The 70689-nt window shown below is 41.4% G+C and overlaps 6 protein-coding genes across 8 annotated transcripts; 3 read left to right on the forward strand and 3 right to left on the reverse strand.

Moving 5' to 3' along the window:
• Positions 1-1778: 1778 nt before the first annotated feature.
• LOC103721930 (Nucleoporin, Nup133/Nup155-like protein) lies at positions 1779-42548 on the forward strand. Of its 3 annotated transcripts, none has more exons than XM_039119999.3 (8): positions 1779-2191; positions 6530-6654; positions 6742-8577; positions 24826-25544; positions 29300-29458; positions 29902-30238; positions 39701-39768; positions 41574-42548. In XM_039119999.3, exons 1-8 carry the CDS (start codon positions 2001-2003, stop codon positions 42114-42116), a joined length of 3978 nt encoding a protein of 1325 aa, XP_038975927.3. In that variant the 5' UTR covers positions 1779-2000; the 3' UTR covers positions 42117-42548. The 3 variants fall into 3 exon arrangements, with proteins under 3 accessions (XP_038975927.3, XP_088560340.2, XP_088560341.2); XM_088704214.2 differs by having other exon boundaries at positions 41596-42548; XM_088704215.2 differs by having other exon boundaries at positions 1817-2191; positions 29902-30200.
• An 836-nt stretch (positions 42549-43384) lies between these two features.
• LOC103721926 (chlorophyll a-b binding protein 5, chloroplastic) lies at positions 43385-44667 on the forward strand. Its single transcript, XM_008812314.6, has 2 exons — positions 43385-43611; positions 43873-44667. The coding sequence occupies exons 1-2, from the start codon at positions 43466-43468 to the stop codon at positions 44522-44524; spliced, it is 798 nt and encodes a 265-aa protein (XP_008810536.3). The 5' UTR covers positions 43385-43465; the 3' UTR covers positions 44525-44667.
• Positions 44668-48305: 3638 nt separating this feature from the next.
• Positions 48306-49916, reverse strand: LOC149752831 (uncharacterized). Its single transcript, XM_089925492.1, has 3 exons — positions 49533-49916; positions 49309-49451; positions 48306-49173 (listed from the first exon to the last, which is right to left on the reverse strand). The coding sequence occupies exons 1-3, from the start codon at positions 49914-49916 to the stop codon at positions 48306-48308; spliced, it is 1395 nt and encodes a 464-aa protein (XP_089781618.1).
• Positions 49917-52622: 2706 nt separating this feature from the next.
• Positions 52623-54233, reverse strand: LOC149752832 (uncharacterized). The gene is made up of 3 exons (XM_089925507.1): positions 53850-54233; positions 53626-53768; positions 52623-53490 (listed from the first exon to the last, which is right to left on the reverse strand). Exons 1-3 carry the CDS (start codon positions 54231-54233, stop codon positions 52623-52625), a joined length of 1395 nt encoding a protein of 464 aa, XP_089781633.1.
• A 2706-nt stretch (positions 54234-56939) lies between these two features.
• LOC149752833 (uncharacterized) lies at positions 56940-58550 on the reverse strand. Its single transcript, XM_089925508.1, has 3 exons — positions 58167-58550; positions 57943-58085; positions 56940-57807 (listed from the first exon to the last, which is right to left on the reverse strand). Exons 1-3 carry the CDS (start codon positions 58548-58550, stop codon positions 56940-56942), a joined length of 1395 nt encoding a protein of 464 aa, XP_089781634.1.
• A 4895-nt stretch (positions 58551-63445) lies between these two features.
• On the forward strand, positions 63446-65585 carry LOC149752834 (zinc finger BED domain-containing protein RICESLEEPER 2-like). The gene is made up of 2 exons (XM_089925320.1): positions 63446-65335; positions 65420-65585. Exons 1-2 carry the CDS (start codon positions 63608-63610, stop codon positions 65474-65476), a joined length of 1785 nt encoding a protein of 594 aa, XP_089781446.1. The 5' UTR covers positions 63446-63607; the 3' UTR covers positions 65477-65585.
• The last annotated feature ends 5104 nt before the right edge of the window (positions 65586-70689 follow it).

Consider the following 70689-nt stretch of genomic DNA (forward strand, 5'->3'; position numbering starts at 1 on the left):
ATTCTATCAACATGTCTTAACATTGACCTCAACTTTTGCTTCTCAATTATAAACATTTTCATGCAGTCACTCCTCAAAGTAACCTGCTTTATTCGCTCAAATTTTGGGTTAAAAGCTTTACAGAATAAAACAAAGAACTGATGTTCCACCATCCTAAAAGGATACTCATGCACTATAAACATCTTTGCAAAAATCTCTCTTATCTTGTCTTTATCATACTTAGAAGTTGCTAGCATTGCATGACCTTGAGTAACATCAAATGACAATAAGCTTTGCTTTAACTCTTTGTCTTTGTTAGGCTTAGAAAGTTTTCGAGGCATGCAAGCTTTTAAATGTCTTTTGAGATGAGTTGTGGCACCCCCTTCTTCTATGCCAATTTAGCACTACAATAATTGCATTTTGCCTTTGTATTGCCATCTACTATTACGATATCAAATTCAGTCCACACCTCAGATCTCTTCCTCCTGTTTGCGTCATCCCAAGATTGTTCTGTACCCATTTCTTTCATTTCATCCATTGCATCATCTTTATCAATAATATTTTTCAATTCAACAAGTTCATTTGCACTATAAGCTGTAGAGGCATGTTGATCGAATTGAGGTTGGCCATCTGATTTTGACATTTCTAGAAACATATAAACAACTAATCAAATTATATATTTAGTACCTAAGCATGCCATACAAAGCCTATTCAAGGCCAAAATAAAACCAATCAAATTTAGATGCCAATTCATTTAAACACTTGAAAGCATAACATTCAGCCGGTCAGCCCTCCTCCCAAACACATTTTAATAAAGAAATAATAATAACAATAATAACAGAAACAATAAATAAAAAAAAGAGAAATGATGGAAAAACTAAAAATGGTAGAGGAGCTGAGGAGTGAGGAGCAAAGAGATGATGGACGGTGAGGAAAGAAGAGGGAACTCACCAGCAAGTCGGGGGTCAGCCGTCAACGCCACAGTAAGTCGGGGTCGAGGTCGGGGAAGGTCCGGGAGGAGCAAGTCAAGGGGCCCAGTCATCGAGGTGCAGATGGGTCTTGTAGTGTGGTGTGGGGGTTTGGAGGGGAAGGGGTGAGGGATTCGGAGGAGAGGGAGGGCCAGAGGGGTTTGGAGGGAGGCAGGGGTGAAAGGGGGTTTGAAGGGTGTGGGAGGTTTGGAGGGGGGGTTTCGGTGGTGCTGTCTGTAAAGTCGGGATTCACAGCCGGCAGCGCGGCGTGCGGGCGAAGGGAGGTGGAGCGCGGCGAGGCCGGGGCATCGGGCGGCGGTGAAAGGAGGAGGCAGAGGGGCTTCAGCCTTCAAGCTTTCGAATCGCCGAAGTGCTTCACGGCTGGTTGGAGAATAGAGAAGGAGAAGGAGACCGGCAGAGCTGCGCCACAGCAAGTCGGGGAAGGGGATCGGGATTCGGGGGAGGGCTGGGAGTGGGAGAGTCGGAGACTAGGGCAACTGGGGCGATGGGGCAAATGGTCAAATGTCAATCAGGAGGGGGCTGAGCCGGCTTGGAGCCTGGGAGACTTGAAATTCAGACTAGCACTCGTTTGGGCTGGGCCGCTGGGAGACTATAGCTTGTTTGGGCTCGTGAGCTGCTCGGGATCGGGCTCGGATGTAAACGGGCCTCATGTTGAGCTCGGCCTCGGAGTTGTTTGACTAACGAGCCAAGTTTGAGCCGGATTTTTACTGAGCCGAGCCCGAGCAGCTCGGGCCATTAATAGCCCTAGACGCAACCTATCTGACTGGAGCTGCAAGCTTATCAATTCCACGGCCAGGATTTGTTATGGTCGTTTTTTCCTCGACGAAGATTCAATTCTCTTCGGCGACATCCCAGCAATTCAAATATCCCCTCCTACACCCACCCCCCCCCCCCCCCCCCCCCCCAAGGCCCAAACCTCGGCGGAACCTCCCTCTTTCTATCTCTCCTTCTTGAACCCTAGACTAGAAAGAAGCTCTGAAGATTCCATTCCCCTTCACTGCACGGGCAAGAAACCCTCGCGTCCGATCGGCGATGTTCTCTCCGGCGGCGAGGAAACCCCACCTCGCCTCTCAGAAGGACCGGAATCTTGGGCACGCTGTCCTCGATTCCCCCGCGACGCCTCTTCCAGAGAGCAGCCGGTCGGTCTTCGGCGCTTCCATCCCCAACCGGCCGATCACCGGCACACCGGCTCCGTGGTCTTCTCGCCTGTCCGTTCTCGCCAGGTAAAGGGGAGTCTAGGGTTGTGAGATCAGTTTGGATGTTTGAAATATTGTGGCATTTTATTTCTTTAATCAGTTGGTAGCTCTGCCACTGATTAGTCCCATTAGGGTATTTGAAATCTATCTTGTTGGATATCTATGTCTTTTTGAATGTTTTATTCTGAAGTTTTTGGAAGTGTGAGCTTGAATCATAGCGGTGGAGGTGAAAATATGATGTTTACTGATGGCTCTTTGGCTATTTGGAAAATAATCTATTTTCCAATGTTTGGCTGTTGGGGAAATAATCTTTCTTGTATTCTGCTTCTGTGGTCGGAAACCTGTTGCATAGATAGAAAAATCCGGGTACTGGCAGAAGAATGGTATTCTTTTAGATTGATACGGAGACACCAAATCATACACTTCCTGAATTCTGAAGAAGTGTATGCTCATTATAGGAGAAGGAATTGGAAATATCTCAGTAACATACAGAAAATTTATTCATTCCCAATGAGAGAACAACGAGCTCGTTGATGGTCGAGGTGCTTGACTTGCTACTTTGTTTAGTGGGGTATTCTTTTTTTTTCCTTTTTTTCTGTTGTGAAGAGGAGGTTAGCGGTATTGGGAGAAGAAATCGAGCTCAGATGGTTGGATGGGAAAGGCTATATGAATAGCACAGGTGGAATTTTTGTTATGTAAGTGATGAAAGAGATGAATAGGTCATCACTTGGGAACTAATTGTGGAAGACAACGTTTTAGAGGGAATGCAAAGGTTTTTGTTAAAGGAAAATGTTTTGGTGAAATAAATTCACCAACGTACTTCCATGACTGATAAGATGATTTGCAACAATCTTACTTCCACGATAGCCCTTATGTCTTTAAGATGCAAACTTTACTATGAAACCTACCAACTTTGTGATAGATTTATGGACTTGCTGTTCTCAAGTGATGAAAATCTAACCAACATTTGGTCACTGATGTATGAATATTCTATAAATGAATGGGATTTTATAACTATTATCCATCCTTTTTTGTCTTTTTGCTTTACTTGCAATCCCATGTGGTGGTGCACATGCACAAACTTCCCTAACCTTTCAAAGGAAATGATTTTTTGGTGTTCACATTATCTCATTTTAATGGGACACCATAGATGCACAATGCTTTGGGAATTTATGTATTGATCTCTCCAACTTTGCTCTAATGTGCCTATAATTTCATATGGAGCATAATATGTTGGTCCTCCCTTTACACCTCATTAGATGTTCTAGTGATAAATGTACACTAGAGGAAGGCAATTAATTAAGTTTCCGTCCTAACTTTCTTTTTAAAAATTAACAAGCAGTTCGCATTTATTTTTCATATTTATTGAAACTTTAAGGATGCCATTAATGCTAATGTGTCTTTGATTTTATTTGCCCTACTTACACTTGCCTAGATTGCTTAATGCTTTCATTCTTTAATGTTAAGCTAGTCTTTTTATCTTATTGTCATGTTGTCTCTTACCCACCACAAAGCTCAGATTCTCGATAATCAACTCCATGTCTCTCCTTTTTATCCTTGTCCCGCTCTTTACAGTGAACCCCTGAGATGCCACCTTGAAATTGCTTCCTTTGCAACATGAGTTGTGGATCCTCCTCATACTCATCGACAAATAGATATTTCATGGCCATATGGTTTGTGCCATCATGTTTGACTGTCTTATTTAATATATCTTGTAATGCTAATTTAATGCATTCTTTAGTATCATGCTTACTCTACTGAACTACTTTCAACTCTTGGGTTTTATGCACCTCTCTGCATCCCCTATAACTCAAGCACCTCAGTTATCCGCCAAATTACATGCTTCTTTAGATTAGGCATGCCTAAAAATCCATATGAAAACCATAATGTTTAAAATGCAAGTACCATCCTTTAATAATCATTGCATGCTCCCACCTAATGTTTCCCATCATTCTGTGCTAAAATCTGCAAATATGGGTATCATTTTACCCACTCGGACTGAAGCACCTCAAATACCCGCAGACTACATGCTTCTTTAATTCAGGCTTCCTAAAAATCTGAATCAAATCATTTTGAAGTAGCTTCTAAAACCAACTTGTGTTCTTTAATAATCTTGAGTGCCTCCACCTAGTGTTCCGCACCTTTTTGTGATAAAAATCTATACACATGTTAAACTATTGGCCAGCAGTCATATGATCAGGTAAAATGGTTGCTAGCATAATGACACACTTAAGCTTATAACTTAATCTACTTAAGTAATTTTAACAGCAATGGAATCTTTTCAGAAAACTTAATACATTAAGATATCATTGTTAGGAACAGTTGAGATTTTAATTATTGTAAGTTTTTTATTATTACTTGCATGCGTTTATCATTTTGTTGCTCTATGATCAAGATTACACCATTCAGAACTAAGAAGATAGATAGTATACATTGTAATCAAAAGGAAATTATTTTGCTAATATGGAATAGCAAGGCCTAGCAAAATGTGAGGAACAAATGTACGAGAAACAATTCCAAGAAATTAGACCAAGCGATCCATTTAGACTAAAGATTAGCAAAATTGATAATGTTCCTACGAACCCCAACATGATATTTGAGTTGGAAGAGTCACTTGTTCATTCCATTCCAAACTCTCCACCATGTAACTTGAACACAATATTCAACCTTTCAACTCCTTGTTTTGAAGTCAAAATTCTGGTTAAATGCCATTACATGCACATTTCCAAAATGTAGGGTGTAGTTTTAGCTTGGAGCATAAACCTAACTCCATAAAGACCAAGAGGTTGATCAAAGAGCAAATGATTAAATATTGTTACCCATACAAATTCCCATTGGTTATTAGTAACTTGAAAGAAAAAAACATTCTTTTGTCCATAAGTACAGGTGAGGTTTACTTAGTACCATGCAACTCTTGGACAACCTATTGGCCCATTTAGACCTTTATCCTAGGCTATATAAACAAGGTGGATAACTTTCTGTGATCTGGGCATGTTTTAAGAATGTGGTTTTTACTTGTCTGCTTGGGGTGCAATTAGCTTATGCATGCTACATGGTTGACTAATTTTGAGGTTGCTTGCAGCATACCTACGTTATTGTAGTCTTAATAGTTGAACATTCATTTCTTTGTCATGATCATTTAAGTTGGTCTTGGATATTGTGCCTCATAGATTAATTAGACCATAGTTTTCTTGCTTTCAGAAATATGTTTTTTCTTAAGGAAATTCACTTGATCAGATGATTACAATATGGTAGCGGGAGGTGCTCATTATTGGCCATTCGGTTGAAGGGATTCTAAAAGTAGGTAGATGACAATCAATTTTATTTGGGCTCACCGTGGTGATGCATTTGCTTTATGAATGATGGGGCATTGTGATTAATTTATTTATTTCTTGGCATTTGAACCCCACCCTTGGCAGCTCTTATTCGGGAGAACAGATTAACTTAAATTGCAGATGGGGTTTATTGTATAAAATTTGTTCTTATCAAGCGAGTAGGTTAAGCTATGCTGATCCTTAGGCTCATACGACTGAAGCCTTGTGATGGTCTTGATCTCAAGAAAGACTACAGACCAAGCCTCTTCCTTGATTTCCAGTTTGTGGGGGTATTTTGCATGTATGTTAGTCAAACCATGGGAGCTTGTTTATGCTGAGATGATTTTTAACTTTTGGTCTAATGTAACATGACAACCTTTTTTCAAAATTGTCATGTTACTTAGTAAATCAGGTCTTTAAATCATCATAAAAAAGAAAAGAAAATCACTTTGGAGTAGTTTTGGAACCATCTATTTTAGAAACAAAGGTTGTTTAGGATGGTTGAGCACATGTTTAAAATGTGAAAAGTGGAGTACAAGCTTGTACCACTTGTACGACATGTTTATTACACATCTATATAAGTTGAGGGACATAGCTATGCCTGCTTAGAGATACCATTCCTCTACCCTTCCGTTAGCCAGCTGACATTCGATGTATTATAGATACATTATGATAGGCACTTTTGCTCCTTGTACATGGCATAATATAGTGAGGATCTATGTTTATGCTTACTAGCTAAAATTTTATTATTTGAAGATATTCCTCTACCTTATTCCTGGCTAAAACTTTATTGTTTGAAGATATTCCTATACCTTGTTCTTGTTTCATTTAATTCAGAGTTTTTAAGGGATTTGGTTCTTGAACGATTCAATTACTGCAAATATTGTAAGAAATTATTATTTTCTCTTCCATTCAACTCTTTGTTCTTGAGTTAATTTTCAATTTATTGATTAGACTGATGGACTACAATCTCCTGCAAAAATGTTTTTAAGTCAGTCTTTCTAAAGTAGAGAGTTTGATAATCATTTCTCATTTATCTCTTTCTATTCAGGATTCCAACTGAGAAGAAAACTGAGAAGGGGGTTGATGCAAATCAAACCCAACCTGTATATGTTGGAGAGTTTCCCCAAGTTGTTCGCAGTGCTCAAGCAAATCTTCTGCAAAAGAGTGTTGCTAGTAGGGCTTTTGGTTTTGAATCGTGCTTTTAGTATGCTGTTCTTTCCAACTACCTCTTGAGAAAATGATTTTCTTATTTCCTTGCAGATAACACGGTGCTTGCTGGTGGTATGGATGAGGGAACATCCCTTGCTTGGATAATATGTGGAAGGCAGATTTTTATTTGGAGCTACTTATCAGCTGCAGTTTCAAAAAATTGTGTTGCACTTGAAATCCCATCTTCTGCATTTGGGGACAAAGATGACATGAAGTTCATGCATGGTAATCACTGGATGGTCTGTGTTGTCGGATGGGATATTGCATCATCAAGCAGTGAAACAATGTTAGGGCAATGCAGCTCTGCTGGCATAGTCGTTTGTAACCAAATGACTAAAGCTATTGTATATTGGCCGGATGTCTTCTCAGACAGTGAAAACATTCCAATTGCTAGCTTACCAATGCCAGAATCTGGAGAAAGTGATTTGACTAGTGATGGAAGGAAAGCTGCCAACCGGAACCATGGAAGCAATTGGGTTGGAAGTGATAACTTGTCTGAACATGATAGAGTTAATTCAATTATCGTGACTGCAATTCCTGGTAATTATCATGAATGTATTGCAATAGCGTGTCAATCAAATGGTGACTTGTGGTTGTTTCGTTTGACATCGGCCAGAATATGTCAGAGAAGAATTTCTCATGATGCAGTAGGAATTAGTTCTGGTCATTCTCAGATGAATAAAAGGCATGCAAGGTCATTAATCTGGCGTTCTTTGCATGCTTGCCCCAAGGAATCTGGTCGGCAGTTTTTTTTGTTGACAGATTGTGAGATTCAGTGTTGGAATATTATGCTTGCACCTGATATTAATATCACAAAACTTTGGATTCATGAAATCGTAGCTGATGATGGTGATTTAGGTATCAAGAAAGATCTAGCTGGCCAGAAGCACATCTGGCTTTTGGATGTGCAGGTGGATCGCCGTGGGAAAGAATTTACTGTTCTTGTAGCTACCTTGTGTAAAGATCGGGTAAGCAGTTCAAGCTACATGCAGTATTCTCTTCTAACAATGCAATATAAGTTTGGTCAAAATTTCTCTTTGGAAAATAGTGGATCAACGAATGAAAGGGTTCTAGAGAAAAAAGCTCCTCTTCAGGTAATAATTCCAAAGGCAAGAGTGGAAGATGAAGAATTCTTGTTTTCTATGCGGCTACGAGTTGGTGGCAAGCCATCTGGCTCAGCAATTATACTGTCTGGGGATGGAACTGCTACTGTAACCAACTATTGGAGGGGTTCCACTCGACTTTATCAGTTTGATTTACCATGGGATGCAGGAAAAGTTTTAGATGCTTCTGTTTTCCCTTCTTCAGAAGACAATCAGGAAGGAGCTTGGGTTGTTCTTACTGAAAAAGCAGGAGTTTGGGCAATACCTGAAAAGGCAGTCTTACTTGGTGGGGTTGAACCACCTGAGCGAAGTTTGTCACGTAAGGGGAGCTCAAATGAAGGCGTTGTGGAAGAAGAAAAAGGAAGCCAGGCTTTTGGTGTCAATGTTGATCCTAGGAAGGCTACTTCTGAGGCATGGATTGCTGGAGATAGACAAAGGGCAGTCTTTATGAGCATTGCACAACGAACTGCCCAAGATGAAGAAGCAGAAGCATTGCTAGGTTGTTTGTTTCATGAGTTTATTTTGTCTGGTAAAGTTGAAGGTGCGCTAGAGAAGCTAAGGAAAAAAGGAGCATTTGAAAAGGAAGGTGAAATCAATGTTTTCACCCGCATGAGCAAATCTATTGTTGACACTTTAGCTAAGCACTGGACAACAACCAGAGGAGCTGAATTTGTGGCTTCAGCTGTTGTGTCTTCTTTACTTTTGGATAAGCAGCAGAAGCATCAGAAATACCTTCAGTTTCTTGCTTTGTCCAAGTGCCATGAGGAACTTTCTTCCAGGCAGAGTAAGGATTTAACATCCCTTATTTTTGATTATGCTTGCATTTCTGGCTACCTGTCTTAAAATATCTTGCCCTCATCATACCATCTGTTGGACACAATTTGACATTGTTCTCATAAGTATCTTTGATCGAGTTCTCACATATCTGTTTTTCTGCAAATATTTAGGCTGGAATGCAGGTATTTATACAGTTACTCGTTTCTTCATTTTTCGAGGTGCATTTGCTTTATGTATCTGTTTTCTGCTTGTCATTCCTTTACTTAGGAATTGGACTATTTATTTGGAAAGTACTTCTAATAATTAGATTGTAAAGAGGTTTCAATGATGCTTCAAGCTAGGGCCTAAAGGCTTGTATAAGATAATGTACCCTTGGGCGGATTGAGTGTGGGCTGGTGGGGGCAGGAGAAACAAGTATGACGGCCTAGGGGAAGGGAATAGGGATGTGGTGCGGCCTAGAATATGCAGCAGAAATCTCTCACTCTAATTCTCTTATGTGATGACTTGGGTTGGCGTTAATTGGACGTGGTAATGAAGGGTTTAAGGCCTACGATTGAGGTCTGAAACCTAAGAAAAATTGTGATGGTAGATAGATTGAAGCAATGGTAATGGAAGTGCTATGAGTTGAAAGTAATGAAGATATCTATGGGCTGAATTTAAGAGTTTCACCTATACCCAAAACTCAAGGGGTTTTCTGGCGTCTCACCAAGAAAGAAGAAGAGCCTTTGGAGTCTCACCAAAGGGGAAGAAGAGAAGCCTCTCGCCTCTAGATCATAAACAATTTGCAAGCCAAAAAATTCTACATTGATTTATTCATCATGTTCACCTCATTAAATAGATGAGGTGTTGGAGCATGAAAGGAAATTAATCTCATGATAAAACTCAGGTTAAGACTCATGACTAAACTCAAATACTAAGGGCTATAGGACTCCTAACCAAAGTAGGACTTGACCAAGTCAAGGGACCAAGCAAGACTCCTAATCAAAGTAGGACTTTGACTAGTCAATCCCATAAACATCTCCACGGCTAAGACTCTTCATGCCATGAAATCCTAATGAGAATAGGACTTCTATGCGGATGGACACCTCATCACGTCCTCAATTGGGTCCACACAAAGTGACTTGGGTTGACTCAATTACAACTCAATTATATGGACTCAATCCAGCAAATACAATTCAGCAATTACAAACCCAAAACAAGAACTCAAGTAAACCCAATATAAAAGTTCTCAATGTGACCTAATAGACCAAATTAAAAAGGCTCAATCCAATGTAATTAAATGCTGGAAATCATGAACCTAATGTGTTTTCGGACACTTCCAAGCAAGGATCCAAACTCGACGTACGTCCATTATGACTCGGGCTCGTGCTCCTGCATCAATTCTTTCCGGCTGAGAAGAACTTGACTCCATCGAGTTGGGGCCGAAGAGCTTGTGCAAATCTGAATTCTGGCGCGGGATCTCCTCTGTCTTCAGCCACGAACAATCTGAAAGGGGTCGGTTCTTCTACTTCACCAAGAATTTCTGATATCCTTCTTGGCGTGCCGTAATCCGTTGATTGCCTTGATCTGAATTTATGAATTCTAGGAAGGGATTTTAAAAATCAACAAAGGAATATATTGTCGAATTCCTGTTTACCTGAAAATGCACTAAACAGATCGTTGTTAGAACCGATAAACAAAGTTTTAAATTAATTATACTCTTACCTTTTCTACTCGAAGAATAGTGGTCGTAAGAGGTCGATCCACAGGAAGGCGATTGGAGTTGCATAAAAATCAAAACGTTCACTCGGATTCAAAGCCGATTTTTGAATAATAAGAAAAAAATATTACTTCGGGGATGTTGAATGATTCTCTAGTCTACCAGAGAATGTTTTCTATTTGAAAATAACGAAAAGACAGATACTTGGAATCGAAGAGCATTTATAAATTTAATGAAATATTTAACTATTCAAAGAAAAACTTTAGCATGGATGAAAACAGTGCTTAAGAAGATTGAAGCCTGGAACATAGATTGCATGAGAGAAAATTTCATATATTGCATGAAAGAAAAATTAAAAGATTGCATAAAAAAACAGAAATTAAACTGAACCTAGAATAAGAATTGCATGAAAGAGCATTGATGGATTTCATAAAAAGAAAACTGATTACAAAAATAAAAATGGAGATTGGAAGCCTAATGCTTCTTCTCTTCTGCAAATAAAAATAAAATAAAAGAAAATAAGAAGCTTCTCCCTCCCGGTGGAACACACATTTTTTTTCTTTTTTTTCTTTTTCAAGAACAGAGCATACTCTGTTCTTTTCCTCCTCTCTTTTTCTTTTGAACAGAGCTCCACCTCCTCTCTTCCCCAGCCGAGCACTCCACCCTTTTCTCCCCTGTTTCTTGGCCCCAACCGAGAGCTTCTACCCCCCCTCCTCTCTTGGACCAGCCGAGCACTCCCTTTATAGATCAACCCCCTAGAAGGAGGGGGAGGATGCTTGGGATTTTGAATCGGAAGGAATCGGACGCGTGATTGGATGCTTGATCAACGAAGAGGCGGACTCGGAGGCTTGACTGCAGCATGATCCGTGGAGCTCGGACACGGAGGAGGCTGGATCATGGGAGGAAGGAGAGGGCGGACGCGATCTGTGAGGCGGACGCTTGGGATTTCAAATTCGAAAGAGAGCTGGACTGCCGGTGATGCGTGGGATGATTGCTCGCGGATGCTGGAACTCGGAAGAGGAGGAGAACACGGATCCGGATGGGAGGGGGACGCAGGAGGAAATCTGGGAGGATGTGGATGCTGGACCGTTGGACCCATTGCTCCTCCCTTTGATGCGGAAGAGGCGGATGCAGAGGCGGAGGAGTGTGGACTTGCTTCTTCGGGCCATGCTGGGATCACGCTTGCAGTCGGACGAGCGTGGGATTCGGAAGCTGGACGTGGCTGGGCGGAAGAAGATGGACGCGATGCTTGGATGCGGAAATGGAAGGCTGAAGAAGATGGCTGGATCACGGGATGCTTCACGGCTGGGATGTTGATCACGGAATGGAGCTGGGGTCTCCCGTGATCGATGGGAGGAACACACGGACCGGCTGGACTTGGATGCTTGGGCTCACACGTGATCCCACGGGTGAGAGACGTGGAGGCTGCAACGGAAGGATGTGGACAGTTGGTGGGACTCCACTGTTAGCTCCCTACTCTGTCTTCAAATCGGGCTCGGTTCTGTGATCCTTGGATGGTGCTTCAAGATCTTTGGATGGTTGGTGGGAATCCATCAGATATGACCGATTCCTTCTTGGATTTGGCAGCTCTCCGGGAGGTGAATCAGGAAGAAGGGGATGCGGGAGATGGGCTGATATGCGTGGGCTGGATGGAAAGTCGTTCGGGGGCAAATGTGCTTGACCAGGTCATGGTAGGATTGGGCATGCGCCATCTGTACCAAATGCGCATTTAAGCTCTAATTTATGATAACCTGTGCCAAACAAAAATATAATATTAAATCAGAAATTTTATTGTTATCTATTAGCAATAATACTAATTTAAACGGTGTGTAGATCGCCCTTTTGTGCTCTCATCACACCCTCCAACTAGCTTATTGCTAGTCTCTAGCAATTAACAAGCAAACGATAAAATGAGGGCACAAAAAGATGTAGTCTAACTTATGATCTTTTTTTTATTGTAGCTAAATGCACAAAACTAAGATATGTACCCATTTTCGTAGGAAATCACGATTGCACTTAACATGTGCAACAAGCCTTTAAACCCCTAGGTTACCCTAGTGGACGAGTGGTCTCGTGAGGGTTTGCAGTGAAGTTACCCACAAACTTCATCAGTTAGGGATTTTCAATGTTTAACTCAAAATTTGAACAAGTATTATTGTATGAACCTAGAATTGCAAGAATAATAAAGACTTATTGCTGTCATATTTAAGCAGACTCTAACTCAAGTTCCATTACACCCCATCTATCTGCTAACAAGTCAAGAATGGAGTGAGGTGCAAGATAGTATCATATAAATGAGTGGCTTTCACTTACTTCCAACGTGATCACTCTAATTTTCAAGACTTTCTAGAGTTAAATGGTAATGAACACCCAAGATTTAACTTTTAATCAGACTGAATGCTAAGAAGAATGACTTGTGCAATATCTAGCCTTATTAAGCTTTCTAGCTGACCTGTTTAGCAATTGTTAGGCCAATGACTTCCGATCTAGATGGCTCAGGGCACTAGGTATAAAGACACCCTAACAGGCTTAATAACTCAAGTCAACTAGACTCTAAGGCCGAATTAGTTACTCAGAGTTTAATCTAAGTCATTTTCACCTTTTTACGCGAACACTCGCTGCTTGCCAGGCAAGAGGCCCGGTTACTCAGTGAGAAGGCTTAAAATAAATCTTTTTTTTTAGGGTGTTCATCACACATCTAACTTTAAATTATCCAGAAGATTAAAAGTATTCATATTAGTTGCAAGTTTACATACCCCACTATTCATGTGCTTACGTGTAGGTACTAAATCGTCTTCTATCATGTTAGCAGAAGATAGGTGGAACGAAAACTCAAGCTAGAACTGCTATCATATTCCTTAACTCAAAGCTATTGTCAAAACAATTCCTAGTTTGTACAGCCAAAAAGATTAGATTTTGAGTTAAAAATTTGAAATCCCCCTTTTTTTTAAATCTTTTTAGGCAGAAAAATCAAAAATATTCTCACCTCCATACCTAAATCTAACATTGTCCTCAATGTTAAAGAAAATTTAAAGCAGTAATAGGACAGAGGAGAAGTTACCTGATATGGGTAGGTAAATTGACAATTGGGGCAAAAACCCCCAAACCTGCATGTTAGTAATTTATTGAATTTTTTTTTTATTTTTTAATAATATTTACATGTTGGGTTGCCTTCCAAGAGCGCTAAGTTTTATGTCTTCAGCCAGACAAAATGTAGATTCATTTTTTTCAACCATTATCTAAGAATGGTTTTGGAAGAGTCCGAGGAAGAACAGTCGGCCGATGACGATCTATGCTCATAAGGGGAACAGAATTAGGGAGCGCATGCTCGACCCCTTCCTCGGAATGGGCAAGGTAAGTCTCTAAAGGGTCCTTACTATAAGTTTGTAAGAAAGTCTCCTGAACCAGACTTTCAATCATGTCAACTTCATTGATTTCTTCATCGTCTGGTGGTTGTTTACTTATGTTGAAAACATTAAGCTCGACTTTCATGTTGCCAAAAGATAACTTCAGCATGTCATTTCGATAATTTATCACAGCATTTGCTGTGGCTAAGAAAGGTCTATCTAAAATTATAGGTGTGACTGTCTGGATGTATTACAGGTTCGGTGTCAAGGATAACGAAGTCCACAGGATAGTAAAACTCGTTTACCTTCACTATTACATCCTCTACAATCCCCTTGGGGTACTTCACCGTTCTATCTGTTAAGGAAAGGGTAATATTTGTGGGCTTTAATTCCCCCAAACCTAACTTTTGGTACACATAGTAGGGAAGTAGGTTCACACTGGCTCCTAAATCTAATAGGGCTCTCTGGATGATCGTTTCTCCTTTTTTTATTTCAATGGTGGGGCAACCAGGGTCTTTGAATTTCGGGGCAATTTGTTGTTGAATGAGAGATGAGGCTTGTGCAGCCATAACAGTTTGCCTAGGAATGCTGGTTTTTCTTTTGACCGTGGTGAGGTCTTTCAAGAATTTTGTATAGGAGGGAATTTGTCGTATGGCATCGAGAAAAGGTATATTTATTTGAACAGTTTTAAAGACTTTCATTATTTCATCAAAGTTAGATTGTTTCTTTGAGTCCTGAAGTCTACTGGAAAAGGGAACCTTAGGTTTGTATGTTTCTATGGGTTCTTTCTTTTGTTCTGTTCTTGACCCCTCTTGAATAGGGTTCTTATTGGATTCATTCTTATTTTCTTTTACGTGTTCAGGAAGTTGGACTTTATTATCCACTTGCTTGCCAGACCTTAAAGTGGTAATTGCCTGGACTTCATAGGTCGGATTTTCATTAGAATCGATTTGATACTGACCTCTTTGACTTTGATTTTGTTGTCTACTAGGGTTAGGCACTGGTTGACTAGGTAGTTCACCTTTCTTTCTATCTCCTAGAGAGTTTGCTATTTGGCTTAGACTAACCTCAAGTTTTGCAATTGCTTGCGTATCGAATTGGTTAGTCTGGGCTTGGGCTGTATTGGTCTGTTGTTGCTTGATAAAATCTTATTGTTGTTTCATCATATTAGCCATCATGGTTTCTAATAGTGAAGGTTGCTGTGGGATAGGGGCATTATAAGAAGGTACAGATGGAACCAAAGGTTGGTTCATTTGTGATGGACCTATCCTGGGGAAGTTGTTCTGAAAACCTGGTAGACCACCTTGATGCTGAATAGGTTCATTTTGCTTATATGAGAAATTTGGGTGGAACCTATTATCAGGGTGGTAAACTGGGCTGAACGAGTTGGGAGTGGGCTTCTTAAAGGCACTATATGAATTTAGAGCATTTGCTTGCTCGACCTTTATGGTGGGCAGATTAGGCAGCACTCCACTAGATGCTCAGGACTGTTACACAAGATACACAAACTATGTGGCTCGTGTTCCACTTTCATGATGGGATTTGACTCTTTGTATGAACTCGAACTAGTGGAAACAGTGAAAGCATCAAACTTTTTACTTAAGTTGTTCACTCCAGTCACTAGATTGGACATGACATTTTTGAGATCTGGGTCTGCTTTTATTTCATAATTACCTAGTTTTCTAGATCCGAACTCATCTCTATTTACTTCCTCACCATAGCTACTCCAATTTTGGGCGTTCTCGGCTAAGTCAACAAGAAATTCATAGGCTTGATCCGGGGTTTGGTTCATGAACTTACCCTTGTGCATGGACTCGATTATGTTTCTATGTGCCGGAAGTAGTCTTTTATAAAAGAAGTGGACCAGATCAGCCTTATCAAGCCCATAGTGTGGGCATTTGATTAATAAGTCATAGAATCGTTCCCAAGTTTGGAAAAATTCCTCTTCAGATTTTTCTCTGAAAGTTCTTATGGCATCCTTAATTTTTTCTGTTTTAATCATGGGGTAAAATTTTGCCATGAACTTCCTAGATAGTTGTTCCCATGTTGTGATGGAATTTGGGGCCAGAGAATATAGCCATGCCGCGGCTCGATCCTCTAAGGTCATTGGGAACAATCTCAATTTTACACTTTCTTCATCTAAATTTTGATTTTTGAAAGTTTGACAAATTGTCATGAATTTATTTAGATGAATGTAGGGTTGTTCACTTTTAAACCCATGAAATTTGGGTAGCATATTTATTGTCGCAGCCCGAATTTCAAATTGGGTTGCGTTATTTATTGGCAACACTATACATGTTGGTGGACTAGCGGAGGCAGGAGCGAATAATTCATTCAGGATTCTAATATGATCACCCATTGTAGAGATTGGTGGTTGATCAATAAGGTCCTGTTTGGGGGAGCTTTTGGAGGGTCAGAAAGCATTTTCTGGCCCTCCAAAAGTACTTTTAGATGAAAAACTGTGTTTGGTAAATTTTTCAAAAAGCTGTTTCAGCTTTTGCGGGAAGCTGAAAACAGCTTTTGGGAGGAAGCTCCAATTTGGAGCTTTTGGGAGGAAGCTGTTTCAGCTTTTTCGGAAAGCTGTATTTTTGACAAAAATGCCCATATTAAAATATAATAATTATATAGCTTGTCCCTTTATAAACCTAAAAATCTGCTGGAGCCAAGAACCCTAGTCGTCAGACTCCCTTCTGTAAGAAAAGATTTTTTTCTTTTCAATTTTTGTATGCATCTCTTGAACCACATTTTAGAAGAAAAAAATTTTATTCCTTCTCCGTGCCTTCCAAAATCAATCTATTGTTTTTTTAATATTTTATACCTTTATTTTTGTATTATACTATAAATATAATATCATATTATATTATATCATAATACATTAATATGTTATGTTAAATAATTAATATTATGTTATATTATGAAAAATTAATTTATACTAATAATTATAATATTTTATACCTTTATTTTTGTATTATACTATAAATATAATATCATATTATATTATATCATAATACATTAATATGTTATGTTAAATAATTTAATATTATGTTATATTATGAAAAATTAATTTATACTAATAATTATAATATTTTATACCTTTATTATTGTATTATACTATAAATATTATATTATATTACATTACATTATAATACATTAATATGTTATTTTAAATAATTTAATATTATGTTATATTATGAGAAATTAATTTATACTAATAATTATAATATTTTATACTTTTATTATTGTATTATACTATAAATATAATATATATTACATTATATCATAATACATTAATATGTTATGTTAAATAATTTAATATTATGTTATATTACCAAATATTAATTTACTCTAATAATTATATTACTATTATGCTATATTAACATAATATTATTTTATATTACAATAATATTATACTATATCGTATATTTATGTATTAATTTATGTTATGTTTTATTATGTTCTGTTGTATAATACTATGCAATGTCCTTTATGGTAATTTTGTCATACAAAAGTACTTTCTCAGTTTGTTTACCAAACACAAAACAAAGTATCACAGCACTTTACGAATGTAGTTACCAAACAGCAAACAGCTTTTTATAACAGCTCTACTTCAGACAGCTCTACTTCCAACAGCTCTACTGCCAACAGCTCTCCCAAACAGGGCCTAATTCGTTGGATGTGACGATAATTTTTTCCAACCTCTGGGTTAAATGGTGTTAACTTACCCCTTAATGACCTTCTATCATGCATACGTTATCCACAACTAATTAGACTCGACTCCTAAACGAAATCCTAAAAGAGAAGAAGAAGGGCTAGACCAAGATGACCACAATCAACACCACACAACGGATTGGCTCTTTAATCTTGAGATTAAAGAAGGTTTAGTAGCTTTTAATCTAGTTGCATAGAGATTTATTAGGTAAAAAAGTTTCTTAAATTCTCTTCTAGATTAGACAGCTCCTAATCTCCCTTCCAGATTAAGCTTGAGCTTACCAGTTAAGCGATCCAGTAACCAGTGATCAGAAAAGTCCCGGGGTGTGTGGTCATGCCAGAAGGGATACACCAGTAACACAATACTCGTAACAGTTCTCACTGTTGTAAAACTTTCCTAGACATTACCAATTACTAAATTCTTATTGGAGTGGCGTTCAGCTGCTTCTTTCCAAGAGCCTAATTGAGCTCGAAAATCTTAAGGCCAACGTCTAATTGATTTTAATTTAATTTCGCTTAGGATATGTATGCAAGGTGGTGATTTTTGGGCTAAGGACAGATAATGACTTTCCGACCTTATCTTTTTAATGGGTTTTGCCCTTAAATTATTTTATGCAAATGCTTAATACTAAACGCAGCAAATATTCAATGATTTTTTTAAAGTTTATGGAATGTCATTAGGTTGTACTGATTAAATGAGCAAGTAATTTTTTTTTGTTCTTTTTTTTAAATTTCAAATTTCGAATTTCAAAATTCAAATTTTGAATTTAAATTTTTAAATTTTAGAATTTTGGAATATTTTTTTTAATTTTTAAATATTTTTTTTGAATTTTAATTTTTTTTTTCAAAATTTTAAATTTCGAATTTCGAATTTCAGAATTTAATAACTATGAAATTATTAACTTTAAATAATCAAAACAAGAAAAATAAAAATAAAAAAATTACTATTGGAGTGCGTTCACTCCGGGCATCCAAAATTCGATTTGATCTTCGTGATTGTTCTTGCTTCTCGATTTGCCTCCTCGGCAACGACACCAAAATTTTGTTGTCGAATTTCTGTTTACCTGAAAATGCACTAAACAGATCGTTGTTAGAACCGACAAACAAAATTTTAAATTAATTATACTCTTACCTTTTCTACTCGAAGAATAGTGGTCGTAAGAGGTCGATCCACATGGAGGCGATTGGAGTTGCATAAAAATCAAAACATTCACTCGGATTCAAAGCTGATTTTTGAATAATAAGAAAAAAATATTACTTTGGGGATGTTGAATGATTCTCTAGTCTACCAGATAATATTTTCTATTTGAAAATAACGAAAAGACAGATATTTGGAATCGAAGAGCATTTATAAATTTAATGAAATATTTAACTATTCAAAGGAAAACTTTGGCATGGATGAAAACAGTGCTTAAGAAGATTGAAGCCTGGAACATAGAATGCATAAGAGAAAATTTCATATATTGCATGAAAGAAAAATTAAAAGATTGCATAAAAAAACAGAAATTAAACTGAACCTAGAACAAGGATTGCATGAAAGAGCATTGATGGATTTCATAAAAAGAAAACTGATTACAAAAATAAAAATGGAGATTGGAAGCCTAATGCTTCTTCTCTTCTCCAAATAAAAATAAAATAAAAGAAAATAAGAAGCTTCTCCCTCCCAGTGGAACACACATTTTTTTTTCTTTTTTTTCTTTTTCAAGAACAGAGCATACTCTGTTCTTTTCCTCCTTTCTTTTTCTTTTGAACAGAGCTCCACCTCCTCTCTTCACCAGCCGAGCACTCCACCCTTTTCTCCCCTGTTTCTTGTACCCAACCGAGAGCTTCTACCCCCCCTTCTTTCTTGGACCAGCCGAGCACTCCCTTTATAGATCAACCCCCTGGAAGGAGGGGGAGGATGCTTGGGATTTTGAATCGGAAAGAATCGGACGCGTGATTGGATGCTTGATCAAGGAAGAGGCGGACTCGGAGGCTTGACTGCAGCGTGATCTGTGGAGCTCGGACGCGGAGGAGGCTGGATCATGGGAGGAAGGAGAGGGCGGACGCGATCTGTGAGGCGGACGCTTGGGATTTCAAATCCGGAAGAGAGCTGGACTGCTAGTGATGCGTGGGATGATTGCTCGCGGATGCTGGAACTCGGAAGCGGAGGAGAACACGGATCCGGATGGGAGGGGGATGCGAGGAGGAAATCTGGGAGGATGTGGATGCTGGACCGTTGGACCCATTGCTCCTCCCTTTGATGCGGAAGAGGCGGATGCAGAGGCGGAGGAGTGTGGACTTGCTTCTTCGGGCCATGCTGGGATCACGCTTGCAGTCGGACGAGCGTGGGATTCGGAAGCTGGACGTGGCTGGGCGGAAGAAGAAGATGGACGCGATGCTTGGATGAGGAAATGGAAGGCTGAAGAAGATGGCTGGATCACGGGATGCTTCACGGCTGGGACGTTGATCACGGAATGGAGCTGGGGTCTCCCGTGATCGATGGGAGGAATGCACGGACCGGCTGGACTTGGATGCTTGGGCTCACGCGTGATCCACGGGTGAGAGACGTGGAGGCTGCGACGGAAGGATGTGGACAGTTGGTGGGACTCCACTGTTAGCTCCCCTACTCTATGTCTTCAAGTCGGGCTCGGTTCTGTGATCCTTGGATGGTGCTTCGAGATCTTTGGATGGTTGGTGGGGATCCATCAGATATGACAGATTCCTTCTTGGATTTGGCAGCTCTCCGGGAGGTGAATCAGGAAGAAGGGGATGCGGGAGACGGGCTGATATGCGTGGGCTGGATGGGAAGTCGTTTGGGGGCAAATGTGCTTGACCAGGTCATGGTAGGATTGGGTCTGCGCCATCTGTACCAAATGCGCATTTAAGCTCTAATTTATGATAACCTGTGCTAAACAAAAATATAATATTAAATCAGAAATTTTATTGTTATCTATTAGCAATAATACTAATTTAAACGGTGTGTAAATCACCCTTTTGTGCTCTCATCAGAATACCTTTTCAGACTTACATAAAATTACTCTGATCGAAAAACCTGAAGATCTTGTTGAAGGTGCTGCTGTGCTCCTCTCGGCTTTAACTAAAAATTAGATTATTCATCTCAAAATCTGATGGCATCTCTTCTGAAATTTTTGAACTATCTAATGCGAACACGGTTCCATCTTCATGTTTGATCTCCGCTGAATTTTTTGAACTGTCTTCCTTGAAAAATTCTTTTGGGGTTACATCAGAAAAATTAACTAAAATAGGGTCAAATTCAGATAGGATCACCTCTGAAATTTGTTCTTCCATGTTGTCTTTCTCCTTGTCCTCAACCTTAGTGGGCTTAGGAGACTTAAGGGGAAGGGATCTCAGTAGCAGGGATATCATCAGACGACGCTTCTAAATTTTTAAGACTAGCACCAAGATCTTCTGAAATTCTTCTCCTCAGTGGGTTTGCCCTTCTTTGCGGTATGGGACTCATTGTTTTTTCGCTGAATTTTATTGTTTCTTGCTTCGGATATGTACCCTTATTTACAGAAATTTTAGATCTTATGCATGGAGAAATACCTCGAGGAGTGCCTTGTTGCTGCGTTCTGAAGGTCGTCGCCCAACTTGTGGTTTGACACGGCTACGACGTCATAATTCTGCCTCCACAACATTTATTTTGCATGCTAGGGCAGCCATTTGATTTTGAACTTCATCTATCAGATCATCTTGTTGTCGTTCGATGTTGTAGGGATAGTATTGATCGTCATAGTAGGGATCATCATAGTAGGGATCATAATAGTAGGGACGGCTTCTTCTTGTGCTTATGTGGATCGATTGCTCTGATACCAATTCACACCGTAGGGAAAGGGATTGGGATGTGGTGCGGCCTAGGTTGTGCAGCAAAAATCTCTCACTCTAATTTTCTTGTGTGATGGCTTAGGTTTGTGTTAATTGGACGTGGTAAAGAAGGATTCAAGGCCTACGTTTGAGGTCTGAAACCTAAGGAGATTTATGATGAATGACGGATTGAAACAATAATAATAAAAGTGTTGCGAGTTGAAGATAATGGAGATAACTATGGGCTGAATATAAGAGTCTCACCTATACCCAAAATCCAAGAGGTTTTCCTGGCGTCTCACCAAGAAAGAAGAAGAGCTTTTGGAGTTTCACCAAATGGGAAGAAGAGAAGCCTCTTGCCTCTAGATCACAAGCAATTTGCCAGCTAAAATATTATGCCTTTATTCTTCAAGTCCACTCTTTAAATAGATGAGGCATTGGAACATAATAGGAAACTAATCGAATGACAAAACTCAGATTAAGACTCATGACTAAACTCAAATACTAAGGGTTAAAGGACTTCTAACGAAAGTAGGATTTGACCAAGTCAAAAAACCATACTACATGACGTGGACCCCTTGATGCCACTTAGTAATTAATTACATGGACTCAATTAAAAGACTCAATTCAGTAAACTACAGCTCAATTAAGGACTCAGTTGACAAAACAAACGAACCAAAAATCAAACTCAAACTTCATGCATACGCCCTAAGGATTGGGTGCCTTGCTCCTGCATCAAAGTATAATCCTTACAACTCCTGCTGTTCATGCCCCTTCACATGCCCAACCATTTCATCCCCTAACACCCTCTTTCTCTCATGGCCGTACCTTTAAGCTCATCTGAACTCTAGTTCATGTTCATCCCGCAATCTAATCTCTCTCTCTCTATATCTCTCACCCTAAATGATACAGTCTTGCACTCAACAATTTTCTTTTGTTTTTTTCCTTCCAATCAATCATGGTTGTCTAAGAAATCATGGATGGCTAAAATTAACATATCATTTTCTTACAACATTCCTCATTGTGATAATGTATAATAAGCTTGCTGCTTCTCTTGCAATTTTTGCTGAGAACTTTTTTGACCCCCCACCCACCCCCCAACAAACACACACACAAAATCCCCGGGTGTTGCCCAAGGTGACAAGCCAAGAGGGGGGGTGAATTGGTTTTTCTAAATTTTTGCTATCTTACTTTAGTTAATTAATGAGTAAGTGAAATTAGAACAATGCACAATACAAACACACAAGAAGTATAGTGGTTCGGTGCTCTCCTAAGCACCTACGTCCACTCCCCAAGCGACCCCTTGGGAATTCACTATAATCCCTCGGATTACAGTTGGATTGTTTTTCGGGCTCACAATCCAAAAACCTTTACACTTTGGTTTTCCGGGATCACCAATAACCTTTGTTGGTTTTACGGGCTCACCAACGAACCTTCACAATTGGTTTTACGGGTTCACCAATAAACCTACACCGTTAGTTTTCCGGGCTCACCAACAAACCTTTACAAGGTGATTAACAAAAGAAAGAAGAAAGTTGAAGCTTTTAGATGAGCAAATATAATAATTATAAGCTACAAAGAAGAGTTTAGAGAATAGTTATCGCTTGATGAGACTTCTCTCTTCTTTGTCAAGAATGCTTCACTCTTCGAGGGTGGATGGAGCTCTTGATATCTCTTGGAATCTGCTCAACCACTTCCTTTCAACTCTTGAATGAAGCACTTGGATGAAGAAGATTAGGGCACTTGTCTTTCTTGTGTAAGCTTTGATCTTTTTGCAAAAGGATGTTCTTCTCTGATGAATAGTGTCCTTTTAAATAGTTTTCCTCACCCATTGGACATTCCTCATTGGTCAGATTTCAAAAACTAGCCGTTACTTACTGTTTGGAAGTCAAAAAGTACTTCTGCAGAACTAGCCGTTATGCTTCTGCCCGTGCTTGGGTCGACTCAACTTTTACTGGGGTCGACCCAACTTTCACTTGGGTCGACTCATGCAATATTGGGGTCGACCCTCTCAGGAACCACAGAACCTTATGTTTCAGCCTTCCTTCACTTGGGTCGACTCAACACTTTTTGGGTCGACTCAAGGTTGGGTTGGGTCGACTCAAATTTCACTTGGGTCGACCCTCTCAGAGATTCCAGAGAACTGATTTTTGAATGACATAGCCTTTGGGTCGACTCATGTTCTGTTGGGGTCGACTCAAGGTTGGGTCGACTCAAGTTCCATTTGGGTCGACCCTCTCAGGGATTCCAGAGACTTGTTTTCTTAAGGCTTGAAGATGGGGTCGACTCAACTTTCACTTGGGTCGACCCAAGTACTGTTCATCCGTGCCATTTTTTCAGAAGTGTGCCAGATGTTTCCTTGATGTGCCGGGGTCGACTCAATCAAGCTTGGGGTCGACTCAATCCATACTTTGCTGCAACTTAAGGTTAGATTTATCCATATAATCAATGAAATAAACTTTAAACAATTTTGAATATATGTCATGGTGGTGCTACATACTCTAAACAATGAAAATTACTATTGTCCACTTAAGAGTACGTTTCACTTGAAACTTTGCCGAATTGGAATTTAGAATTCACTATCCCTTTCCTATTGCAAATTTTATCTCATTATTAATCATTGTATTAATCATCAAAATACCACTATCATCCTCACCGGAGAAAAAAAAATCCTGTTTCCACCACTGAATGTACCTTCTGTAGAGTCTGATGTGGAGCTCATGATTATTACAGTTGTGGTTTTCATTATATCCTAACCTTCTTGTAAACTTTATCTGTTTTTTTTTTTCATGGGATGTTTTTTAATTCATATTTTTGATTCATAAAAGGTTCTTTCAATGAACAATAAATGCTAACCAAAAGGATATGGTATAAAGAATGCCTTTGAATTTTAATGGCTTTATTTGTTAAAGATTAAATTCTCTGGGAATTTGGTTTTAGTTGTCAAATATTTTATTTAGATTATACTATGATTCTTTCTTTGCGTTGTTCACCAAAGTGGCAGAACCAATGATACTGGCATCTTATTTTCTTATCATTAGCTGATAGCTTGTTACCTAGGTTTAGTGCTTGATACCAGCAGACTCAGCACAATCAGGTTATATTTACCCATGGTCCTGTATATACGCCTTAATAGAAGCTTTAATTGACCATTCCAGACTGCATGCCCTTTGCCCTGTATATATTTAACACTTGGACTATAGTCAAGTCAATGCTGAAAGCGTTTGACCATATATCCAACCCTTCGAAAGAATCAGAATGCTTCTGGTGATTCATCTCTTATAGTTCTTTCTGTGACATATTTTGCTTTAAGAAAATAAATCAAATTGAAGCTATTCATGGGTAGCAGCTGACTTTTGCAAGTTCAAGTTAGTTCTGTGTGAAAATTGATTTTTCTATTGGATCCATTTTGCTTGTCTCAGCTGCAATGAACTAGGATTTAGTGGTTTGATATTGGAAGAGTTATATGGTTCTTGGTATTTGCAAGAGTGGTGTGAATACAAATTGTGGCTGTTGCAAACCATTTTATGTAAATTATTTAAATTCAGTACTCATGCAGTTAATTATGTTAGTTTTCCTGCGTATGGTAGGAATAGCTGAACTAGTTACCTATCTTAGCTTGTATATTTTTTGTTTTCATTTCAGTGGGATATATTTTGTTCTTCAATCTTAAGCTGCTGTTTTTTACTGTCAGGACATTCTTTGCTAACTATCATGGAACATGGTGAAAAGCTTTCTGGCATGATCCAGCTTAGGGAGTTACAAAATTCACATAGTCAGAATCGGTCAAATGTGGTTGACTCTCCATCTCACTCGCAGATTCAAACTGCTGGTTCTTTATGGAACCTCATTCAATTAGTTGGTGTGAAAGCTCGCAGAAATACTGTTCTTCTTATGGATCGAGATAATGCTGAAGTATTCTATAGTAGAGTTTCTGACATAGAGGAGATGTTTTCTTGTTTATCTCATCAACTTCAATATGTAATTGGTGGAGAGAAGCTGTTTTTTATTCAGATGCAACGAGCTTGTGAAATCTCAAATGCCTGCACAACATTAATTCATACTGCTTTGCGCTATAGATATGAGCACAAGAACTGGTATCCTTCTCCTGAGGGATCGACACCTTGGAATTGCCAACCTGTTGTACGGTCAGGCCTTTGGAGCATAGCATCTTTTGTAATGCAGCTTTTAAAGGATGCTGTTGCAGTCGATCTGTCAATGAAATCAAAATTATGGTCTGAATTAGAAGAACTCACAGATGTTTTACTTGAGGCATATACTGGTATAATCACTGCTAAAATTGAATGTGGGGGAGAACACAAAGGTTTGGTAGAAGAGTACTGTATAAGAAGAGATGAACTTCTCGGCTCCCTATATGAACTAGCCAAAAGATTTGTAGAAGCTAAATACCAGGTAAATTTTTGCAATATCTATGATTATTTAGCATTTTTGGCAACATTTTTCTAGATAAATTTCTCTGATTTAATTTGATGAGTAATTCTTAATATCACATTTTTCTTTGACCTAGTATAAGTAATCTTTTAGGTTGATTCCTGCTTATCATAAGAAGCATAATGAAGTTGAATACACAATTGGGGTATACCAGAAGTAAGTTCCATTCTATCAGGTGGCAACTCATAGCTTTGATATTAGGTTAGAAAGCAATAATATTGTCAGGGAATTCTTTTAATGTGATTGTCATATTTTTTGGCTGGCTGCGATTGTAGCCAATGTTGGAACTACAGTTAGATTAGGAGGTTATTCTTTAGCAATAAATTTGCAATCCTAGCCGGGGGTGAAAATGGACAGGATAATATCCATTTGGATCCATTTCTGTTTGCGAATCTATCTGTTTTTATCTATATCCGTCCAAGAAGGATACAAATATGGATAGATAATTATCTGATCCGTATCCCAATATCTGGTTCACTCTGAATTCTATTTAATCTCTTATAGTTCTTATGAACTTTAATAGAAAATGAATAAAGATATTACTAAAAAAAATTAGACTTTATTTTTCTTTCATGCAGTGGTATCTTTTTTGACATGGTGGTTTGCAAAGTTTAAGCATGCTCTTTATATCTGCATTTATGTTTGAACTGTCAATATCCAATTTTTTTTTCAGATCCATTTGAATCAGATGTGGATATGAATTTTAGCATCTAATTAATACTGTATTCATCAACTAATAATGGATATGGATATGTATATACCGATATCTGATCTGTATTAGTCTGTTGTCAGCCCTAGTCCAAACTTGATATGTAGTCAAATCCTACACGATGCACTTTGTTAATAGGAAATTTGTGATCAGCCTCATATACTTCACAATATTTTATAACTGCATTTGGCTGGTTATGATATAAACTTCACTATGACCATTATGTTTCCGGGATGGAAGCGACAAAATGGTTTATTGCCCACAATGCTTTATCCCATGGTGATTGATGACTTGATTAGAAGCTCTCTTCCTCTTCAAATAACATATTTGCTCACTTTCTCCTTCATAAACTTTTTCTGCTCTCTTGTTTCTCTGAAAAAGTGCTAGCCGTTTAGATTTGCTTGCTGATTTAAATACATAAGATACATTTTTTATGTGAAGTCGATAGAAAATTATTTCTTTTGATCATATCCTGCTTGATCTTGTGAGTCGATCCATAGTTTGTTTGCACTACTTTTGGATGTCTTAAAAATGTTGGAATGACTTAACAAATAGAAATGATATTTTGATATGTTTATAAATCTAGATTGATGTTGTACTCTACCAAGTGATAGTTCTAAGTTTGATGCAGTAGTAAAGGAAGAAGGGGCAATTTGATTGATGAGGTTACACTTTGAAGATTAACACACAAATAGAAGTGATCTGGATTGAAGAACGCTTCATTTGGTGAAGGAAATTCTCTCAAAAAAATAATAATATGGCAAAAGGCTAATCTATACAATGTATTTGATGCATATATATAGGACATGATCCCCTAACCCTAATTCGGACATTATACCCAATATAATATCATGCTTGAAATATAACTTGATAATATGAAAACATGCTAGAGTTTTCCTACTATAAATATAGAACTCTGAATCACATGCAAAAAGGGACTCAACAATAAGGAAATATGTTAGATTTATTCTATTACAAATATAGAATCCTGGATAAAATTCAATATTGTCCCTAATCGAAAATTTATAAGAAAATTATTCTACTACAAACTTGTTGGAGTTCCGGCTCCTACGATACTTGGTATAGTCTAGTTGGTCATAGTACTTGTTGCCTGCACCGTATGCTGCACCAAAGATTCATTTCTAATAATACTCTAACCATGTTGGGTGTTTACAAGAATTCACATGAAAATGAACTTTAATTACCAATATATTACGTGTCTTTATGGCAACTAAGCAAGTTATTGCAGCTCCTACAGTTGGGTGTTAACTAGATGTGTTTGACCATGGGCTGGTTGACTTGATCACATTTGTGTGTTTGCTAATATTACATGTACTTATAACAATCTTTTAGTAAAGGCTGTTGACTAGGTGCATAGTATAAGTAGACAACCCTGGAATTCCATGAAAGCCATCGATATATTTCTTTTTTTTTTTTTGTTTTTTTTGCACCGGAGCCATCTGACTAGTTTAATCACTCATCCATTTTTCTGTTTGCCACTTAACCAACTCATTAATTTCTTAGTTCACAAGGAGAAAGTTAACACTTAGTACTTTGTTTGTATGCTATTTTATGTTTAGCCCTGTCACAGTTACTGATTTTTGTGGAGTCCCTGTACGCAATTTGGCGGGTGTTCTCTACGGTAAAGCTTATTTGGGCAGATAGTCATCGTTGTTTTGTTTTGTTGTGCATAAGTATGTATAGGGCTAGGGACTAAAGATAAAATGGTCATCGAAACCAAAAGGACAAGAGTTAAATATTCGGTCACCAAGGATAAAATATCAAATGGAAATCAATCTAGGGGGTAGATGTCAATTACCTCTAATTCATGGCAGCATCCATATTAGACATTAACCTGATCGGACAACTTGTGTTATCAAAATTGAAATTCCTCTTTTGTATGTGTTTGACCTTTAAAACTATTGATGTATGTGCAAATTCTGTCTCAGAATTTCAAGTTAATCAGTATAAATCTGAATTCAAGTTTTGTATTTGGCGTTTTTAAGAAAAATTTCTGAATTTGTTTAGCTGAACAATACCGTCAAGACTCAAGAGGTTCCTTGTTACCAGCTTCAATTTTTCTTAACCGAGGAATAACATATCAAGCTTAACAAATGTTACTTGATCCTATTTATGCTCCATCACCACCAGTGCCTGCCCCCCCTCCCTCCCTCTGCTCTCTGTGTGTGTCCATGGTTGTTATCGTCCATTGACACCAGTTGCCCCCTTTTGTCTCCACCATGACCACTGGCCCCTTTCCTCTGTCTCTAACTTCCCTTGTTCTCATGGATGTCCTGTCCATTATCACCAACTTTCCCTCCTTTGCCTCCACCACTAGTGCCCCATTCCTCTCTCACTATCTCTTTGTCTAAGTATGTGCCCATCTCTTCTAGTAATGGTTGGTTCCCTCCTGTTTCCATGGGGCTAATCTTATCAAGTCACTTGTAGTGGTTACAACCCCTCTTTCAGCATCATACAACTGAAAAACTACAAGGGCATTTGTTGTTATGAGTTATAGGTAAACCAAATAATATAGTTTTTTGCAAATGCAAATAAAAAGGATGTAGAATTCTATTTGCAATTGTAAATCCTTTTGCAAGCAAATATACTTGCAGGCAACCTAACAGCCCCTAAATATTACCCATTTATCATGGTGATTTCATTTACTGGTCTAACTTCTTCAAGTAGCATAGTATTGCAAAATGTTTCACTTTTCAATATATATGAATGTGAGAAGTATATATGTTGATCACTATGTTTCAATTCTAAATTTGGAGTGTAGTTAAGATATTTCTTAGCTCTTGAGCTTGATATAATTTTGTGCTGATTAGGTCCCTTGACGATGTCATGTTCCTATAAGCTATACCAAATTTATTTTTCCCCAATAAAATACAGTTGCTTCAATGATTTTTTTTTTGGGGTGTTTACCCTCTAGTTTTTCTAGCTAAACAAAACAAATTCAATAGAAATGAATGTTCTTCTTTGTTGTTTTCTTTTTCTTATTCAGGATTCATGCAAGGGCATTGATGATCCCAGTCTAAAAGAAGTTATTTTTCGAGAGGTTACTTCATCAATTCTTTCAATTGCTCAGCGACACGAAGGCTACAAAACCTTGTGGCATATATGTTATGACCTTAGTGATACAGGGCTCCTCCGTAGCCTAATGGTATGAACATGCTTCCATTCTCTTAGAAATGCATCTTTTGAAATTATTTTCTTTCTCTTATATCTAGAATATCTATATGTCAATTTTCCCTTCACGAGGAAAGTTTGGGTGCCATGGAAGTAATGATATGGGTATTTGATGATCCGGTGCAAGTATCAGATTTTTCTGAAGGTCCTTATTCTATAACTTGTTCCTTGGAAACTTTGGTATATGTTGTTTCCAAATTACTATTTGCTTAAAGTTTAACTATATTTGGAATATGTAGAATATATGTGTTCAACATATACATACATACATGCATATGTATGTATGTATGTATGTGTGTGTGTGTGTGTGTGTCTGCATACACACGTACATATGAGTTGAGTTTCTTCATTTTCAATCTTCTGTTATTATCTGATCATAATTTTTCTTGTCATTTCTTATTGTGATAAATGGAGCAGCATGACAGTGTTGGGCCGAAAGGAGGTTTCAGCTCTTTCGTCTTTAAACAACTGATTAAGAGTCATCAGTATGCTAAGTTGCTGAGGCTTGGAGAAGAATTCCAGGATGAGCTAGCTAGTTTTTTGAAAGAGCATAAAGATCTGTTATGGCTTCATGAGATATTTTTAAACCAATTCTCCTCTGCTTCAGAAACTCTTCATGCATTGGCTCTATCCATTGGTGATGGCTCTTCATTGTTGATTGATGAGGAACTAGAGCTTGCACAGCCGAAGAGAGTGCCATCTCTTGTTGATAGAAGGTGCCTACTTAATCTCTCCAAAATTGCTGCAGTGGCAGGTTGGTTGCTTTCTGACATTTATTGTTTGATCCGAATATGAGTAAATGAGCAAATGACACTATTTAAGAGGTGCACGTATTTGAGGTTTGAATGTGAGGGCAGATCTTGATACAACAGTAAGGTTGCTCCATTATGAACTAGGCATTATGAATTCGGAACTTGGGGATAGCCTCTCCGCATGTGAGACAAGGCTACAAACATTTGACCCTCCTAGATCCTGCAGTGGCGGGAGCCTCATGCACTCGGACACCTTTTTTTATGCTTTGTTTGTAACAATATGAATACTACAATTAACTGGATCTCCAAGCTCCAATTAGATAAGCTCCTTGGTTGGAAGTGGATGCTGTGCAGCCACACCTAGCATAACACACTTTGTCATGCTAGTTAAATCGACACCTTCCAGTTTTTAAAATTGAAAAACATAACATACCTATTTCCCCCTCAAGAAAATTTGAACAACCAAGCCCCCTTCTCTTAACTCTCCCAAGTTTCTAAGCCTACTGGCCCAATGCTTCTTAATATTTTGGTCATGGTTGTTAGGATCATAGAACCCATGATCGTTGTCGTTGATTCATATGAAAATGGTCTTCAGCCATCTAGTTGTGTCCTTAGGTCAAGATCAATTTGGATCCCTAGACCTGATTTGTGGATTGTGCAATCCTTTGGATTATAACATACATGTCCATTTCATCTTATTACATGTTGTTGCCTAGCTATGCAGCCCAAGAGGGGGGGGGGGGTGAATTGGACTTCTTAAAAAATTTAAACAAAATGCAGCAGAATAAAACTTGATGTGTGTGTGTGATTTGTAATTGATAATGAACAGTAAGTAAATATATTGGTGTTCAGAGCACATCGATCAAATACCACAAACACAGCAAATTTATAGTGTTCATGGCACCAATTGATCTTGAAAATGTTTCAACTTTATAAAAATAGAATATATATTAAACATAAAAAAGTTACAATATTGTAGTTTGATCCTCACTCTTCAACATATGACAATTTCATACCAAATGGAAAAGGGGCATGGTTTCCTCAGCTTTCCTTTATCTTGGTCAAACATTAATAGAAAATACTCATCTTAATTAGGAGCTTCTTGGTGATGAGCAACCGACTACAGTCGTTGAAATCGCAGATCTTGTAGCTTGTTCCCTTCCTCTTCCTTCCTCTCTCTTTCTTAGTTCTAGATTTAGTTGTGGTTGCAGAGGTGATGCTATGGTGGGCATAATAGCTCGTGACACCTCAAAAGAGAGGCACTAAGACATTAGGTTTGGGATCTAGTCCCACTTCAAAAAAATATCAACACGTGAAGCTAGGACCCAATCCCACTACATTCCTTTTAAAAAAAGGGAATCATTCCATCATGTGACGTCTAGCTACCATCAACCGAGAACACACTAGGATGCGGGAGTGGCTTGTGTATTTCGGTCCCCATCTTGGCTAGGACCACCATGGGATGGATGGGGTGCCTTGCATGCAAGGGATTTGGGGTCTCGCCTTCTCTCAAGTCCTGCTTTCTCATAGGGATGGATGGGATGGCCGTGACTTCCCTTGTCCTACTAATTCTTAAATCTTTGGGTGATGGTGATAGACTGATAATAGTAATGATGATGATGACATGTTGTGTATCTTTTTCTTTGTTCAATAGGCCTATGTCACATACATCTCTTTTCTTTGTTTTTGTTGGTCTAATAGAGATATTCCCTAGGCTTGTGTGATGGTGTATAACTATATTGAATAATTAAACATGGTCTTTATTTCTTGAACATAATTATTGTTCTAAAATTCAGACTGCTAGAGCGGTTTTGGACCTAAACCTCTATGCTATGTGCCATGGTGGCCTCATATATCACGTGATATGGTGGGTGAAAAGCTGCTACAGTGGCCGCTGCACTAATGCTTTATAGCGGGTGCTATGTTCCAAAGTGGACTGAGCTAGTTCTAATTGAACTTGTTCAGCAATTAAGCAATAATTTGACTTGCTTAGGTGTTTATTAAGAGAAGGGCTAGTTCACTTATTTGGTGCCCTAATTGAATGGAGTTGGGGGGGGGGGCAGGGAAGGAGAGAAGAGAAGAAAGGAGACTGGGGAAGAATGGAGGCATCCCTCCTAGCCAGAGCATCACCAAAGCTCCAATGATGGAGCTCCACCACCAGCACTTCATAGCCGCACTGCTCGTCTTGCTAGACATTTTTATTTTATGGTTGATGTTACATGACTGTGGACACCTTTATCTTTTGAGTGATATTATAACTCATGGATGATAATATTTGTTATTATATTGTGGATCTTTGCATTATATGAATGTTGATATGCTATTTTAGTAGCAAGTTGATAATATCTTATAGCAAGGTTAGCCAAACTATTTTGGAACCAGTTTGGTAACGTACAGTTCGATACGGGATGCACTGAGCGGTTCAGCCTCGGTTCAACATTACCAATTTTAAGCCTTTAAGAGGGGTGTGGCGAACCGGTGCCAACAAACCGTTCGCTTCGGTTCTACTCCAAACCGCTTGGTTCGGAGCAGTTCCTGATATTTTCTGAAAAAAATGCCTAATCAGGCCAGTTTCGCGTCGGTTTGGTTCGGTAAGGGGTGAACCAGGTGGTTCAGCCCGGTTTGACATACCTTGCCTTATGGATTTGTCCTTATTTTTTTAATTATTTTTGCATGAAGATGATATGAAGTATTGATTTTTGATACTTTGTAGGGAAAAATAATTTATATGTTTTAACAATCCACTATGGGTTCATGGCGTTTGCTATCCACTACCCTCTATGAAAACTCTGGTGGCTATGCCCGCTATCTGCTTTTGTATTAATTACATCCTTAAGTGATGATTTCTTACTCATTACTTCCAAAATGCTTCTTTATGTTCTTATTATTTTGCCCCATGTTTAAAGTTTAAAGGAAATTATAGCTAATCTCACAATTTGCACTCCAATGCAAGGCCTGGTCCGTGTTATGATTATGTTATGATCCCAGCCTTGACATCATTGGTTGCGACCTTGGAGGTATCTTGCATTTACTGTGGCAAGTGCTAATCTTGGGTTTAATCCGAGTATCCACTACTCTAAGACAAATTATATTTTCCAATCTCAGCTAAATTCAAACCTAATTTATATCTTTACACCCATATGTTTTACTAGACTCAAAAAATAATCAAGTATTTGTTGGGTTTCAGACTGGTGAACTTTGCATAAAAAATCCACCAAATTATTGATTTTACAAGAAATGGTGGATTATTTTTTCGTAGAAAGATACACATTTTGGGGTCTCTGGAAAATTTTACCCCTAGATCTAATTGTGAGAGGGTGATAGACATTTAATGAACATCTGATGCTCATTTACTAAATTCTCGATACATGTTTGCTCAATTTCTATTTATCTTGTACTTAGATTCAAGGACAAAATCGTTGGAGACCCCACAATGTCTTGTTTTGCAAAAAAAAAATAAAATTCCCACTTTTCCTGCAAAATCAGTAGTGAGTATATTTTTATGCAAAATCCATTTTGGATTGTTATGTAGGTTTTTCTTTTCTTTTTTTCTTCCCCCTTTTTTATCCTTTTCTCTTGGTGGCGATGGCGGGGTGTGGGGCTATTTTGGGCCCTTTCTTGGTTGTAAGATGTGGAAGGGCAAGACTAAGGATAGATTGGTAGAAAGTTGAGGATGGGCAATGAGTCATGCTTAATCATCATTTTATTATTTGTCACACCAGTGTTCGCTAGCACCAAGGTCTGCAATCTCAATACCGGATACCGTATCAATACCTTATCGGTTCGGTACGGTGCGGTACGGTTTAGTGCAATGCAGTATACCTTTGTGCCGAAATAGCTTTCTAGTGATTTTTTTCGATTTTTATCTTGGTATGCCTCAATACAGACCGGTATGCACCACGGTACGCCTTGATGCGGGCGATAAGAGACTTGTACTGATTTGACGGTGTGTTTCGTACCAGTTTTCTCCTGGTATGATACGGTACTTTCCATACCGGATGATATGGGGTGGTACGGTAGACTTTGGCTAGCACTATTGTTGTCACCTTCACCTTTGGTAGAAGAGGAGTAGAAACTTCACTCTTGAGAGGGAAAGGGTGTTGGGAATTACCTCCTTAGTTGAGATGAGTAAACGGGACATGAAATATTAAACATATATTATATATAGGTGCGCATTCATTTTATGATAGGACCAGGCCTTAGTGTGCTTTGACCTATACCTGAACCTAATTTGGTAAAGTTTTGGGTCAGATTTTGAGACTCAAGTACTATACTTCATGTCAGTTTTAAGCTGGATTAGTAGGCTGTAGCCCCCCTTTGGTGCTGCCACCAGGTGTGATGGTCTTGTTCTGAGCTGGACCAGGTGCACCAGTAAGTTATTTTTGTTGTGAGGGCATGAATTTGAGTTAAACCATGGGGTTCAACCAATGGTGTGGTATCAGCTGCAACAATTATGGTTCTCTATGGTTGGAGCAACTGGCAATACATCACAACAATTTGTATTCAACCTTGTGGCTCTTTGGTTCATCCTCTTTTCCTCCTTCCCTTTCTATTCCTTCCTCACCCTCCCATGGCTGTGTATGCTGAAAATCCCTGCTTTCCTGGGCCACTATTCCAAAAGTACCTCCTTACTAAGGCCTGCCTTGTCCTTTTTTCACTCCTGACCTCTCCTTTGTTTACTGAATCTGAATCTATTTCCACCAACAGCGCACCATCCACCTCGTGCCTGCCATAGTTGCCACCACCTCTCTTGCTGCCTTCCTGCCAACCTCCTTGCCACATGCCTCTGCCAGGGCACCTCAGTGTTGCTGCTGCTGCTTCCAACCTTCCCCCTGGTTTCTCCTTTATGGCTTTCTTCCTTGATAGACCTCACCTTTTCTCTTCCGATAGGAGCTTATTGGCTCATTGATCCCCATTTTCCTTCAAAGCATTTGGATGATGGAGTTAATTGAGGTTAGCAAAGTAGCGGTGCAGGGTTCCAAGGCTGTTGGTGAGAGATGTGGAAGTGGAATTCAAGAATGCAGTAGTGATTCAAAAATGGTATTATTGGACTTTTACTGTGTTTCATATAAGAAAACATTGAAACTGGTTTACTTTTAGCTGATGTGTTGAACAGTTTTCCAACTGTAAGGTGCCAATCTAATGATGTGACAAAGTGGGCATGCCATGCTAGCCCATCCTAGAATCTCTTTTGTTGGAATATCAGAACGAGATGAACTGGTTCTTTGCAGTAACAGAAAAAGAGCAATCAGGTAGCATTAAAAACATTGCATAACAGGTACAATTAGTACTAGAAAAGCAGGAAAGCAAGAGGAGATATACCTACTTTATCCTCTCTTCTGTAATTATTACTTAATAAACTAGTCTCATTATTAAATGAAGAAAAAGATTATGATTGGATCCAAGCCAAAAGGTAATCACTATCAAGTAACTTTATATAAGTTGTTGAACTGAAAGTGGACAGTAACTTGTTTTCTGTTTAACACTTTAATGAACACAGTTTTTCTTTGGTCTCCCTTAAATTGTACTCCTATGTACTCTACCTTTTCCAAATTTAAGCTGTAAGTAGTTAATGGGGGGAAACAACATGGATGGAAGCAGTTAGTATTTTGTCATTCAACAATAGAATAGAAACATTATTTGTCAATGCTGATTTTTTAATGTGGTTGGTATGCTTATCAAGACAATTTTTTTTTTTTTTTTTGTTGAAACGGCTTCTCACTACACTTAGCTGTGAGAGAGCCCAGAACCATCACAAGACAAAACATGATCTAATGCTAGCGGCACACGATCGAAAACACCCCATACTATAAATCCGGAGTGGTGGACTGCAAAGGAGGCGACCCAGTCTGCAGCACTGTTCGCCTCTCGAAACACATGTGAGATCCGGAATGAATCTAGCTCCTCCGCTAAGCGCCAAATGTCCCATAGTAGTGGATGTGAATCTAATCTGGCTTGCCGGCTCCGGATCCCGCCAATCACTGTGGTGGAGTCACTCTCTAGGAATACCCGCTGAGCACCTAGGTGTACTCTAGCATGAACGAGACCCTCCCACGCTGTGTGCAACTCCGCCACAAGAACAGAGCCACCAAATGTGCGCTGACCTCCGGCCGCAATCAATCTAGAGTACTTGTCTCTGATCACAAAGCCTACGCTACTTCTGCTGCCGCCCTTCGATATACTGTTATCGAAATTCACCTTGAGACAACCAGGGGGTGGGGGCTCCTAGGATACCATCGGTATCATTGCATGCCCAGGCACTGCAGGAGCCAAAGAGGAACCCCAGGTGTCTCTGTAATCTCCAGGTGAAATGTCAGCTACAGCGCTCACCAGCTCGGCTACATGTGCAAGAGCTCTATCGACCACTGATCTCGGATAAAATTCTCTGTCCTCGAAGATCCTTGCACTCCTGTCCAGCCAGATGTGGTATGCCACATAGGCCCATACTGCTCCCCATCTACCGTGTCACGTCTCCTAGCTGAATTCCTCAACTGCCGCAGAAAACACTCCATCGAAGTGAAGGTCTGCCGGTGAGCGGATACAAAGCCCCAAACCTGAAGCGCCTGTGGACATGTAAACAGAACGTGACCGATGGTCTTCTTCTACCTAGGGCATCCCTCGCAGTCGGCTGGTATCCGGACCTCCCTTTTGGACAAGATCCCTCTGGTCGGTAGAATGCCTCATGCCATCCTCCATAAGAACATTGCCACATGTGGATGTACCCGTAACCGCCAAATCCAGCAGCCCTCTAGCTGATGGGCCGTCCCTGGGTCCACTATCTTCTGAAGATCACCGACTGTAACTCTCGCCCTCCCAGTCGAGCTCCACACCCTCCTATCTGCCATCCCCTCGAAGGGTAAAGGTGTGGCCAGCACCTTTTCAACTAAATCATCGGCGAAAAGCAGATGAATCCGATCAATATCCCATCTGGTCTCTCCCGGAACAAGGTCGCTCACCCTGCTCCCAGACGTCGCAACTGGATCGAACATGATAGGCCATCTGGATAGCGGCAATCTGACCATCCAACTATCCTCAACAACATCGATACTGCGACCATCCCTCACCGTCCAGGAGATGCAAGAAAGTACCTGAGGAGCTCGAATGCACATCTCGCACCAAATGTAGGAGCACTGACGCCTTGGTCTGAAGGAGTCCTCGGCGCACCGTTCCCCATATTTGGCTCTCATCAACCTGCTCCAAAGCCCATTCGGCTTCAGAAGGAATCTGACCACATGCCTCGATGCCAATGCCTCCCGCCTAGTGATAAGAGAATGAATGCCCAAACCCTCGGTGCTCATTGGCTGACAGAAGACCTCCCAAGCAAGCAAGTGGATACCGCCCCCACGTGCTTGCCCGCCCCAAACAAACCTCCAAATCAATTGCTCCAATTGCCTTAGAAACGCTATTGGAACAATAGTATTAGAAAGCATATACAATGGTATAGAACTCAACACTGACCTGACCAAGATCACCTTGCCCATCATGGAGAGAGTGCTCGCCTGCCACCCCTCCAAACACTGTCGGAGACTCATCTCCACCTCAGAGTAGTCTACCCTGCGTAGTCGCCCACCAGTGATGGAGACCCTTAGGTACTGCATGGTACCAACTTGCTCATCAATCCCCAAGATATCCGAGATGGCACCTCTCACCTGAGCATCGATCTTTGGGCTGAAGAAAACAGCTGATTTAGCCAAATTGACCCGCTGTCCGGATACACTACAGTGCTCCATATCCTTCGAAGAGTCTGTGCCGACCTACTCGTGCGTGCCATCAAAAAGCAGTCATCAGCAAACAATAAACGGAAGATCTGGATGGTACCTGACCTCGGTGTATAGGGCTCCAGCTCGTGAGTCTCAGCGGCACATCGGAGAGATCAGGATAGAGCGTCCGAGCAAAGGATGAAAAGCAGAGGTGACAACGGGCATTCTTGCCTCAAACCCACTGAGGACTCGAAGAACCTTGTAGGCGTGCCGTTCACTAGGATAGCAAAGGATGGAGCCCGGACACACGTCAATACCCATCTGATCCACTGATGATGGAACCTAAATATCTTCAAGGAGTGTGCTACAAAGTGCCAGTCCAATCTATCATATGCCCATCAAGCTCCGCCTACGTGAAGCCTGCCTGAGATCAAACATGAACTCCTGGGCAATCAATACATTATCGGAAATACACCGGCCCCCAATGAAGGCCCCCTGCTCAAGGCTAAGCAACTCAGCTAGTACCGCACGCACTCTCCTCACTAAGATTTTGGCTATAATCTTGTAGAGGGTGGTGCAGAGGCTAATGGGGCAATAATGGCATGGCTCCGTGGTATCCTGTTTTTTTGGAATCAGAGTGATTAAGGTCTGTTTTCACTTGGTATAGTGGCAGAACTAAAGCACAACAAGATAGCTTCAATCACATCCATCCTGACAATATGCCAATACCTCTAAAAAAAAAGAGGAGGGAACCCATCCGGCCCAGGGGCCTTGTCCTCAGCCAAGGACCAAAGGCTCTCTTGAATTTCTACCGCTGACACCGGCCTGATCAGCTCAGTGTTCTCCTCTTTTGTAACCCTCCTAGACGGGGTAGGCTGGATGGACGGCCCACCACTAGTATGCTCTGTCCACCTGGACCTGAAGAAATCCTCCAATATCCTTCTGACTGAGTCTGGGTCCTCAGTCATCCGACCACTACTCTCTCTGATCCTATGAACTCTATTCCTCTGCCGACTGATAATTGTGGCCTAGTGAAAAAAATCTAATGTTGCGGTCCCCCTCCAGAATCCACTGAACCCGCGATTTTTGCCTCTAGAATGTCTCTTGCCGTCGTAGTAAGGAGTGATGCATAGCCAACTATGCCCGAAGCTCCCTCTGCTCCTTCTCAGACAAACCTCCATTCTGCTCTTCTCTTCCCTGAATAGCTGCAATCAGTGCTTCGGCCCCTTCAATCCTCTTGAAAATATTCCCATCCTCATTCTTGTTCCATCTTCTCAAGCGCCGTTTGGTCATCTCAAGCTTACGTGACACCCTATCAATGGTAGGCATTCCCATGCACCGGCACCTGCCAGGCTTTCCTCACCACCTCCCAGGATCGTGGATGTGAAAGCCACAGCTTCTCAAACCGAAATGGGCCATAAGCTTAGATAGTAGGGGAGGTGCTTACCAGCACAGGGCAATGATCCGACGCAATCCGTGGTAAGTGGCTTAAATAGCAAACAGTTTTATGCTCTCTGTGCATGGTGCTATAGCTGGTTGAACTGACTGAGATAAATGCAAAGTAAATTTTATGAGCTGCCAGTTCTTTTTTGTCATCTTTCTGATGTAATTTACTGACTTTTATTTTACAAATCCAGTAAATATTTAAGTTATATTGTGCATGCAATTTGCACCTATACTGTATATTAGCCAATCAGTCTTGGTTTGATTTATTTTCTCTTTAGCTTCACTACTTGTAGCTAATGAGTTAAAACTTATTGACAGGAAAAAATGTGGGTTTTGAGATGAAGGTCAGATGCATTGAAGCTGATTTGCAGATTCTAAAGTTGCAGGTAATGCTTATTTATGAGTTTGCTACATTTCTTTATCTGGAAAATTTATTTTTAGTCTAGTTAATTCTGCTCTCAATATATGCTGTATTTGTTGCATCATGGGCAAACCATCACTTTTATTTTTAGAAGAAATCACCGGGTTGTGATTTATAGAAATCTTGCATTGAGTGGTTATACAGTAACACATAATATTTTGCATGTGATGAATATTTTTGCTATATTTTACATTGAATATGTGCTAAATGAAAAGGCTAATTTGTATTTTTTCCTTCATTGAAATAATAAAAGAATCGTTCTCAGTTGTACCAGAGGACAAAATTGAAGACCTTGTCATTCCTCCAACGGATTATGTGAAATCATAAAGTCTCTTTATCTGTGAGCTATATAATGATCTTTTTTTTTTCTTACTCAACATTATTACTTTTTTATGATTAAGTCCCTATTTGGCTGGTGAAAACTAAAACTTTTTACTGATATTAGTTTGCAACGCACAGGACAAGAAGTCCTCTAGGGCCTCTGTTTGGATATTACTGCAGGAATCAATCCTGTTGGCCTGCGCAGCCCGCATCTTCTAACGGCCCACCGAAATCCCAGCCTAAAAGCTCTGCAGGAAGAAAAAAAAGGACCAATGAAGGCTTTTTTCCTCCTTCCTGCAGGATCCAGGCTGGGGTTGGTTGGGTTGATATGGGTCATGCTTAAATGGGCTGCTCAATCCATGAATCTAGCAGGAAATTCAGCCTAATCTTTCTGGATTACACAAACAGGCCCTTAGATCTCTAATTCTTGTTTTGCTTGGGTGCATGAGGATAAATTAAACAGCCTAGTTAGAAAGTACATATAAATCTCCCTTTTTCCAGTCCTCTATTAACAGTGGAATTAATCAAATAGCTGCAAAACTTCTGGTTTTACAGATTATTTTTCCCTCTTTCAATATAAGATAGGAGGCTAGAAACTAGAGCTAGTTTCAGGAGAGTGAGCTCTTGCTTTCAAGGTTGCTGAAATACCTAATCTTTGGCTGCTCATTTATCCATCAAGATTTAGAAGTTCTACAGAATGTTAATAATCACAATTTTGTTTGCGCACTAGCCTATTGTTGGAGTTACATGATGACCCATTCTTGTTCTTTTATAGTCACCTAGTATATTATAGCAGATGTTAGTCTTATCACATGTTTTGTGCAGTTTTGCCTATTCAGTGAATAAGAGAAGTGATAAATTTGAAAACTACCAGGCTCGTGCTAAATGCGTGTATTCTCAAACTGGAATAAAAGTGGCAATTAGATATGCTGCATAAATTACATTCTAAACAAGGAAACTAATAAGGTATTTAGGTTGTCTGTTGTTGAGGCAGTTCACCTCTATTCACTCTTGCTCAAAAGACCAATCTCAAAAGTTTCATCAATGGAATAATTTCTTAATATTGTTGCATCTGGTGCTAATTAGGAAGTTATATTTTGCTTTCTAGAATGTAGTGCTGGTTTATTTGTTATATGGCTTAAAATTCTATGTTATTCCAGAATCAGTGATTCCAGATTTTCGAGTTTATATCTTACCTCATCATTGGAGGGGTGCTTGAAATGGTTCCATAATATGGAATAACCGAATGACCTAGCCATTTGAATTTGGATGGTTAAAACATGTAATTGGCATTCGGTGTGCATACTCGAGAAATTACTGGCAGTATAATTTAGTTGATTTTATGCTTGTCTTTATTTTTGGCAATTTTTATGGTTTGAGTTGTTTTGTCAGCTAGTTCATCATCTTTACCATCACTTTTGTTGTGCTTTTTGAACTTCTTTTTGACAGGAAATTTTGGGCCATCTTACAGACAATAAAGAAGGCCTGGATACTAAAAAGCCACTTCCTCCGGGAGAACTAATTGAGCTGTGCTTAAGAGGGGGTCCGGAACTAGCTTTAAAAGCTTTTGAGGTGTTTGCTTGGACAAGCTCATCCTTCCGTAGTTCCAACAGAAGCCTTTTGGAGGAGTGCTGGAAGAATGCAGCAGATCAAGATGATTGGGCTGCGCTTTGCCAGGCATCAACAGCAGAAGGATGGAGTGATGAAATTGTCTTAGAATCTCTGAAAAACACACTGCTTTTTAAGGCTTCAAACCGGTGCTATGGACCTGGAGTGGAGACCTATGATGGTGACTTTGAGGAAGTATTGCCTCTCCAAAAGGAGGATATGGGATTTCCAAATTTAAGAGATGTAAGTTCTTCAGTAGAAGGACTTCTGATGCAGCACAAGGATTTTCCTGATGCAGGTAAGCTGATGCTGACTGCAATCATCATGGGTAAGGAAGGAAATGATGCTGTAGTTGAAGAGGACATGGCTATGGATTCCCGATAAAGTCCATGTTGGGTTTCGGTCTTCGCTTTTTTGACAAGGCCTATATCATCTAGGTTGACTGATCACTTGAATCAGAGTCAACAGCAGTATCAGTTTGAGCTGTTAGGCAAAGCAAATTGCTGAGGGCAAGGAATGTACGTAGTGAATGAGATATTGAGTCTAGGTGCGTCTTTAATGAAACTTGTATTGTTCATGGTTGTAGAGAAGGGCGAGCTTGCATTCTTCATGGTTGGCACCTAAGAAAATTATTTTCCTGTTGTAACTTGATGATATACGCACAGAAAGTAAATCTGCAAGCTGCTGCTTTAGAGGGCTCGCTGGTTGGTTGTAAATGATAGGCAGGTCTGTGCTAAAGTTTTCCCTTTGCAGTTGATTGTTGTGTTACTTTTGGCTTCTGGGAGAAATGTATTATTGCTGATATTCTGCTCAGTATTCCGTGGTGTTTCCCATATTTTACTTTTTAATGGTTGAAATGTCAAATACATCTTTGACAATTCATAGCCGAATTTTGCTGGGTTAAGCAACTTCTCCTAGTTGTAGTAATGATATTGTTTAGAAGTATGTTTAGATAAAGATTCTGGAGGTCGTATGCACGTTCATGATAATTTTAGGCAAGTTATGATGAAGACGGAATGCAGCATACTGGCACGAGCTCTGTTGGACTCTTAGTGAATCTAAGACGTGTTTTCGACGGTGATTATTTCAAACTGTGGATATCGGATTGTACCGTCGCAAGTCCCAGCGTCTCTGTACCTCTATGCTTCTGCTGCATGCAGCGCTGTCTAATGATTTTCTACTACTTTAGATGGGTTTGCTGCATGCTGTGCTGTCTAATGATTTTTTACTACTTTAGATGGGTTTGCTGCAGTTTTGGAATACTTGTTCCCGTTTGCTGCTGCTTTGGAGTTCTAGTTCCAACCAGCTTCGCCAGCCCTATGAGGCAAAGGACAATTTTATTTTACTGAAAATTGAAGAACTTGAAATATCTAAGAAGATGACAAATCGAATAGCAATTCAGGACCATCGCATCTCTACCGAAGCGGGCAGCATTCTCGAGCATGGGGGAATCGGATAGGAGCGGGCCCAGCAACAATGCTAAGCCATCGGACGCTGATCCCCACCAAGATCTCGCTACCACATGGCAGCATCTGGTTAGCGCTGGCTGCAAAGAGTCGGCTCCGATATCCGGGGTGTTGAAGGAGAGCCAATGGTTTGGTGCGGGCGTGGCAGCGTCCTCATCCACTACCTCATTTATTCCTCCTATTAAACCTCTCTGCGCCCGTCTCACTGGTGGTGCTACTGCCTCCCACACCTCCCTCCAACCTTATCCTATCAAACACTCTTCTCTAATGGCTGCTGCTTCCGCGCTCCAACGCTCCGCTTTCGCTGGTCAGACTGCGTTGAAGCAGCAGAATGAGCTCGTCCGGAAGGTTGGCGTCTTCCAAGGCCGGATCTCGATGCGCCGAACCGTAAAGAGTGCTCCCCAGAGCATGTGGTACACATCATTCGACGACCTCAGCTACTTTACCCTTCGTCCCTTGCTACTTCTTAGTCATAATCGTGCTCCTATTAGGCTCTTACATCATCTCCACTGTTAGAAATGCAGGCTCCCTTGTGGAGTCCTTTCTCTTGCTTGATAAACGAGTACATGATAAACAAAACGCTCGTTCTTTTTGAATAATTTAACCACACCGATTGCACATGTGCGGTTCATTTTGGCTTGGTTTTTTAATTTTTTTTTAGCAATAACAAACAGGTATGGGCCGGACCGACCCAAATACTTGGGTCCGTTCTCGGAGCAGACGCCGTCCTACCTGACAGGGGAGTTCCCAGGGGACTACGGGTGGGACACGGCGGGGCTGTCTGCCGATCCGGAGACATTCGCCAAGAACAGGGAGCTGGAGGTGATCCACTGCCGATGGGCAATGCTGGGCGCCCTAGGCTGCGTCTTCCCTGAAATCCTCTCCAGAAATGGCGTCAAGTTCGGCGAGGCCGTCTGGTTCAAGGCCGGGGCCCAGATCTTCTCCGAGGGCGGCCTTGACTACCTTGGCAACCCCAACCTCATTCATGCGCAGAGCATCCTCGCCATCTGGGCCTGCCAGGTTGTCCTCATGGGCTTTGTCGAAGGCTACCGTGTCGGCGGAGGCCCATTGGGTGAGGGACTCGACGCCATCTACCCCGGCGGCGCCTTTGACCCCCTCGGCCTGGCCGACGACCCCGAGGCCTTTGCTGAGCTCAAGGTGAAGGAGATCAAGAACGGCCGCCTTGCCATGTTCTCCATGTTCGGCTTCTTCGTGCAGGCCATCGTCACCGGCAAGGGCCCCATCGAGAACCTCTTCGACCATCTCGCCGACCCGGCCACCAACAATGCATGGGCCTATGCCACCAACTTTGTTCCTGGCAAGTGATTCACTAATGAAATAAGATGCTTGCTACCTCTCCGCTTCTACTCTTTACTAGTGTTGTAACAATGAGTCATATCTGTATCTATGCATATCAATCACTGAGATTCACTCTGCTGCCTGTAATTCAACCTTATAGCGCTTGCTTACCCTCTGCGGCAGTGTGTTTTATGTGCAAAGAAAGAAAAACAATAAAGCTGGCTTGCTAGTGGGAGGGAAGGAAGTATTGCATGGTGTCAACCAGAACGGTCAGGAACACACCTGATTACTACTGTTGTGATGCCCCAAACCTAGAACATAACAAACATCGCAAATCTACAAAGTAGGCCATGCAAGCATGCAAGACTATAGATCAAATCATAATAATCTCAAAGCAATAATAATAAAATTCTTTGATCCTCAAAAACTAATTTAATCAAGATTTAAACAAAATTATTCTTATAATCAATTGTCTCAAAATAACATTAGTCAAAATATGCTAACTAATTATTATTATTTAAATCGAATAAAATATTCAATCTGAACTAAACTAATTTAAGCTAAACTTGAGATCCAAATAATTATAAATATCTTCAAAAGATAGCGCACTCCCCCAAGTCCTCAGCAAACATGATTCAGGATCTAAAAAAATAGAAAAAGACAGAATAATGATCTATACTAGCCCAGTAAGCAATATAACACTACAAAGTGGGGTTTAAGTATGCTAAATAAATAAATAATTAAAGAGCATGATACTGACCGAAAATAAATCAATTTTTGAATAATATATATCTTTTTTAAAATTTATTATTATTTTCATAAATTGATACTAAAGACCCAACATCAGGCTATGGTGACGTAACCCAGTGGTATGGATCAGATATAAAATGTATAAACTACTAGATACTACTATTCTAATCACCAGTAGCTCAATATCGAAACCAATTTTTCAGAGTACAAATTGAGAGGGCCATTGAATAATCCCTATTGGCAGAATCAGATTATAGCCATGATGAGACTACATATATATAAAACAAATTTCATAATTTATCCAGTCATATTTTTCAAATTTCATCTTACAAGAATAACATAATACATAACATAGTTTAAAAAAATTATAATAATAACATGCCTCACCCGTTTAATCAATAATAAAATAGAGATCACATTCAAAGTTAATAAACTAATTATAACTTTACCAAAGATTAGAAAACACACTTTGAAGCATTAGGTTATTTACCTCTTCTCGCTTCAAAATCTCACTTTTTAGCTAGGCGGGTCAGGTTCGCTGATGCAGGAGCAGCAGGGGTCGACTCATTGCTTTTGTCACGCCCCGAGCCCGAGGCGCGGCAGACGCCGCACGCCCGCACGGCGAGCCGCACGGGCGCGCAAGGCAGCAGATCATATCAAAGCAGATACAGCTATTCAAAGATGACATAATTATTTAAATTTTTTCAAAAGCAGTCTTACAAAATTTCAAATAACATATGCTGACGTAAGTCAAATACTCTAATCAATCTAACTAAAGGACCAATAACTGATGGAATCATCGGAAAATCTAACGCACTCCCCAATCCCGTGCGATCAAGCCTCTGGATCTGAAAAATGGAGAAAATAGAATAATGAGCTACACTAGCCCAGTAAGCAACAAAATACCCCAAAGTGGGGTCAGAGCATATCAGATCAAAATACAGGATAATGTCTGGAATAAATCATAAATAACATCGTTTTGTTGTTTTCAAAACTTATTATCATTTTTCTAAAAATATGATATCAGAATCTCAACATGATAGGCTACGGCCACGTAACCCAGTGGCATGGGTTGCACAAAGTGCCAAATCCACTATTTTTATCCACCGATGGCAGCCGGTGTTGCACAAAAGTGCCAAATCCACTATATTTACCCACCGATGGCAGCCGGTGTCCAGAAACCACTATTCTAATCACCGGTGGCGCGGTGTCGAAACCGGTTCCTCACAGATTACAAGTCGACAGGTCCAACGTATAATCCCCATTGGCGGGGCCAGAACAGAACAGAACAGATCATAGCCATGCTGAGAATACATATATATAAAAACAGATTTCATAAATTTTCCAGTCATAGTTTACGGATTTCAAAGCATAATTTTCAGAAATTTAACATGCCAGACCCATTTTACTAAATACAAAACATATTTCAGAATTTAATCTATTTATCAAATGATTTAGAAATCACACTCGAAGTATTAAGTTACTTACCTCTTCTCGCTTAACCCCTGCTTCAGATAGGCGGATCAGGTTCACCTGTTTAAATTTAATTAATTCCTTGTTAATTTCAGAACTAAGCAAAATCCAAAAATAATTCTATTGGACACAGCCCAACAGGGCCCAGAGTTGGCCCATAATGGGCATGGCCCGATAGGGCCCATATCGAACACGGCCCAATGGGCCCGCATAGACCCAGCTAAATAGGGCCCCCAAGGTTGGCTTCTAATTGGTTCATTTATGCAATAAAATTTATTGCAGGGACTAATACTTAATTTACAGGGTACTATTCTATAAAGCTTGAGTGGACTAAATAAATATAGTTGGGGACCTTTATGTAATATTTTTTTCTTATAGGGACCAAACATAAGTTACAGAATACCCTTTTGTAAAATAATATACTGTTAATGGCTTATCTGCAAAATTTCATTTATTGACTAAACGGGTTCGGGTTTCAGGTTCGGGTTCTGATTTCGGATCTGAACTGGATTTCGGATCTGGACTGGATTTCATCTTTATTTATTTTTATTTTTATTTTTATTTTTATTTTTCCGGTTCCAACTGGGCCCATGTTGGGCCCACAGTGAACTGGGCCTTGGCCCAGCTCGGCCCACATGGGCCTTCTTCTTCCCCAACGTCCCCCCCACGGCAGGGGAAAACCGCGAGGGAGAGCGGAAGAGGAAGGGGGCGGCGGGGTGGCCGGAGGCCACCCCTCGGTCGATGGCCAGCCGGCCGCCATGGCGGCCGGCGGCCGTTGCAGTGGCCAACGGGGAGGAGAAGCAACCGAGATGATCTCGGTTGCTGGGGCTGAAACAGAGAGAAAAAAATCGATGCTTTTGGCAATAGAACGAAGGCAAGGAGGAGGGCTTACCGGCGGTGGCAGAGGCGGCGGAGCAAGGTCTCAGCTCGGTCCGGCAGCTAGCAACGGCGGCGGCGCTCGGAACCGAGGGGGGCGGATCTCAGAACAGGGGATGGCCGCGAGGGGGATCCGGATGGCGCTCGGTCGGGAAGGCAAGCCGGTCACCAAGGAGAGGAGGAGGAAAGGAGGGAAGAGGAGGAGCTCGGAGGTGCCCTAGGGAGGAGGGCTTGGGGGGTTTTTATCACCCCCCTCGTGATGGCTCTCCGCTGCGAAGATCGCGGCGGCCGAGCGAAATCCGCGGCCGCGGTTCGGCCGCGGATTAGCTGGAGGGGGGGTGCCGCGGGACTTGCGGCATCCTCGCCCCGACCGACCCCGAAAGAGCCGGAGAGGATCGCAATCGCGATCCTCTGTTCCGGTCTTCCCAAAAAAAAGGAACGGGACTGAAGTCGGCAGGGGCTGCCGACTTCAGCCCGTGTCTCACATTCTCTCCCCCTTAGAAAAATTTCGTCCCCGAAATTTAACATACCTTAGCTTGCAAAAAGGTCCGGATATTTTTCCTTCATCTCGTCCTCCAGTTCCCATATAGCCTCACTTTCTGAGTGATTGTTCCACTGGATCTTAACATAAGAAATTATGCACCTCCTCAACACATGTTCCTTTCTATCAACCACACGTACAGGCTGCCTAACGTGCATAGCAGAGAACTCAAGGGAAAGTATAGGCAGCACTACCTACGAAGCTAAATTTAATGTATCCAGGGATCTGAAATTTTATCCGCTTTTCATGGCAGTTAATGGTAGCAAAGTGTGACGCTAACCAGTCCATACCAAGAATTATGTCAAAGTCATACATATCTATAACTATCAAATCAGCAGGCAAGTCTCTACCTACTATCTGAACCGGACAAGTCTTGCAGACCTGATTACCAATCATCCCACTTTTGGCAGGGGTGTTAACATGTAAATCATACTCTAACGGCACGCAAGGTAGGTCATGTTTTCGCACAAATGTAGATGACACGAAGGAATGCATAGCACCAGAATCAAATAGTGTATGAGCATAAACAGAAGCAACTAGCAATGTACCTGAAACCACAGTATTGGATGCCTGAGCATCCTGCTGAGTCAGTGCATAAATACGACCATGTGTATGCGGTCTCCCTCCTATCTGTTGCTTAGGAGAAGAAGGCTGAGCAAACTGAACCGGAGCAGGAGTAACTTGCACTTGCTGGGTTCTTGAAGCTTGAGGCCTCTGATCTGATTGTGATACTTGCCGGTTGCGAGGGCACTCTGCTATCTTATGACCCTGTTGGCCACATCTGAAACATGCGCCAGATAATCGTCTACAGAGTTCTGTCTTATGGGCACCACCACATGCTTCACATTTAGACTGGTCTTGTTGAATAGTCTCTCCATAAGATCCCTGCTTTTCTGATTGCCCAGGCCTATTACGAGGTTTCGCTGTCCTACTAGAATTCTGTCCACTATGAGTATCATCATCTCTGCTCCTTTTCTTTTGTATTCTATCTTTTGAATCTTGTGTTTCCTTCCAGACAATTTCCATATTCTTGGCCCTGTCTACCAGATCATCATAGTTGGTTGAGTGCACTACGGCCAAACCCCGACGTAAGTGAGGCTTCAATCCTTCTTCAAATCTCCTCATCCGGGACTCTGCATCTATGACGAGGGTGGGAGCAAACCGAGCTAACCTGTCAAACTCTGCCTCATACTCATCCACAGTCATAGTTCCTTGAGACAGATTTAGAAATTCTCTCTCTAGCTCCCTAAGGCGACTTGAAGGGAAATACTTGGAGTAGAAGGCTGTGCGAAACCTCTGCCAGGTAAGTGCCTCCTGCTCGGGTGCCAATGTGCGCTCCACAGACATCCACCAATGATGAGCTCGGTCCTGAAGCATATAGGTGGCAAATCTGACCTTCTCTTCATCAGTGCACTCCATTGCTCTGAAGGCTTTCTCCATTTCATCTATCCAGGCTTCGGCCTCTTGAGGACTAGTGGTGCCTTTAAAAGCCGAAGGAGCCATTCTCTTGAATTCAGCTATACTCCTTCTTTGCTCCGGAGGATCAACGACTTGCTGGATTGGTTGCTGAGGTTGTTGCCTTTGTTGGCGTACTAACCCAACGACCTCCTCAATCAGTTCGAGCACCCGGGTTTGATTTCCGGCGACAGCTTCCGGAGTCATTGCTGATTGACCCTGGGGCCCTGAGCCTTGTGAAGCCTCGTCCGCTTGGTTAGCAGGAACTCTTCTTCGAGAGCCCCTAACCATCTGATTCAGACTACGGACACGGCGAGGCGGCATTCTGATTCAGTTAAAATATATAAATGTCATAAAATCATCCAAACAGAATAATACGAAATAGTTAGCAAAAAAAATAAATAAACCTTATCCCCTTGTTTAGTTCCTACCCATCTCTCAACCTTTTCGACGAATCCTATGAATCCTAAGACTTAGGCTCAAAATATGACTGTTTCTCCTATGATCCCTAGTAATCTTAAACCTGAGCTCTGATACCACCAAATCTGTCACGCCCCGAGCCCGAGGCGCGGCAGACGCCGCACGCCCGCACGGTGGGCCGCACGGGCGCGCAAGGCAGCAGATCATATCAAAACAGATACAGCTATTCAAAGATGACATAATTATTTAAATTTTTTCAAAAGCAGTCTTACAAAATTTCAAATAACATATGCTGACGTAAGTCAAATACTCTAATCAATCTAACTAAAGGACCAATAACTGATGGAATCATCGGAAAATCTAACGCACTCCCCAATCCCGTGCGATCAAGCCTCTGGATCTGAAAAATGGAGAAAATAGAATAATGAGCTACACTAGCCCAGTAAGCAACAAAATACCCCAAAGTGGGGTCAGAGCATATCAGATCAAAATACAGGATAATGTCTGGAATAAATCATAAATAACATCGTTTTGTTGTTTTCAAAACTTATTATCATTTTTCTAAAAATATGATATCAGAATCTCAACATGATAGGCTACGGCCACGTAACCCAGTGGCATGGGTTGCACAAAGTGCCAAATCCACTATTTTTATCCACCGATGGCAGCCGGTGTTGCACAAAAGTGCCAAATCCACTATATTTACCCACCGATGGCAGCCGGTGTCCAGAAACCACTATTCTAATCACCGGTGGCGCGGTGTCGAAACCGGTTCCTCACAGATTACAAGTCGACAGGTCCAACGTATAATCCCCATTGGCGGGGCCAGAACAGAACAGAACAGATCATAGCCATGCTGAGAATACATATATATAAAAACAGATTTCATAAATTTTTCAGTCATAGTTTACGGATTTCAAAGCATAATTTTCAGAAATTTAACATGCCAGACCCATTTTACTAAATACAAAACATATTTCAGAATTTAATCTATTTATCAAATGATTTAGAAATCACACTCGAAGTATTAAGTTACTTACCTCTTCTCGCTTAACCCCTGCTTCAGATAGGCGGATCAGGTTCACCTGTTTAAATTTAATTAATTCCTTGTTAATTTCAGAACTAAGCAAAATCCAAAAATAATTCTATTGGACACAGCCCAACAGGGCCCAGAGTTGGCCCATAATGGGCATGGCCCGATAGGGCCCATATCGAACACGGCCCAATGGGCCCGCACAGACCCAGCTAAATAGGGCCCCCAAGGTTGGCTTCTAATTGGTTCATTTATGCAATAAAATTTATTGCAGGGACTAATACTTAATTTACAGGGTACTATTCTATAAAGCTTGAGTGGACTAAATAAATATAGTTGGGGACCTTTATGTAATATTTTTTTCTTATAGGGACCAAACATAAGTTACAGAATACCCTTTTGTAAAATAATATACTGTCAATGGCTTATCTGCAAAATTTCATTTATTGGCTAAACGGGTTCGGATTTCAGGTTCGGGTTCTGATTTCGGATCTGAACTGGATTTCGGATCTGGACAGGATTTCATCTTTATTTATTTTTATTTTTATTTTTATTTTTATTTTTCCGGTTCCAACTGGGCCCATGTTGGGCCCACAGTGAACTGGGCCTTGGCCCAGCTCGGCCCACATGGGCCTTCTTCTTCCCCAACGTCCCCCCCACGGCAGGGGAAAACCGCGAGGGAGAGCGGAAGAGGAAGGGGGCGGCGGGGTGGCCGGAGGCCACCCCTCGGTCGATGGCCAGCCGGCCGCCATGGCGGCCGGCGGCCGTTGCAGTGGCCAACGGGGAGGAGAAGCAACCGAGATGATCTCGGTTGCTGGGGCTGAAACAGAGAGAAAAAAATCGATGCTTTTGGCAATAGAACGAAGGCAAGGAGGAGGGCTTACCGGCGGTGGCAGAGGCGGCGGAGCAAGGTCTCAGCTCGGTCCGGCAGCTAGCAACGGCGGCGGCGCTCGGAACCGAGGGGGGCGGATCTCAGAACAGGGGATGGCCGCGAGGGGGATCCGGATGGCGCTCGGTCGGGAAGGCAAGCCGGTCACCAAGGAGAGGAGGAGGAAAGGAGGGAAGAGGAGGAGCTCGGAGGTGCCCTAGGGAGGAGGGCTTGGGGGGTTTTTATCACCCCCCTCGTGATGGCTCTCCGCCGCGAAGATCGCGGCGGCCGAGCGAAATCCGCGGCCGCGGTTCGGCCGCGGATTAGCTGGAGGGGGGGTGCCGCGGGACTTGCGGCATCCTCGCCCCGACCGACCCCGGAAGAGCCGGAGAGGATCGCAATCGCGATCCTCTGTTCCGGTCTTCCCAAAAAAAAGGAACGGGACTGAAGTCGGCAGGGGCTGCCGACTTCAGCCCGTGTCTCACATTCTCTCCCCCTTAGAAAAATTTCGTCCCCGAAATTTAACATACCTTAGCTTGCAAAAAGGTCCGGATATTTTTCCTTCATCTCGTCCTCCAGTTCCCATATAGCCTCACTTTCTGAGTGATTGTTCCACTGGATCTTAACATAAGAAATTATGCACCTCCTCAACACATGTTCCTTTCTATCAACCACACGTACAGGCTGCCTAACGTGCATAGCAGAGAACTCAAGGGAAAGTATAGGCAGCACTACCTACGAAGCTAAATTTAATGTATCCAGGGATCTGAAATTTTATCCGCTTTTCATGGCAGTTAATGGTAGCAAAGTGTGACGCTAACCAGTCCATACCAAGAATTATGTCAAAGTCATACATATCTATAACTATCAAATCAGCAGGCAAGTCTCTACCTACTATCTGAACCGGACAAGTCTTGCAGACCTGATTACCAATCATCCCACTTTTGGCAGGGGTGTTAACATGTAAATCATACTCTAACGGCACGCAAGGTAGGTCATGTTTTCGCACAAATGTAGATGACACGAAGGAATGTATAGCACCAGAATCAAATAGTGTATGAGCATAAACAGAAGCAACTAGCAATGTACCTGAAACCACAGTATTCGATGCCTGAGCATCCTGCTGAGTCAGTGCATAAATACGACCATGTGTATGCGGTCTCCCTCCTATCTGTTGCTTAGGAGAAGAAGGCTGAGCAAACTGAACCGGAGCAGGAGTACCTTGCACTTGCTGGGTTCTTGAAGCTTGAGGCCTCTGATCTGATTGTGATACTTGCCGGTTGCGAGGGCACTCTGCTATCTTATGACCCTGTTGGCCACATCTGAAACATGCGCCAGATAATCGTCTACAGAGTTCTGTCTTATGGGCACCACCACATGCTTCACATTTAGACTGGTCTTGTTGAATAGTCTCTCCATAAGATCCCTGCTTTTCTGATTGCCCAGGCCTATTACGAGGTTTCGCTGTCCTACTAGAATTCTGTCCACTATGAGTATCATCATCTCTGCTCCTTTTCTTTTGTATTCTATCTTTTGAATCTTGTGTTTCCTTCCAGACAATTTCCATATTCTTGGCCCTGTCTACCAGATCATCATAGTTGGTTGAGTGCACTACGGCCAAACCCCGACGTAAGTGAGGCTTCAATCCTTCTTCAAATCTCCTCATCCGGGACTCTGCATCTATGACGAGGGTGGGAGCAAACCGAGCTAACCTGTCAAACTCTGCCTCATACTCATCCACAGTCATAGTTCCTTGAGACAGATTTAGAAATTCTCTCTCTAGCTCCCTAAGGCGACTTGAAGGGAAATACTTGGAGTAGAAGGCTGTGCGAAACCTCTGCCAGGTAAGTGCCTCCTGCTCGGGTGCCAATGTGCGCTCCACAGACATCCACCAATGATGAGCTCGGTCCTGAAGCATATAGGTGGCAAATCTGACCTTCTCTTCATTAGTGCACTCCATTGCTCTGAAGGCTTTCTCCATTTCATCTATCCAGGCTTCGGCCTCTTGAGGACTAGTGGTGCCTTTAAAAGCCGAAGGAGCCATTCTCTTGAATTCAGCTATACTCCTTCTTTGCTCCGGAGGATCAACGACTTGCTGGATTGGTTGCTGAGGTTGTTGCCTTTGTTGGCGTACTAACCCAACGACCTCCTCAATCAGTTCGAGCACCCGGGTTTGATTTCCGGCGACAGCTTCCAGAGTCATTGCTGATTGACCCTGGGGCCCTGAGCCTTGTGAAGCCTCGTCCGCTTGGTTAGCAGGAACTCTTCTTCGAGAGCCCCTAACCATCTGATTCAGACTACGGACACGGCGAGGCGGCATTCTGATTCAGTTAAAATATATAAATGTCATAAAATCATCCAAACAGAATAATACGAAATAGTTAGCAAAAAAAATAAATAAACCTTATCCCCTTGTTTAGTTCCTACCCATCTCTCAACCTTTTCGACGAATCCTATGAATCCTAAGACTTAGGCTCAAAATATGACTGTTTCTCCTATGATCCCTAGTAATCTTAAACCTGAGCTCTGATACCACCAAATCTGTCACGCCCCGAGCCCGAGGCGCGGCAGACGCCGCACGCCCGCACGGCGGGCCGCACGGGCGCGCAAGGCAGCAGATCATATCAAAGCAGATACAGCTATTCAAAGATGACATAATTATTTAAATTTTTTCAAAAGCAGTCTTACAAAATTTCAAATAACATATGCTGACGTAAGTCAAATACTCTAATCAATCTAACTAAAGGACCAATAACTGATGGAATCATCGGAAAATCTAACGCACTCCCCAATCCCGTGCGATCAAGCCTCTGGATCTGAAAAATGGAGAAAATAGAATAATGAGCTACACTAGCCCAGTAAGCAACAAAATACCCCAAAGTGGGGTCAGAGCATATCAGATCAAAATACAGGATAATGTCTGGAATAAATCATAAATAACATCATTTTGTTGTTTTCAAAACTTATTATCATTTTTCTAAAAATATGATATCAGAATCTCAACATGATAGGCTACGGCCACGTAACCCAGTGGCATGGGTTGCACAAAGTGCCAAATCCACTATTTTTATCCACCGATGGCAGCCGGTGTTGCACAAAAGTGCCAAATCCACTATATTTACCCACCGATGGCAGCCGGTGTCCAGAAACCACTATTCTAATCACCGGTGGCGCGGTGTCGAAACCGGTTCCTCACAGATTACAAGTCGACAGGTCCAACGTATAATACCCATTGGCGGGGCCAGAACAGAACAGAACAGATCATAGCCATGCTGAGAATACATATATATAAAAATAGATTTCATAAATTTTCCAGTCATAGTTTACGGATTTCAAAGCATAATTTTCAGAAATTTAACATGCCAGACCCATTTTACTAAATACAAAACATATTTCAGAATTTAATCTATTTATCAAATGATTTAGAAATCACACTCGAAGTATTAAGTTACTTACCTCTTCTCGCTTAACCCCTGCTTCAGATAGGCGGATCAGGTTCACCTGTTTAAATTTAATTAATTCCTTGTTAATTTCAGAACTAAGCAAAATCCAAAAATAATTCTATTGGACACAGCCCAACAGGGCCCAGAGTTGGCCCATAATGGGCATGGCCCGATAGGGCCCATATCGAACACGGCCCAATGGGCCCGCATAGACCCAGCTAAATAGGGCCCCCAAGGTTGGCTTCTAATTGGTTCATTTATGCAATAAAATTTATTGCAGGGACTAATACTTAATTTACAGGGTACTATTCTATAAAGCTTGAGTGGACTAAATAAATATAGTTGGGGACCTTTATGTAATATTTTTTTCTTATAGGGACCAAACATAAGTTACAGAATACCCTTTTGTAAAATAATATACTGTCAATGGCTTATCTGCAAAATTTTATTTATTGGCTAAACGGGTTCGGGTTTCAGGTTCGGGTTCTGATTTCGGATCTGAACTGGATTTCGGATCTGGACAGGATTTCATCTTTATTTATTTTTATTTTTATTTTTATTTTTATTTTTTCGGTTCCAACTGGGCCCATGTTGGGCCCACAGTGAACTGGGCCTTGGCCCAGCTCGGCCCACATGGGCCTTCTTCTTCCCCAACGTCCCCCCCACGGCAGGGGAAAACCGCGAGGGAGAGCGGAAGAGGAAGGGGGCGGCGGGGTGGCCGGAGGCCACCCCTCGGTCGATGGCCAGCCGGCCGCCATGGCGGCCGGCGGCCGTTGCAGTGGCCAACAGGGAGGAGAAGCAACCGAGATGATCTCGGTTGCTGGGGCTGAAACAGAGAGAAAAAAATCGATGCTTTTGGCAATAGAACGAAGGCAAGGAGGAGGGCTTACCGGCGGTGGCAGAGGCGGCGGAGCAAGGTCTCAGCTCGGTCCGGCAGCTAGCAACGGCGGCGGCGCTCGGAACCGAGGGGGGCGGATCTCAGAACAGGGGATGGCCGCGAGGGGGATCCGGATGGCGCTCGGTCGGGAAGGCAAGCCGGTCACCAAGGAGAGGAGGAGGAAAGGAGGGAAGAGGAGGAGCTCGGAGGTGCCCTAGGGAGGAGGGCTTGGGGAGTTTTTATCACCCCCCTCGTGATGGCTCTCCGCCGCGAAGATCGCGGCGGCCGAGCGAAATCCGCGGCCGCGGTTCGGCCGCGGATTAGCTGGAGGGGGGGTGCCGCGGGACTTGCGGCATCCTCGCCCCGACCGACCCCGGAAGAGCCGGAGAGGATCGCAATCGCGATCCTCTGTTCCGGTCTTCCCAAAAAAAAGGAACGGGACTGAAGTCGGCAGGGGCTGCCGACTTCAGCCCGTGTCTCACATTCTCTCCCCCTTAGAAAAATTTCGTCCCCGAAATTTAACATACCTTAGCTTGCAAAAAGGTCCGGATATTTTTCCTTCATCTCGTCCTCCAGTTCCCATATAGCCTCACTTTCTGAGTGATTGTTCCACTGGATCTTAACATAAGAAATTATGCACCTCCTCAACACATGTTCCTTTCTATCAACCACACGTACAGGCTGCCTAACGTGCATAGCAGAGAACTCAAGGGAAAGTATAGGCAGCACTACCTACGAAGCTAAATTTAATGTATCCAGGGATCTGAAATTTTATCCGCTTTTCATGGCAGTTAATGGTAGCAAAGTGTGACGCTAACCAGTCCATACCAAGAATTATGTCAAAGTCATACATATCTATAACTATCAAATCAGCAGGCAAGTCTCTACCTACTATCTGAACCGGACAAGTCTTGCAGACCTGATTACCAATCATCCCACTTTTGGCAGGGGTGTTAACATGTAAATCATACTCTAACGGCACGCAAGGTAGGTCATGTTTTCGCACAAATGTAGATGACACGAAGGAATGCATAGCACCAGAATCAAATAGTGTATGAGCATAAACAGAAGCAACTAGCAATGTACCTGAAACCACAGTATTGGATGCCTGAGCATCCTGCTGAGTCAGTGCATAAATACGACCATGTGTATGCGGTCCCCCTCCTATCTGTTGCTTAGGAGAAGAAGGCTGAGCAAACTGAACCGGAGCAGGAGTACCTTGCACTTGCTGGGTTCTTGAAGCTTGAGGCCTCTGATCTGATTGTGATACTTGCCGGTTGCGAGGGCACTCTGCTATCTTATGACCCTGTTGGCCACATCTGAAACATGCGCCAGATAATCGTCTACAGAGTTCTGTCTTATGGGCACCACCACATGCTTCACATTTAGACTGGTCTTGTTGAATAGTCTCTCCATAAGATCCCTGCTTTTCTGATTGCCCAGGCCTATTACGAGGTTTCGCTGTCCTACTAGAATTCTGTCCACTATGAGTATCATCATCTCTGCTCCTTTTCTTTTGTATTCTATCTTTTGAATCTTGTGTTTCCTTCCAGACAATTTCCATATTCTTGGCCCTGTCTACCAGATCATCATAGTTGGTTGAGTGCACTACGGCCAAACCCCGACGTAAGTGAGGCTTCAATCCTTCTTCAAATCTCCTCATCCGGGACTCTGCATCTATGACGAGGGTGGGAGCAAACCGAGCTAACCTGTCAAACTCTGCCTCATACTCATCCACAGTCATAGTTCCTTGAGACAGATTTAGAAATTCTCTCTCTAGCTCCCTAAGGCGACTTGAAGGGAAATACTTGGAGTAGAAGGCTGTGCGAAACCTCTGCCAGGTAAGTGCCTCCTGCTCGGGTGCCAATGTGCGCTCCACAGACATCCACCAATGATGAGCTCGGTCCTGAAGCATATAGGTGGCAAATCTGACCTTCTCTTCATTAGTGCACTCCATTGCTCTGAAGGCTTTCTCCATTTCATCTATCCAGGCTTCGGCCTCTTGAGGACTAGTGGTGCCTTTAAAAGCCGAAGGAGCCATTCTCTTGAATTCAGCTATACTCCTTCTTTGCTCCGGAGGATCAACGACTTGCTGGATTGGTTGCTGAGGTTGTTGCCTTTGTTGGCGTACTAACCCAACGACCTCCTCAATCAGTTCGAGCACCCGGGTTTGATTTCCGGCGACAGCTTCCGGAGTCATTGCTGATTGACCCTGGGGCCCTGAGCCTTGTGAAGCCTCGTCCGCTTGGTTAGCAGGAACTCTTCTTCGAGAGCCCCTAACCATCTGATTCAGACTACGGACACGGCGAGGCGGCATTCTGATTCAGTTAAAATATATAAATGTCATAAAATCATCCAAACAGAATAATACGAAATAGTTAGCAAAAAAAATAAATAAACCTTATCCCCTTGTTTAGTTCCTACCCATCTCTCAACCTTTTCGACGAATCCTATGAATCCTAAGACTTAGGCTCAAAATATGACTGTTTCTCCTATGATCCCTAGTAATCTTAAACCTGAGCTCTGATACCACCAAATCTGTCACGCCCCGAGCCCGAGGCGCGGCAGACGCCGCACGCCCGCACGGCGGGCCGCACGGGCGCGCAAGGCAGCAGATCATATCAAAGCAGATACAGCTATTCAAAGATGACATAATTATTTAAATTTTTTCAAAAGCAGTCTTACAAAATTTCAAATAACATATGCTGACGTAAGTCAAATACTCTAATCAATCTAACTAAAGGACCAATAACTGATGGAATCATCGGAAAATCTAACGCACTCCCCAATCCCGTGCGATCAAGCCTCTGGATCTGAAAAATGGAGAAAATAGAATAATGAGCTACACTAGCCCAGTAAGCAACAAAATACCCCAAAGTGGGGTCAGAGCATATCAGATCAAAATACAGGATAATGTCTGGAATAAATCATAAATAACATCGTTTTGTTGTTTTCAAAACTTATTATCATTTTTCTAAAAATATGATATCAGAATCTCAACATGATAGGCTACGGCCACGTAACCCAGTGGCATGGGTTGCACAAAGTGCCAAATCCACTATTTTTATCCACCGATGGCAGCCGGTGTTGCACAAAAGTGCCAAATCCACTATATTTACCCACCGATGGCAGCCGGTGTCCAGAAACCACTATTCTAATCACCGGTGGCGCGGTGTCGAAACCGGTTCCTCACAGATTACAAGTCGACAGGTCCAACGTATAATCCCCATTGGCGGGGCCAGAACAGAACAGAACAGATCATAGCCATGCTGAGAATACATATATATAAAAACAGATTTCATAAATTTTCCAGTCATAGTTTACGGATTTCAAAGCATAATTTTCAGAAATTTAACATGCCAGACCCATTTTACTAAATACAAAACATATTTTAGAATTTAATCTATTTATCAAATGATTTAGAAATCACACTCGAAGTATTAAGTTACTTACCTCTTCTCGCTTAACCCCTGCTTCAGATAGGCGGATCAGGTTCACCTGTTTAAATTTAATTAATTCCTTGTTAATTTCAGAACTAAGCAAAATCCAAAAATAATTCTATTGGACACAGCCCAACAGGGCCCAGAGTTGGCCCATAATGGGCATGGCCCGATAGGGCCCATATCGAACACGGCCCAATGGGCCCGCATAGACCCAGCTAAATAGGGCCCCCAAGGTTGGCTTCTAATTGGTTCATTTATGCAATAAAATTTATTGCAGGGACTAATACTTAATTTACAGGGTACTATTCTATAAAGCTTGAGTGGACTAAATAAATATAGTTGGGGACCTTTATGTAATATTTTTTTCTTATAGGGACCAAACATAAGTTACAGAATACCCTTTTGTAAAATAATATACTGTCAATGGCTTATCTGCAAAATTTCATTTATTGGCTAAACGGGTTCGGGTTTCAGGTTCGGGTTCTGATTTCGGATCTGAACTGGATTTCGGATCTGGACAGGATTTCATCTTTATTTATTTTTATTTTTATTTTTATTTTTATTTTTCCGGTTCCAACTGGGCCCATGTTGGGCCCACAGTGAACTGGGCCTTGGCCCAGCTCGGCCCACATGGGCCTTCTTCTTCCCTAACGTCCCCCCCACGGCAGGGGAAAACCGCGAGGGAGAGCGGAAGAGGAAGGGGGCGGCGGGGTGGCCGGAGGCCACCCCTCGGTCGATGGCCAGCCGGCCGCCATGGCGGCCGGCGGCCGTTGCAGTGGCCAACGGGGAGGAGAAGCAACCGAGATGATCTCGGTTGCTGGGGCTGAAACAGAGAGAAAAAAATCGATGCTTTTGGCAATAGAACGAAGGCAAGGAGGAGGGCTTACCGGCGGTGGCAGAGGCGGCGGAGCAAGGTCTCAGCTCGGTCCGGCAGCTAGCAACGGCGGCGGCGCTCGGAACCGAGGGGGGCGGATCTCAGAACAGGGGATGGCCGCGAGGGGGATCCGGATGGCGCTCGGTCGGGAAGGCAAGCCGGTCACCAAGGAGAGGAGGAGGAAAGGAGGGAAGAGGAGGAGCTCGGAGGTGCCCTAGGGAGGAGGGCTTGGGGGGTTTTTATCACCCCCCTCGTGATGGCTCTCCGCCGCGAAGATCGCGGCGGCCGAGCGAAATCCGCGGCCGCGGTTCGGCCGCGGATTAGCTGGAGGGGGGGTGCCGCGGGACTTGCGGCATCCTCGCCCCGACCGACCCCGGAAGAGCCGGAGAGGATCGCAATCGCGATCCTCTGTTCCGGTCTTCCCAAAAAAAAGGAACGGGACTGAAGTCGGCAGGGGCTGCCGACTTCAGCCCGTGTCTCACAGCTTTCATGAGTCGACCCATGTGTAGCGAGGGTCGACTTCTTACTTTCATAAGTCGCCTCATGTGTAACGGGGGTCGACACATTGCTTTCATGAGTCGACTCATGTGTTTAGTGAGTCATCCTTTGATCATGGCAGCATGACAGAGTTGGATTTAAATTAATTCTGAAAATAATATATGATTAATCAGCCAGCATTCTATATACTATTGGAAAGCTCTACGCCTGTAGTTTCCAACGCACCTGATCTCGTGCCATTTGAAGATCCTTAGAGAAAGTTATGGCATTTTTACTACAGCACGTCTGGACTCGGAGCGCCCAGCGATGTGCATTTAATTTGGTCTTTTTTCAGCACATAGTTTCATTTTCTTAAGTGTCTTTTGGTATTTCTAAATATTGGAATATGTAACTAGACTCCCATTGTTGCCCAAGGTGACAACCCAAGAGGGGGGGTGAATTGGGTCTTTTAAAAACTTTTCAACTACTTCTAATCTTTTAGAGTTAATTAAGCTAAGTTGTATGGATGCATAGTGGAATTTAAACTTATCAAGAGTATGATTCTAATCTATTCTACTATTAAGCAGCGGACTCAATAAAAGATTAGTCTAAGTTTACCCAAGTAAGCAATTCAATACAATGAGTCTTAATGCTGTTATATTGAATGAGACTTGATTAAGTAAATTGAATATGCTTGCAACTAAAGGATGCACGGAGGAGAGTCAAGCAAGCAATGTATCTAAGTAAGTAAGTGAGTGAGGAAGTTAGATAACAAAGAGCATCACAAACACAACAAAAGTATAGTGGTTCGGTGCATCCCAGCACCTACATCCACTCCCCAAGTAGGGCTGTTAACGAGCCGAGCTGCTCGGGCTCGGCTCGGGCTCGGCTCGGTAAAAGCTCGGCTCGGGCTCGGCTCGTTAGTCAAACGAGCCCGAGCCCGAGCCTAATATGAGGCTCGTTTACATCCGAGCTTGAGCCCGAGCTCGAGCCCGAGCAGCTCACGAGCCCAAACGAGCTTGGGCCTTTAGCTGAATGCTGATTAGTCATTTAGTCTCCCATGGCCATGGGCCCATCCGGCCGGCCCACTCTCCAGCCGGACCAGCCCCCACCGTCCATCAACCCAGATCGTGATCACCACCACTCATGCTCTGATGCTCATCAGCTCGCGATGCCCTAGTCTCCTCCTGTCTCCCTCTCGTCTCGGCCGCCTCTCCCACTCGACAGACAACTCCCAGACTCCTCCCCCGAATCCCGATTTCGGCCTCTCCCAGACTCCCACTCGACAGTCGACTCCCAAGTCCCGCCGCGCTCCGCCTCCCTTCGCCCGCACGCCGCGCCGCCGAACCCCTCCGGCCCTCCTTCTCCTCCGAACCCCTCCGGCTCCGGCCCTCCTTCTCCTCCGAACGCCTCCGGCCCTCCTTCTCCTCCGAACCCCTCCGGCCCTCCTCCTCCGAACGCCTCCGGCCCTCCTTCTCCTCCGAACCCCTCCGGCCCTCCTTCTTCTCATCTGGACGACTGGACGGCTGGACCTCGACGAGACGATGACTCGATCAGTCGATCCCTCGACTTGCTCCTCCCGGATCTTCCCCGACTCCGACCGGCGACCCCCGACCGGCGACCGGCCGACCCCGACTTGCTGGTGAGTTCAAATAGACTTGGGTTTTTCTATTGCTACCAAGTGCACTACTCCGGGAAACCTTGCAAATGGATGCTTCAACCTTGGTAATTATGGGCACATTCAGAATATCCACTAGGTGATAAAGTGCCACAACATTTTCGTGATTAGGGCTCCACCATCCTCCAGTTCCTTATTCACTCTGCCTCCTCCATCCAGCTGCTTGAGCTGGTTTTTGCCCCCACTCTCAAGTTGTTTGTCCAGGCTGCCCAGAGGCTATCCATCTCTGCTCTACCCCTTTCTTCCCTTCATCCTTGTTCATCTGCCCCAGTTGGAAGGAGGCAGATGTGGAGAGTGGGGGATGTGGAGCATAGGAGGATGGAGGGGGTGATGGTTAGCTCAGAGGGGAAGATGGAGGTGTTAGGGGATGAGAACTGTAATGCTTCTCCGTTGCGGGATGCCAATTTGTGATGGAAGACTGTTCCATTTGCAAGGTGCACCAAGGTTGAAGCATCCATTTGCAATCACTGTTTTATAGACTTTGTGATGCGAATCCTGAGTTTATTGATGCGAATCACTGTTTTATAGGCTTTGTATAATTGTATGGCAGTATGGCATGCTTATGTACTAAATATGTAATTTGATTGGTTGTTTATATTTTTCAAGAAATGTCAGGCCAACATGAATTCGATCAACATGCCTCTACAGCTTATAGTGCAAATGAACTTGTTGAATTGGAAAATATTATTGATAAAGATGATGCAATGGATGAAATGGAAAAAATGGATACAGAACAATCTTCGGATGACCCAAATAGGAGGAAGAGATCTGAGGTGTGGACTGAATTTGATATCGTAACAGTAGATGGCAACACAAAGGCAAAATGCAATTATTGCAGTGCTAAATTGGCATGGAAGAAGGGGGGTGCCACAACTCATCTCAAAAGACATTTAAATGCTTGCATGCCTCGAAAACTTTCTAAGTCTAGCGAAGACAAAGAGTTAAAACAAAGCTTATTGTCGTTTGATGTTACTCAAGGTCATGCAATGCTAGCAACTTACAAGTATGACAAAGACAAGATAAGAGAGATTCTTGCAAAGATGTTTATAGTGCATGAGTATCCTTTTAGGATGGTGGAACATCAGTTCTTTGTTTTATTCTGTAAAGCTCTTAACCCAAAATTTGAGCTAATAAAGCGGGTTACTTTGAGAAATGACTGCATGAAAATGTTTGCAATTGAGAAGCAAAAGTTGAGGTCAATGTTAAGAAATGTTGATAGAATTAGCTTAACGACTGATCTATGGACCTCAAATCAAACAATAGGGTACATTTGTATCACTGGACATTTCTTAGATTCTGAATGGAAGTTGCAAAAGAGAATTTTAAATTTTTGTAGCTTAGCACCTCCCCACACGGGAATTGCTATTGCTGATTGTATTCTTCAGTGTCTAACTGAATGGGAGATTGAAGATAAGGTTTCCACTATTACGTTAGACAATGCATCTTCGAATGACACAGCAGTTAAAGTCTTGAGGGATAATTTTGCAATCAAAGGAAAGCTTTACTTCAGTGGAAAAATATTTCATGTTCGCTGTTGTGCACATGTTTTGAACCTAATGGTACAAGATGGTTTAGCAGAAATACGGGATGTAATTGAGAATATCCGCGAAAGTGTGAAATATCTGAAGATGTCTCCTTCACGACTTCATAAGTTTACTGAAATTGTTAAACAGTTGAAGTTGTCAACCTCTAAAATTCTTCAACTTGATGTGCCTACTCGATGGAACTCAACATATGAAATGCTAGAGTCGGCATTGGAGTTCAAACCGGTGTTTCCAATGTACAAGGAAAGAGACTCCAACTATAAATGGTTACCATCCGAGGAGGACTGGATACGAGCTACAGAGGTTTCAAAATTTTTGGAAATTTTTAATGAAGTCACAGAAGTGTTCTCAGGACGTCGATATCCAACTTCAAATTTGTTCCTTAATGAAATTTGGAGAGTGAAGGAGAAATTAAATGAAATGTCCTTTGATACTAGAGATTTTGTGGTGCGCATGACTCGAAGAATGAATGAAAAATTTGAGAAGTATTGGGGAGACTGTAACTTACTAATGGCAATTGGAGCAGTTTTGGATCCTCGCTATAAAATGCAGCTCATTGTATTTTGTTTTCCACAAATTTATGGTGAGGATGTTTTTCAACGCCATATTGATGATGTTCATGAAGCTTTAGATATGCTCTACAAGGAATATGTATCTTCAGATGGACAAATAGATGTTGATGCTAGCAATATCCCAAGTATCTCTTCCAAACTGCAAAAAAAAAGAAGGGCTAATCATCGGTTTCATATGTGGGCTCAACAACATAGGAATGCTATTCCTTCAAACAAAACTGAGTTGGACATGTATCTAGAAGAAGATATTTTCAAGCCTAGTGATGAAGACTATGACAAGTTTGATGCTTTAAATTGGTGGAAAGCCAACACTTTAAAATTTCGCTATCTATCAAAAATGGCTCGGGACATACTATCCATTCCTATTACTACTGTTGCTTCAGAGGCTGCATTTAGTGCTGGAGGTAGAGTGCTTGATCAATATCGTAGCTCTTTGAAGCCTGAGACTGTACAAGCTTTGATTTGTACTGGAGATTGGTTGCGTCAAGAGCTTGGATTGGAGCAGTCATCAAATGTAAGTATCATTTATAGTATTTAATATATCTTTTAGTAGTTAGTTTTTCAATTTATAATTTCTGGTTTCTTGTTTAATTTGCAGGTTGATGAAGAGTTTACGCAATGGAACACCGAGACTGGCCTAAACGAGACTACTTGAGAACTTGAGATTTATTATGTTTATTGTGTTTCTTGAACTCTTTTGTAGAACTTGATTTGTATGGGATGTTTTTTAGTTTGTTGAGGATGAACGATATTTTGTCATGTACTCATGTAGTTTTTGTGTTTTATTTTGTTTGTTTTGCTGCTGTCCCTGTTTGACTGTTACATCATATGCTCTTTATCTTTTGTTAATTGTTACATCATATGCTCACTGAAGCATCAATTATTTCTATGCTGTTGAGTGCTGTCACCCCTGCAACAAGCTCCTGCCGCCGCCCCGAGGTTCTCCATTCTCCTCAGCTTTATTTTACTGATACTGCATTCAGTACTAATGCATTCAGATGTCTTTTAACTGTGATTTGTTTCTAAATTATGTGCAGTTACATATACAATGATAGAACACCCTTTGAGAAGCTTCCAGATAAGTATTTCTGCCCTGGTGAGTTGTATCCTTTTCTTCTCCATGTAACAATTTGGCTTCACCTTGATTGATCTTAACACCTTGATCTCCATCCCAATGGTGTTCTAAAAGAAACAAAGGTGATTCACAGTGTTGCCCTTTCTTGCATGTCTCACTTTATCCAGGTCAGTACCAGACATCTTCTTAATAGATGCAAATGCTTGAGCATATCCGATTCTAATCAACGACTTGGTGCACTACTTGAGAAAAAAATGATCAATTACATGCACTACCTGTTTGAAAATCTTGTTCCTGTTTTGGTATTCCAGAGGTCGCAGCTGTTGCAAGGCAAGAAAAAAGTTTTATTTTTTCTTTCTCATTCATGCAGGATGTAGCTGTAATAAGGTTAATTTTGTATCGATTTATTTTGCATCTTCGTGTGATTTAGTTTGACAGTGAACTAGTTGAGTCAGCTTCACAATGCCCACAAAACATGCTTTTCTTAGCTATTTTTTCCTGTCAATATAAGGTAAGAGGAACTCCAATTATATATTCTTATAATGGGTGTATTGGATGTTAAATGATTAAGATTCTTATCAACTGTGCAAATATTTTTCTCCTCCTGACATCATATATGATACTCCATACGCAATATGTTCAAGTTACTATATGAATTCATCAAGTCCCAGGATGGTTTTCCTTCAAAAAAAAAGTTCCAGGATGATTACTGTTTGCTGAAAATGATTCCACTTCTTTGGTTTCTTTGTTCTTTGATTTTGGTGTTGTGTGATTTGACCTGGGTTACCATTTGACTCTATCAGGGGGCGATTCCTCATATCCTTGAGTTCACAAAGGATGTTTTCTTTAATAAGATCATAGATATATTAAGGCAAACAGCAGACATATACTACGAGAAAATAAAGGAGATTGGGTGCATTACTTGTCCCCATAAACCAGAGGGCTCCATGTTTGTGATGGTGAGGCAAATTCTAGGACACTGTTATTGTACTTGAAAGTTTTGTAGTCTGATTTCCTTCAAAAAGATAGTTTTGCAGGCTGATGATATTCCTTGCAGGTAAAGCTGAATTTGTCTCATTTGGAGGACATCAATGATGATGTTGACCTCTGCAATAAGCTGGCCAAAGAGGAATCGGTGATAATAGCACCAGGTGAGCTATGCTGCTTCTGCAACTGTCAGCCAGATTGGCATGAACTTGGCATGGGATTGGCATCTTGAAATCTACCCAGGAGTAAAGTCAGCAGGCTATAAAACTGCTGATTGATGTGCTAGTGCTCTTGTGTTGATGTTAGAGCAACAGCAAACTTTTTATCCATATTCATTGTTTTAAAATTTGTTTTCCTCTCTGTATAATGAACTTGAATGAACTATAAATGCACATACAGTGAGTTCTATGCACATACAGTGAATGCCTGTTTCAAGGAAACAAAAAACAGACCACCGAGCTCGTACCGAGCCCGAGCCCGAGCCCGAGCTCGGGCTCGTTCAGGAGCTCGTAATTGAAACGAGCTTTACGAGCTCGAGCCCGAGCCTTTGCTTTACCAAGCGAGCCCGAGCCCGAGCCCAATACAGAGCTCGTTACCGAGCCCGAGCCCGAGCCCGAGCTAATGTGAAACGAGCCGAGCCGAGCTTTCCCAGGCTCGGGCTCGGCTCGGCTCGTTAACAGCCCTATCCCCAAGACCTCTTGGGAATTTTACTATAATCCCTCAGATTACAGCCGGTTGTTTTACAAGCTCACAACCCAACTTGTTGTTTTGCGAGATCACAACGAACTCGGTCGGTTTTCACAGGCTCACCGACTAGAACCTACCGATTGTTTTCACGGGCTCACAATCCAACCCAGTTGGTTTTCCCAAAGGCTCACCAACCACAACCTTACTACGATTGTTTTTCGAGTTCACAATCAACCCAGTTGGTTTTCCCCAAAGGCTCACCAACTACAACCTTACAACGTTGGTTTTCCCTTTGGCTCACCAACAAACCTTTACACCGTTGGTTTTTCCTTTGGCTCACCAACAAACCTTAACCCCTTGATTCAATCCCTTGATTGAATCAAGTTACAAGATATTAGACTAAGAATTTAAAACAAATACAAGCTTCTTAAACAAGCAAATATAGCAATGTAAACAAGTAGAGTAAAGAGAAGCCCTCAAACGAGTTTTGAAGATGAAGGAGCTCGGCTTCTTCTTTACTTGACCCTCTTCTGATTTGGCACGAAGTAGAAGATCACCGAGGCAGCACACGGATGGAGAGGAAGCTTTGAGATTCACTTGGATGCTCTTCTTCTCTCTATTTTACTTTGAATGGCCCTTTTGTGCTTATGGAAGATTTCCCTTGTAATCTCTTTGAAATCTCTTCCCTAAAATGTTCTTTCCCACTTCCATACCCTCTTCCCTAGCTCTCCTCTTGATTTTATAGCTTTAGAGGGAGTGGAAACAAAAATCTAGCCGTTAGAGACAAAAATAGAGCCGTTGGAATCAAGAAAAAACTAGCCGTTATGCCTTCCAGCGTGCTAGAGTCGACTCGGCTGAAGCAGGAGTCGACTCGGCTGAAGCAGGAGTCGACTCGTGAATAGTAGTCTGCCGGCACTGTAGCTGGGAGTCGACTCCGCACTGTAGCACTGAAGTTGGAGTCGACTCGAGATCACTGTAGCGCTGAAAATCAACTCTCTGTTTTTTTTGTTTGTTCTCAGTCGGAGTCGACTCGTAGAGTATCGGAGTCGACTCGAGTACTGTTTCTTGAAACTCTAGAGTGCCAGAGTCGACTCTAAACTTTCCGGAGTCGACTCGAGGACTATTCTTTTGAATTTTTCTTTAAATTTGCTCCTCCAACTTGAATTCTTTAAACTTGAAGCTTGGGCCATAAATTGTAGCTTTCTTCCAACTTTTCTTGAGAGCTTTGGAGGCCTTCTTGTATTCTTCCAATCTTGCTATGTTCCTTGCAAAATAAATTCTTTCTCCTTGCAACACAAACATTAGTATTTATACTTCAAGGTTTTGTGATCATCAAAATCAATCTTTAAATCAATCTTTGGGTCATCAGTCTCCCCCTTTTTGATGATGACAAAACTTGGAGTATATGCAATATATTGTGTTCTAGAAGTAATGCATAGCTAAGTTGCATGAAGTAGCAATTATATATCTTTAAAATATACTTCATGATAATGCTTTAGATTTAATCTTAACATAATCAACACATAAAGCATTTATGAGCATATACTCAGATATTTCTCCCCCTTTTTGACAACATCAAAAAGGTTGTAAGATAATGAAACATTAAGCACAAAGATAATGGTACTCAAATATATATATATATATTTTTTTATAGTACTCTGATTTTCAGTTAATGCATGTCAAATTATTGCAAGAATATGAATCATATAACTCAAGGCAATAATGTCAGAACAAGATTAATTAGCATAGATCAGAGCCAATTAAGATGATTTCAGAGCAAATTATGATGAGAGCACATCGAATGTGATTCCAAGGATAGTTTTCAAATCAAGTGTAGGTGGAATCTTTTTCAAGTTAGTTCAAGGAGTATCAAGACTGATATTCAAAGAAGGCACGAATGAAAATCTAACCTCTCTTCAATAATAAGTATGAAAACTTGTTCATTTAAGATCTTTTGCCCAATATATAAAGCTTGTTTATCAACATGAGAGCAATTTAATTAATTTTCAGAGTATAAGATCAAAACTTATATACTTGAAAAACATACCATCATGTTGGATCATTAATTCTTAATGACTTCAAAGTTCTTTTATGATAATAAGAGCATTGGGGCACAAATACCAAAATATGGATTTAACACATTATTCTCCCCCTTTTTCATTAAGTTAGAGGCTCTTAAGATCAACTGTTTGAATTGCAATTTGGTTCATGATTTATGCATAAGATATATTAACCAAATAACAAGCCTCAAGGTGTATCATAAATTCTTTCTCTCTCCTTTAGTTATAGATTTATGCGATTAAGTTCCATAAAATTTCTTCTTCTGAAATTTTCTTTCTCCCCCTCAATTGATCATTCCATTTAAGAGTTTAGAATTTGAAGATAATGTTCAATAAAATTGTCAATCTCGAAAATATATTCTCTATAAGTTTCAGCTTATTTTCATAAGACTCAAGGTTTGAGATAAGACAATTTTTATAGAACTCATCTCAAAGTATAAACTTATTATATAATTAAAGCAAGTCTTGCAATATAAGGAGGTTCATCAAAATCAATCCATAAAATTCAAGGTATGCATCAAATTAAAGTAGCTTTAGGATAAGATACTGAATATCTAAAGCTTCCCCTCAAAAGATGTATTCTTCTTTAATCATTCTTTTCTTTTGTTGAATTTCAGATTTTAATGATAAACGTGAATAAAACTGAAACTTTATGATCTCAAGAAAGTAGAGTGATCTAGAATTATTCAAAATTTATAGCAATCACTTTTTAATCCTTCAAGAACAAGTTATGCTTCCTCTTAATTTTTGAGAAAATGTACTGAAATATTAATCAGAAAATGATTCATTTGAAGCTCAAATTCTTTCAAAAGCATTTACATTTTCTTTCTTTTAAGAATCATTTGAGTGAGCTGAAATGTTTCTAGACTTAAGATCATTCACTCTCTTAATAATATATATATATATATATATATTGATGGAAGTATTTAATAATGTAGGAGAGAAAAACATATAGATGATCATTGAAGTATATATATTTATAGAACTCAATTTCTTAATCATAGTTTTTCAGCAATGTATACATGAAGCACAATAAATCTTTTTTAATATCAAAATAAA

This window comes from Phoenix dactylifera, chromosome 9, assembly GCF_051530095.1.
Source record: "Phoenix dactylifera cultivar Ajwa chromosome 9, Ajwa_hap1_PhDact_Kaust_v1.1, whole genome shotgun sequence".
NCBI lineage: Eukaryota > Viridiplantae > Streptophyta > Magnoliopsida > Arecales > Arecaceae > Phoenix > Phoenix dactylifera.

Coding starts and splice junctions, on each gene's coding strand:
- LOC103721926 (XM_008812314.6), top strand. CDS start 43,466: ATGGCTGCTGCTTCCGCGCTCCAACGCTCCGCTTTCGCTGGTCAGACT. Junction 43,612..43,872: donor AGTGCTCCCCAGAGCATGTG/GTACACATCATT, acceptor AATAACAAACAG/GTATGGGCCGGACCGACCCA.
- LOC149752833 (XM_089925508.1), bottom strand. CDS start 58,550: ATGCCGCCTCGCCGTGTCCGTAGTCTGAATCAGATGGTTAGGGGCTCT. Junction 58,086..58,166: donor AGTGCACTAATGAAGAGAAG/GTCAGATTTGCC, acceptor GCACCCGAGCAG/GAGGCACTTACCTGGCAGAG. Junction 57,808..57,942: donor TATGAGGCAGAGTTTGACAG/GTTAGCTCGGTT, acceptor TCTGGTAGACAG/GGCCAAGAATATGGAAATTG.
- LOC149752834 (XM_089925320.1), top strand. CDS start 63,608: ATGCCTCGAAAACTTTCTAAGTCTAGCGAAGACAAAGAGTTAAAACAA. Junction 65,336..65,419: donor GATTGGAGCAGTCATCAAAT/GTAAGTATCATT, acceptor TTTAATTTGCAG/GTTGATGAAGAGTTTACGCA.
- LOC149752831 (XM_089925492.1), bottom strand. CDS start 49,916: ATGCCGCCTCGCCGTGTCCGTAGTCTGAATCAGATGGTTAGGGGCTCT. Junction 49,452..49,532: donor AGTGCACTGATGAAGAGAAG/GTCAGATTTGCC, acceptor GCACCCGAGCAG/GAGGCACTTACCTGGCAGAG. Junction 49,174..49,308: donor TATGAGGCAGAGTTTGACAG/GTTAGCTCGGTT, acceptor TCTGGTAGACAG/GGCCAAGAATATGGAAATTG.
- LOC149752832 (XM_089925507.1), bottom strand. CDS start 54,233: ATGCCGCCTCGCCGTGTCCGTAGTCTGAATCAGATGGTTAGGGGCTCT. Junction 53,769..53,849: donor AGTGCACTAATGAAGAGAAG/GTCAGATTTGCC, acceptor GCACCCGAGCAG/GAGGCACTTACCTGGCAGAG. Junction 53,491..53,625: donor TATGAGGCAGAGTTTGACAG/GTTAGCTCGGTT, acceptor TCTGGTAGACAG/GGCCAAGAATATGGAAATTG.
- LOC103721930 (XM_039119999.3), top strand. CDS start 2,001: ATGTTCTCTCCGGCGGCGAGGAAACCCCACCTCGCCTCTCAGAAGGAC. Junction 8,578..24,825: donor GGAACTTTCTTCCAGGCAGA/GTAAGGATTTAA, acceptor TTTTACTGTCAG/GACATTCTTTGCTAACTATC. Junction 25,545..29,299: donor TTGTAGAAGCTAAATACCAG/GTAAATTTTTGC, acceptor TTTCTTATTCAG/GATTCATGCAAGGGCATTGA.